The sequence below is a fragment of the Hyaena hyaena genome, unplaced genomic scaffold (assembly GCF_003009895.1).
Source record: "Hyaena hyaena isolate Hyena2069 unplaced genomic scaffold, ASM300989v1 scaffold_18, whole genome shotgun sequence".
NCBI lineage: Eukaryota > Metazoa > Chordata > Mammalia > Carnivora > Hyaenidae > Hyaena > Hyaena hyaena.
Window position 1 is genome coordinate 2,273,852 of NW_024080649.1, and position 71,581 is coordinate 2,345,432.

At 43.2% G+C, this 71,581-nt stretch overlaps 1 protein-coding gene across 2 annotated transcripts; it reads left to right on the forward strand.

Moving 5' to 3' along the window:
* Nucleotides 1-11,373: 11,373 nt before the first annotated feature.
* On the forward strand, nucleotides 11,374-47,488 carry ZFP90 (ZFP90 zinc finger protein). 2 transcript variants are annotated; one of them, XM_039223203.1, is made up of 5 exons: nucleotides 11,374-11,533; nucleotides 11,821-11,887; nucleotides 41,783-41,909; nucleotides 42,248-42,343; nucleotides 45,651-47,488. In XM_039223203.1, the coding sequence occupies exons 2-5, from the start codon at nucleotides 11,855-11,857 to the stop codon at nucleotides 47,297-47,299; spliced, it is 1,905 nt and encodes a 634-aa protein (XP_039079134.1). In that variant the 5' UTR covers nucleotides 11,374-11,533; nucleotides 11,821-11,854; the 3' UTR covers nucleotides 47,300-47,488. The 2 variants fall into 2 exon arrangements, with proteins under 2 accessions (XP_039079134.1, XP_039079140.1); XM_039223209.1 differs by lacking the exon at nucleotides 11,374-11,533 and having other exon boundaries at nucleotides 11,684-11,887.
* The last annotated feature ends 24,093 nt before the right edge of the window (nucleotides 47,489-71,581 follow it).

Genomic DNA, 71,581 nt, shown 5'->3' on the forward strand with positions numbered 1-71,581 from the left:
GGGGGCAGGGAGGCGCCTGGGTGGTTTGCGCCCCGCCTCCAGTTTGAGCCTGCAGCCTGCTTGGGATTCTGTGTCTCCCTCTCTCTGCCCCTCCCCCGCTCATGCCGTGTGTGTGTGTGTGTGTGTGTGTGTGTGTGTGTGTGTGTCTTTCAAAAATGGACATTTAAAAAAGTTTAAAAAAATAAAATGAAAAAATAAAAATGGGGACAGGGATGGAGATTTGGGGAAGGCTTGCTGAAGCCGGCACCACTGCCTGAATTGCCACCCCAACCCCGGGCCTGACTTCTCTAATTAAGCCCAACTGGAAAAATAAAAATAAATTAAAATGAAATGAAATGAAATAAAATAAAAAATAGTAAAATTAAGTAAAGTAAATAAAATAAAATAGTAAAATTAAATAAAGTAAAACAATAAACCTAACTCTGCCATTCACTCTTGTGCACCTTTGAGCCCCTTTCTTAATTGCTGATGCTCAAAAGTGGCACAGGGCTAACAAGAACACTTTCCTTCCAGGGTCATTATGAGAATTAAATGAGATAGAAGTTCAGAAACATAAACAGTTTAGGAAATAATAAAGATAATAGAGCTTTTTGGCCTAAATGCAGCTGGAAATCATAGAAAATATAGAGAGATGAGTGTGGACTAGAGATATGATCTTGTTTCTAGACAGATGAAATATGTTTTGAATTGACACAAGGGTGAAGTACATTTCATTGAACAACAACAGAGAAGGTAATTTATGTGTAACCCTGTAAACATGACTCATAAAATAGAACTATAAAATAGTTTGTCTTGCTCCTGGATGAAATATAAGCTAAATTCCCATATGACCTCTTCTTTACCCCTAGGCCTGATGGTAATTTTCAGGTCTTTCTTCATCCCAGAGGCTTTCTTGATCAAACTCTAAAATGACCCCATGCTGCTCTCTCATGTCAGCGGGCTCCTCTGGTCCACTGGAAACATCCACTCGTCTTTTGCCCCCATGATCCCTGGGCTTACAGGCAGATCCCAGTGTGGCCACTCTCCCAGCTGCCCTGCGAAGATATCTGGCCAGCCTGTCTCCTGCCATTGAGTTCTCTGGCATAAGTTGCCCTAGTTCACTGTATCCCTGCATCTCCAAAGGACATGTATTGAGCCTTCTGAGTGATCCCACAGAAACCCCTTTCCCTAAGCTTGAGGTGAGGAACAAGCATCTTTTACTATCTCCCTGGACAAAGGGGATTCAGCCCTAACTCCCCAAATATATCCACAGAGCCCAGTAAGTGGCAACCATCCCAGCCTTCTTCATCCTGCCTCCCAGAGGACTGCCTCTCAGCGGCCACTGGGACTTGACTGCCCCTTTCCTGAACAGTTCTTCTATTTATTTATTTACTGTTTGTTTGTTTGTTTATAGTTGGGGGAGCGGCAGAGAGAGAGGGAGACAGTGGATCTGAAGTAGGCTCTGCACTGACAGCAGAAAGCCCAACGCAGGGCCTGAACTCACAAACCATGAGATCATGCCCTGAGCCAAAGTCAGGCACTTAACCTACTAAAAATAAATGAATTTTATTTTAATATTTTTATTTATTTCTAGGAGAGAGAGAGAGAGACAGCATGAGCAGGGAAGGGTCAGAGAGAGAGGGAGATACAGACTCCAAAATAGGCTCCAGGCTCTGAGCTGGCAGTCAGCACAGAGCCCGACGCGGGGCTTGAACACACAAACCGCGAGATCAGGACCTAAGCGAAAGTCGGATGCTTAACCGACTAAGCCACCCAGGCGCCCCTAAAAATAAATGAATTTTTATTATGAGTGCTCCAGAGAAGCTCAGGAGCAGAAACTAGTCTGGAGAGTGCAAGAAACCTCCATTAGGGGGGATTGAGGGGCACCTGGGTGGCTCAATTGGTTAAGCGTCTGACTTCAGTTCAGGTCATGATCTCACGGTTTGAATTTGAGCCCTGTGTCAGGCTTTGTGCTGACAGCTTGGAGCCTGACACTGGCTTCAGGTTCTGTGTCTCCCTCCCTCTCTGCCCCTCCCCTGCTCACGCTCTGTCTCTCTCTGTCCAAAAATAAGTAAACATTAAAAAATTTTAATTTTTTTTAAGGGGGATTGAGTGGCCCCAGGGAAACTCGGGAGCAGAAAGTAGCCTGCTTGAGGATGGGGAACATAAATTCTAGGCCTAGGGGCAAGGGAAAAGATACCCAGGTGCCCCTTCCTGAGCAGTTCTAAGCCCTAAGTCCCAAGGGCAATTCCAAGGCCCTAAGTGACACAGTTATTGACAGGCCAAACTGGTATTCCACTCCAAGCCAAAATATTCCTTTCTGGACTTTGCGAACTGCCTCCAGGGAAAACAATCGCCCTATCCCTACATTATGAGGATGGATGGGCAGGTAAGAAAGAGGAAGGTACCCATCCAGACACAGAAATGTGATGGGTATGGCAGTGTCCCAGGCAAGCACCAAATAACCACCCCCCACATCAGCTGCTGGATATTTTGTCCCATTAGGGACTTACTCAGGGAACTCACGAGAGAAGAATTATGAGGCCCCTTGCTCAGTGGACCAAAGGGACCTCAGGAAGTACCAGGCCTTGAAGTAGAATGAAAACTGTGCCCCAGGAAATGGGAGAGGAGGAGGCTGGAGAGAAGAAGATAATAAGTGTGAGGAGAAAGGGAAAGCCCTGAAGTCAGAGATGCCTTGGGGAAAATACTCGGGTCTGAGGGTCAGCCCAGAATCTCTGAGGGAGGGGTCAATGCTCAGTTCTCAGAGTGGCTCAGGAGGAGACAGATGGTCTGGAAGGCCAGGCAGTGCCCCAGGAACATCCACACCAGCAAGCCTATCTCAGATGATTAAAAATGGCAGCAGATAAATTTAACTAAACATGAGTAATGGGGACACAAAGGGGAAGTGAAGAGAAATAGAATATTTTAGCAACATAAGGAAATGAGAAGAAAATGACTTTGCAATGAAATGTCAAACTTCTGTGCCTGGAGGAGATGTAATCTGGTCATTGCAGTCTCAGGGGAGCGGGGGAGTCTGTGGTTATTTCAAGCAAATTTTAATTCACTTTAATTTAATAACATATGGCCAAATTCCTTTGGGGTGGTGTCAGAGGATAGAACTGGGAGTCAGAGAGTTACCTGGGGTGTTTATTTTCATTGCTTTACAGGGATCTGTGTGTATATTCATCCATCCATCCATCCATCCATCCATCCATCCATCCATCCATCTATCTATCCATATACCCAACCATTCATTCTGAGAGTAAATGTTAAACCCTGCAGATTAGAAAAACAAAAGACGGGCGGGGGGTGGGGGGAAGCTGGATGGCTGACTCTTGATTTCACCTCAGGTCATGATCTCACAGTTCATGGGTTCAAGCCCTGCATCAGGCTCTGCGCTAACAGCCCCACAGAGCCTGCTTGGGATTCTCTCTCTCCACCTCTTTCGGCCCCTCAAGTGCGTTTTCTCTTGCATTCTCTCTCTTTCAAAATAAATAAACTTAAAAAATTAAGAAAGAAAGAAAGAAGACAGTCTTGCCAGTTCCTGCCCCCAGGATATCCTTGTCAGCTGGGGAGAGACAAGTGAACAGAAAGTTAGGATATAGGGCCACATTCTGGGCCTAACGCTTGCTGTTCATCAAAAGTTTGTGAATTGAAGGTATGAATGAAAGGGTGGTTCTGGGAAGGCACCAGAAAGGAGTGAACACCAAGCTGGGTCTTGAAGAATGGGTAAGAGTTCGCCAGGTAGACAAGTAAGTTGTGAGCAGCCCAGGCAGAAGGGACCACATGCGGCAAAGGAGTGCAGGTTGCAGTCACGGAGCTGGAGGAGATCGCCCAGGGAAAGGAGACAGGATAAGTGGAAACTGAAAAGGAGACGCAAGAGGGGCGCCTGGGTGGCTTAGTCGGTTAAGCGTCCGACTTTCGCTTAGGTCATGATCTCGCGGTTCGTGGGTTCGGGCCCCGCGTCAGGCTCTGTGCTGACTGCCAGCTCAGAGCCTGGAGCCTGTTTCAGTCTGTGACTCCCTCTCTCTCTGACCCTCCCCTGCTCACACTGTCTCTCTCTCTCCTAGAAATAAATAAAACATTAAAAAAAAAATTTAAAAAAAAAAAAAGAAAAGGAGACGCAAGATCAGTGGGCTTTGGCGAGGGAGTAACACCTTCAGAAAGGCAGACTCTGAAGGCCTCCCGGTCCACCTGAAGCCTACCCTCATGGAAATCTCTACTCCAACCTAGATGCCTATTTACCCTTCCAGCCTCAACTCAGGCCTCATGTCGCCCAAGAAACATTTCTTTCTGGCTTAGCCTGGGGTGAGTCCCCCCCATGCATGCATGCCTTTTAACACCCTGTGCCGCCGGCCCTGTCCTGCCCATCCCACCCCCATACTGGGTTAGCTTGTCTGTATGCCCGCCCATCTCCCGACAGAAGGGTGCCCAGCTCTGGTGATGACCCCCAACACTGGCGCCTCCCTGGGTTCTGGCCATGCTGAATGGGATCCCATCCCAAGGATTATCCATCCAGAAAAGTGGCTCCAAAATCCGAGGTCTGAATCAAGGGTTGCTGGACGGTGTGGCGGAGAGAAACGTGTTTTAATTCGCATCACACTGGACTTTTCTGCTCCTCTAGAGGGACTCTGGAGTGTCCTGGGTAAGAACCCTTTTTAAGCTCCCAGGACCCTGACTGGAAGGGGTGGGTGGTTAGGACTTCTGGGCCTGGGGAAACAAAGCCAGAGAAGCCTGGCCCCAAAGCAGAGAAGCCAGAAGAGCTAAAGAAGTCAGGTCAGGGCCTAGCAGTAGAGGGACAGGTAGCCAGCCACCTCCCTGAACACAGCTGCCCCCAAACGCCACCAGAGGGAAATGACAGAGCTGCAGGTGCCCTGGATATCCTGGTTGTTAGGCGGCAACCAAGGTTGCGGCAGCTGCCGGGTTGCCACGGTAACCGCACAGCCTGTCTCAGCATTAGCCCTCTAGACCTCCGCCCGGAGGTGCAGGAAACTCCCAAGGTGTGGTGACCTGGAAGCTAGCGGATGTATGGCAGTCAGCTCCTGGCAAGGCCCAGGCAGGTAGAAAGACCAGACAGATTTTAACTTCCATGTTTTCTCACCTTCCAGCAGATCACACCTATGCAGTTTGAGCCAGGCATAACAGTTGTAGGGGAAAAATAAAATTGGGCTTTGGATCAGTCACACCAGATTCTTCCTTCCTTCCTTCCTTCCTTCCTTCCTTCCTTCCTTTCTTTCTTTCTTTCTTTCTTTCTTTCTTTCTTTCTTTCTTTCTTTCTTTCATGTTTTATTTATTTCTGAGAGAGAGGGAGAGAGAGAGGGAGAGAGACAGCGTGAGCAGGGGAGGGTCAGAGAGGCAGACACAGAATCTGAAGCAGGCTCCAGGCTCTGAGCTAGCTGTCAGCACAGAGCCTGATGCAGGGCTCAAACCCACGAACCATGAGATCATGACCTGAGCCAAAGTCGGATGCTTAACCGACTGAGCCACCCAGGCACCCCTAGATCTTTCATTTTGCAGATTAAATAGAACCCAAAGAGGGAAAGATACTTGGTGACCACACTGCAGTCCTTCAAATAAAGCTGAAGAGAAACTGCAAAATAAAACAATGCAAATGGCCAAAGACTTAATCTAGAATATGTTCTATTTTTTTAGTTACCATTTTATTTATTATTATTTTTAATGTATATTTATTTTTGAGAGAGAGAGAAAGAGACAGAGCACAAACAGGGGAGAGGCAGAGAGAGAGGGAGACAGAATCTGAAGCTGTCAGCACAATGCCCGATATGGGGCTCGAACCCATGAACCGTGAGATCATGACCTTAACCAAAGTCAGATCCTCAACTGACTGAGCCACCCAGGGGTCCCCTAATTACCATTTTAAAATTTAAATTGTTTTAGGGGCGCTTGGGTGGCTCAGTTGGTTAAGCATCCAAGTTTGGCTCAGGTCACAATCTCACAGTTCATGAGTTCAAGCCCCCACATTGGGCTCGCTGCTGTCAACACCCAGCCTGCTTCGAATTCTGTCTCCCTCTCTCTGCCCCTCTCCTGCTTGTGTGTTCTGTCAAAAATAAAAAACAAAATGAAATAAAATTTAAATTCTTTTAAACCCCAGCATTCATCTGATGAGCTAAACACACACACACAGACACACACACACACACACACACACACACACACACAATGTGGAGCTCGGTTGGGCTTCTGACTCTTGATTTTGGCTCAGGATATAATCTCATGGTTGTGAGACTGTGCCGCATGCTTGAGATTCTTTTTCTCCCTCTCTCAATATTAAATAAATAGATAAACATTTTAAAAACCCAGCACAACGCCACATGTAACTTATGAATGTCCTTCAGCTGATCATATGCATCTTTGTCTTCCTGTGCCATTTTCTTTCTTCTCCAACTAGCGTCTTTCCCTCTCTGAGCTTCTATTTCATCCTTAAAATGAAGATGCTGGTCTCGCTGATCCCAGAGCCTATTACTTTTTATAGTAAAGCAAAACCTTCATTTCATAAACTCAGCCAGATTAACTGGGCACACGTTTACTGGGCATGCAAATGAGTAAGATCCTCTTGGGGCTACAGTTCACAGATGTCTTTGGAACTGGGTCCCTGGAAGGTTTAGTCTAAGGGCAGACTGCCCCAGGTCCCTTGGATTCATATATCTGGTTGTAATGTCAGAGAATGTTAGCCATGAACAAAAATTACCTTGTTGATAATAATATCAAGTTAATTAACTTGCAAATTTATTTTAAAAACAAAAACTCAGAGACACAGTTAATAAGTATGATGTGAGAATAATAATCTTGTTTCTTTCTAACGCCTCATCCTTTCTCTGCCCTCTTTCCATATCGTGTCCTTGGCTTATTTTGTCCATTTCTTGGTCTCCGAGTAGAGTCCCTGTGTTTGGCTGGAAAAGCCCTCAGATGCCGTTTACATCTTGGAGCTCCAGGTAGGATCAATCTTCCCACACGACTAAGCACATCCCACAGTCATTGAACCCCCTTGTCTCAGGTAACAGAGGTGTCTGAGGAAAACCTTCCTTAAGTAGACATTTTTCATGACTCCAAACCCATGGAGAAAGTGAGACCAGGCCACAGTGGCAGGGCAGAGATGGGATGCTAGGATGCATCTGGGGCAGCACTGATAAACAAGGAGACTTAAACAAGGGGCAGGCGACAGGGAGAGCAAGATGGCTGAGCCAGAAGGCAAAGTGAGGTTGATAAGGAATCATAAGGCAAGCTGAAGGCCAAGCACAAGCTAGCATTAACCCCACCCACACCCACACCCACCCCCGTGGGATACGTGTGACATTCCTCAGGCACTTCTGGCTGCTCAAGTTCAAAGGACAGAAAACAAATGGTTAAACTGATAGAGTTTCCATTGGCTTACAAATATTTTAGTAAATTACAAGAAAAGGCAATCTTATCAATAGCCTCATCTCCAGAAATCTGTAGACTCAGTTTCCCCGGAGCCCAACATCACCCTCCCGTTCACAGTGATGTGAGGAACAAAGGCAAAAAGGAAATGGCAGATAAAATTGAATTTCCTTATAATCTGCAGCCCATTGACAAATACTAGAGGCCTGAAGAGTAAAACATTTCTCCAGGAACTCCCTACTGTCTTAATGATTTGCTAGAGGGAAAAACAATAGCTAGGCATCCAGTAATCTGTGAGTCTTTAGCGTATGGAAAATCCCTTTAAGAAACTTCCTTTTTTGGGGCGCCTGAGTTGCTCAGTTGGTTGAGTGTCCAACTTCAGTTCAGGTCATGATCTCACAGTTCGTGGGTCCCCTGTAGGGCTCTGTGGTGACAGTGCAGAGCCTGGAGCCTGCTTTGGATTCTGTGTCTCCCTCTCTTTCTGCCCCTCTCCTGCTTATGCTCTGTCTCTGTCAAAAATGAAACGTTAAAAATTAAAAAAAAAGAAACTTCCATTTTTTTTATTAAAAAAGTTTTATTGTTCATTTATTCTTGAGAGAGAGAGACAGAGCATGAGCGGGGGGAGGGTCAGAGAGAGAGGGAGACACAATTTGAAGCAGGCTCCAGGCTCTGAGCTGTCAGCACAGAGCCAGACACAGGGCTTGAATTCACAAACTGCAAGATCATGACCTAAGCAGAAGTCAGATGCTTAACTGTCTGAGCCACCCAGGCGCCCCTAAGAAACTTCCTCTTGACTTTACCTCCCCCATTCCCCTAGTATATAACTAGCCATTCTTCACAACCCCAGTGCAGCTCTTCCTGCCCATGGGTCCTATCCCTGTGCTTTAATAAAATCACCTTTTTGCACCAAAGAGAATTCTTTCTTGGCTGTCAGTTCCAAACCCCACCATCACCCCAAAACCTCATCAAGGTCTCCTGACTCCTGGCCCCTGTGACCTGTGAGGAGTACATTGCCCTTGAGGCAACAGCACTTGGATCTAACCTGAGTAGCTGCAGCTGGGATGGAGCAAGAGTCTGTGGGAGAGCCCTTCAGCTCAATCCAGAGTAGCAGGAGACCACCAGGTAGGTTTTGTGAGGAAATCGGGGGCAGTGTGGGCTCAGGAAACGTGGGCTACATAGGTGTTAAATGAAATTTTGTTGAATTGAAAAACATTTTCTGGGGCTTGTGGAGGCTTGACTTGAGGGTGGGTGGTTGGCAGGGCCAGCAATGGTCCGGAAACTGTCAGATTAATGTTCTCAATATTAAGTAGAGGACTTTACAGGAGTAGAGGGTCCTGGTGGCCAGCAGGTGGCGCAAGATCCCCAGCGCTCTGCGGACTGACCCCTGGGAGTTCCAACCTTAAAGCCCGTGTGGGGCAGATGTGAGCGAGAGGACCTGGGCACTGAGAACTTCTTCCCGCGGCTTCCGACTGGAAGCTGGGCTTCAGATCTAGCAGTGGATGGCTGAAGCTACACAGCCTCCACTCAGCGCCTCATTCGTGTCCTCCCGGCCCTAGAGTGCAAGGAAGACAGGAGACCCGAGTTCCTTGTTGGTCCAGGAATCACTGGTTCTCTGGGTTAACATGTCTGATCTGGGCAAAATACCTTTGTCAGGTCCCATTTTTTTTTCCCTCACGAATTTTCGTGGAAACCAGAGGGTGAAACACTTCTATGAATATTTTTAGGGCCTGGAACTTGGATAATCCTGTGTTCTGGGAAGGATAATCCTGTGTGTCCCGTGTTCACACGGCAGGCTGAGTGAAGAACTGAAGGTCAAATCCATGTGGATATTAAAGACAGAGCAGGCAATATCGAAGGCATTTGGCATTAACCACGGGTCACCTCTGTCGTGACTGAGACAAAAACCTGTCGAATACTGCATCAGCTGCTTCCCCGGAAGAGGGGCGGCATCCTGCCCACCGTGTAGCCGGGATGTGAGAGGCTTTGGAGCACCGTTTGAGCACCTGGTGGCCCTGACCAATGTCCCTGGCCCAGCCCCTGTGCCCTGGACCTCAAATGGACCTGCAAGTTGGTCTTTTCAGCCCCAGACTCCAAGTCATGGAAACAAGAGGGCTCAGAGAAGAATGAGACTCTTGACTGGCTGGAAGACTGGTTAGCGCCACATCCTAAGCGGCCGTTGTTGCCATCAACGCTAAGGTGTGCACTGGCCTAGGAGAAACTGGCCAACCTGCTGTCTTCTCCGTGCGGCTGGATGACATCAGCTGATTGGGACACCTGACCTTCAGCGGCAGAGCCGGCCAGGCAGGGCCGTGCTTCCCCCTGAGAGGAGCCTGTGGCTCCCATCTCTGTGCCCCCAGTCTCCCCAGCCAGAGCACAGCCAGAGTGTGGCCAGAGCAGTCCTTGAATGGAAAGTAGGGAACAATGAAAAACAAAGTTAAACTTTGCCTCATTTGGCAAAAGTTTTCCGAGTGAAAGCTGGCCTTGAGTGCTCCACCTACCACTCTTAAGTTGTTATTTTTGCTGCGTTTTTGCTGTGTGTTCCTTATCAATTTTCCAGTGCATCAGTGTATTTTAAAAGGTTTTAAAACAATTTCATCTAGCATTAAAGTTGCTTAGCTACACTGGCAGAAACTTAAGTGCATTTGTGAGTTCCTTAGAGGAAACCTGATATCTGACTTGGGAGATCTGGTTCTGCTTCAATCTCTTGCAACCTCCTCAGTTCCTTTTCACACGCAGTAATGTTGTGAACTGCACCCCTCTCACTCCCCCAGAGCTAAAGCCCAATTGTTTTCCAGTGTGTCCACTTACTATACAGTGAGAATTCAGGCTGCTCTCCTTACACATAGCCCCTTCTTTAATTTCCTTCTCTTACTCTGGCAGGCATTGGCGGCAGTTTACGTAACCACCTCTTTTCCTGGGTGTTCTCAATGTTTGCGAGCTTTTTTTCCTCACATTCATCTTTGAAGTAGGGTAGAACATTTTAATTCCATGTAACATGCCATGCCATTGTGAGAACTTCTTTTCTTCCCCATTCTAGTCTCTTTTTATTTTTTTAAACTTTATTTCTGAGAGAGAGAGAGAGAGAGAGAGAGAGCGAGCGCATGAGTAGGCGAAGGGCAGAGAAGGAGACACAGAATCCAAAGCAGGCTCCAGGCTCTGAGCTGCCAGAAGAGAGCCCCAAGTGGGGCTCGATCTGACGAACCCTGAGATCATGACCTGAGCTAAAGTCGGAAGCTTAACCGATTGAACCGCCCAGGCGCCCCCCATTCAAGTCTCTTCATAGAGCCTGGGAAAGAGCGGTGGTGTGGAGGCAATGGTTAATAGCAATAGGGCAAAAATTCAGCACCTGCCTCCTCTTTTATAAGACCTGATGGTGTCTGACCCCAAATGTTTTATCTCTCTTCAGAATGCGGAAGAACCAAGTCCTCAGCTGAGTCCGGGTTACCAATTCTGGGACAAGAGGAAGAGTTTCTCTTATCCCCTTGGAGTAGCAAATGACTTAACTATTTAAGTCATTGTAGGTGTGATCCAGGGAATCACTGTTTAAATCTTCGGGAGTGACCCATGGGTGAAAGATGGCACAGAAGAGGCAAAGGAAATAGCATCTTGTGATGATGATGCAACGTTGCCCCGCTCGCTTAACTGTCCTATTCCTGTAGCTGGTCAGTCCCTCGATGCGTTTAGGTTTTTATTATTGGCCTCCTCCAGAGAAGGGCACGCTAGCTCCCCGAAAGCAGGGTCTTTTCTTTCCTATCCACAGCCGAATCCTGCCTCTAGCAACATGCCCCGAGCACAGAGAAGGTGCTCTATGACTACTACTGGAATAAAAGGATGCACGAGTACCCAAGCCACACTGCGGACCCCACCATAGCGGCCCGAAAGTGGCGCAACTACCTCCCAGGCTGCCTCTATAGGACCCACACGCGGGTGCCTCTGGGAAGTGTAGTCGGCAGCTGCCCGGGAGTTGCGGGAGTGAGCCTCCGCGTGCGCAAGCGCACTTCCGGCTCTGCCCCGCCGCTGCGGCCATTGTCCGGCCCCAGTGCGGCTAAGGCCGCTTTGGGCCGTCCCTCCGCACTTCAGCATTGGAGAGGACTGGCCCTGCAGCAGGTGCAGGAGGAGCTGGCCCGAGTCCTGGGTGGGCCCGAGGTCGAGAAACCCGGAGTCTCAGGAGGCGGTAATACCGAGTGCGCGGGTCCAGGCGGCAACTCCCACGGGTTTGGCTCGTATCCGCCGGGCCGCGCCCACCATCCTGCGGGTGGGACTGGGCGTGGCCAGAGGACGGAGTCCCGGACGCGGCGAGCCTTAAATTTGAGGGTGGGGGAACGGCAGGCCCAGGCGCTGTCCGCTCAGCTCCCTGTCCTTCTCCCCAGAGAACTGACTGAGGGGCAGAGACGGGCCCGGCACGGTGGGGAGGGGTCAGCGGTTGCAGCTGCGTGAGTGAGCCTTTTCCTTTCTCCCCAGCCCCAGTGTGGGAGTCGACCCCGGGGAGACAGGAATGGCCCCGAGGCCTCCGACGGCCGTGCCCCAGGTGAGCAGCGGGTTCCTCACTATCCCAGGGCGTCCCATCCAGCGAGGCCCCTGGGGCAGGTTTAGAGCGGTCATTGTTCTCCGCCTGAGCGACTCCCTTTCCTAGCTCGGTCGTCGCTTGGGAGCTTCCCTAGTCTTGTGAAACCCAAGATGTCCAGAGCTGTGGGGAACGGGCTTTCCAGAAGGAGGGGACCAGGTGCGGTTCTGCTGAAGGAGTTAAGAGTGAAAGTGTTGGGAAGTGTCACTGCTGAGAGTCCCGAGTGCCAAGCCAATTCCTTGAACTCTTGTCAAGGAATGGAGAGGGTAGGGAGACAGGATAGAAAAGTGTAGAGGAGGAAGTAACTGTTGGTGAGTGAAGGAGAGAGGAGCCCCAGTTTCCGACTCAGAGGTGATAAAGAGATCTTAAGGAGCCAGAGAAGCTTGGTCAGGATTTGCCTAGGAAGAGGCTGGAATTGGGCTTTCTTGGTCCCGGAGTGAGGAAAAAAAAAAAAAACAGAACAAGAAGGACCTGCCCCATAGCTTTTTGCGTTCTTTTTTGCTTTAACAAAGGTATAATAGTGGACAGCCCAGGTGCCCAGCCTTCAGCTTCATTATTTTATGAAGCTGATTTCTGATGAAGCTGATTTCTGAACTCATTCTTGTGAGGGAGGAGGCATTGTCTAGTAGCATCACAACTCTGAGGTTATATGTTGATTTGCATAGAGTATATTTGTGAAAATATAACAAGGCTCAGATAGTATTTTAATCTACACTCTCTTTAGAATCAAGGAAAAATCAAAGATTTTAGTTGCTGAGTGTTTTAGACTATCAGGATCAATCCAGGAATGTCTTGCTGGCTCACTTGGTGGAGCATGTGACTCTTGATCTCTGGGTTGTGAGTTCAAGCCCCACACTGGATGTAGAGATTGCTTAAAAGTAGAATCTAAACAAAAAAACCCAATCCAGATAAACATACTGACTAATAATATCATTTAAAAGCAGTTTACTGTAAAGCAGTTTACTGTAAATTAAATACACAGAGTATGTATAATGCCTTTATATCTTTTACTTTTTCTTCTTTTTTTAATGTTTTATTTATTTCTGAGAGAGAGACAGTGTGAGCAAGGAGGGTCAGAGAGAGAGGCAGACACAGAATCTGAAACAGTCTCCAGGCTCTGAGCTAGCTGTCAGCACAGAGTCCAAAGCGGGGCTCGAAACCACGAACCATGAGATCATGACCTGAGCCAAAGTCGAACGCTTAACCAACTGAGCCATGCAGGCGCCCCTATATCTTTTATTTCTTCTATGTTTTTGTTTTATAAGGGTCAGCCTTAAGGAGTAAGACAAGTAACACCCAGGACAGTTGTTTGGTTTGAGGTGAGCCAGAGCAAATCACTGGTCATCAGTGCCTTTACATATAAAATGTTTCCTCAGTAGGCTGTGAGAATTAGAATCACTTAACATCACACTTAACATCTCATGAGAGTGGTGATCCAAGAGGGGAGGGGTGATAATCCTTTCCATAGGGGTTGCCTTTTTAATGGTGAAAGTGGATTTGTGTTCAGAACAGTGAATGTAGTAGGGACTGCTTTCAAAGCTTTGTTCCCCAAATACTCTAATTTAGTTATATTCTCATGAAATGACCCGACCCCGTCCACTTGGGTTACCTAACCCAGGCTGCAGATGATGACCCTGGATAAAGGACAGGACAAAGACTCTACAAAGGGAGCTTTTTAGGAAGAAATTTCCCTTTGTTGGAGGTTCCCTTTTTCTGAGCTTGGCCCTCTGGGAATGCAAGAGATGAGTAATTGAGACATGTGACTGCTTATCCTGGAGGTTAACTGAGTGGGGGAAGCCTCATGCGCGATAGGTGGTGTCAGGTGTTGTTTCAGAGGTCCAGAGGTTGGCCTGACTACAGAGAGGGGAGAGGAAATTCTGCCTGTGGGAAAGTCAATGGAGATGTCACTTTTACCTAGGAGCAGAGTCCAACAAATGAAAATGAAGGAGGTGGAGATAGAGCCGATTCACTTTGTGGGTCAGGGCATTGGGAGGTCGGAAGATGAGGGGCATGTTCACGAAACTGTTGTCTTGTGTGACAGTGTGTGTGGGCTGCAGGCAATGGGTAGATGAGAATAGAAATGGGTTTGGACTTTTGCTTTTTGGCCTTCATAATCCATCCATTCATTCATCTCTTCATTCAGCCAATAACCATTGAACCCCTGTGATGTGCTAAGACACAGTTCTAAGTAGTTGGGATACAACAGTGAACAAAATTTATAACGCTCTCTGCTTTCACGGGGCTTACATCCTAGAAGGAGGAGATCAAAAGATTCAGTAAGTAACTTTTATAATATCCTAGAAGGTGAGAGTGCCTGGAGGAAAAAAAAGGTAGAGAAAAGTAAGGGGGATTGAGTGCAGGAGAGGGTGGCTTGTGGTAAGGGTACAACTTAAGGTGGTCAGGGTAAGCCTTATCCTTATTGAGATGGTGACATCTGTACAGAAGGAGGCGAGGGAGTTAATGACGCACAGGTCTAGAGAATAGTGCTCTGGGCAGATGAGCAGCAGGGTGTGTGTGTCTGGTGTGTTCAGAATGTTGGACATGGTTAATACACCTCGAGTCACTATTCTTGAGCAGGAAACTAGGATATCTTCTTACTTTTCAAGATTGCTGTGAATGATGAAGTGTAGGAACAAGAGTTTGAGTTGGAGCTCCTGTGGAGAGGTGTTTGGTGGGTGGGACCTCCCCCCTGTACTGTGCTAATACCTGAAGTGGCTCCAAAGTGGGGGAGAAAAGGGGCACCTGGGTGGCTCAGTCGGATAAGCGTCCGACTTCAGCTCAGGTCATGATCTCACGGTCCGTGGGTTCGAGCCCCACATCGGGCTCTGTGCAGACAGCTCAGCGCCTGGAGCCTGATTCAGATTCTGTGTCTCCCTCTCTCTCTGCCCCTCCCCAGCTCGTGCTCTCTCTCTGTGTCAAAAATAAATAAACGTTAAAAACAAACAAACAAAAAACAAAGTGGAGGAGAATGGGAGCAAAGGAGGAATACCCTGAAAATCCTTAGGATCTGTGGGATCATTAGTAGCTATATCTGTGTAAACATTATATATCTTTTTTTCATTATTTGTGCACTCCACTTTTAGTTAGGAATAAAAAAAGGTGAACCCGCCAGAATAGTAAGAGATGGGGAAAGTTTTAGAAGAGAAAAGCTGCAAATGAATACCTGGTTTTCTTTGAAGGAGAGGAAATAGAGAGGGACCAGGATCTGGTCTCCATTGAATCCAGCTCCCAAGAGCTCATCATCAGGATGAACAGGCTCAGCCAGAGCTGACTCGGGTCATCCAGGCTCAGGACGCCTCTAGAGCCTCCAGGGGCATCAAGGACACTTGTTGAACCAGGTCAGGATGTTTGCAGTCAGGGAGGTTCAGGCTGCCTCTGACCAGAGGTCCCCTCTCTCAGCCTTCTCCTGAGCTCACTGGAGCTGGGCCTTAAGCTCAGCCCAGACCCTCTTTTTTTCTGCGTAAGGCCAGGTGCCCCTCTTGTGTGTTCCCACAGCTCTGGTACATAGCTGTCATCCTACTGTTTTTTGTCATATGGAGTTGTGTGTTTACCCATCCATCTCTGCTAGGCTTTCAGCTCCTTTAGGGCGCGGCCATTTGACCCTTTCTCCAGAGTACATGCTCTGCAAGTGGGTGTCAAAGCAAATGCTAATAACCATTTAACACCAAGCAGTAATTTTGTGCTTTCTGCATTTGCTGCTCCTAACATAGAAAAACTATTTTTCCAGTGACCCTAATTTTCTGATAAAATAATTGCATAAAATGGTTTTTAAGGTTCACTGAATAGTTATAAGAAATTTTGTCTTTAAGACAATGTTAGGGTGTCAAAACCTGTTCTTCTAAGGCCTATTTCAAAAATATGATTATTTTCCTGACTTTTCTATGTCTTGTACTACTTTTTTTTTTTTAATATTTTTATTTATTTCTAGGAGAGAGAGAGCGAGAGACAGCGTGAGCAGGGGAGGATCAGAGAGAGAGGGAGACACAGACTCTGAAATAGGCTCCAAGCTCTGAGCTGGCAGTCAGCACAGAGCCCGACACGGGGCTCGAACCCACGAACCGCGAGATCATGACCTAAGCGAAAGTCGAAAGTCGGACGCTTAACCGACTAAGCCACCCAGGCGCCCCTGTCTTGTACTACTTTTATTAAAATATATCTTGGGGTGCCTGGTTAGCTCAATTGGTTAAGCATCCAACTTTGGCTCAGGTCATGATCTCATGGTCCGTGAGTTTGAGCCCTGTGTCAGGCTCTGTGCTGACAGCTCAGAACTTAGAGCCTGCTTGAGATTCTGTGTCTCCCTCTCTCTCTGCCCTTCCCCTGCTTGTGCTCCCTCTCTTTCTCTGTCTCTCTCTGTCACTTAAAAATAAATAAACATTAAAAAAATTTTTTTAAATATATCTTAAAGCATGTGAGCATACAAATAGACTTTTTTCTCTTTTTTTTTCAAAATTCTGTTTAAAGTCTAGTTAACATACAGTATAATACTGTTTTCACAAGTAAAATTTAGCAATTCAATACTTACAAATAATACCCAGTGCTCAACACGACACATGCCCTCCTTAATACTATCACCCATTTAAGTGATATTCAGTTCTCTATTGTGAAGAATCTCTCTCCTTTTTTTGTTTATTTCTTGATTGGAGAGAGAGAGAGAGCGCGCGTGAGAGAGAGAGCACGCGCGCATATGAGCAGGGAAAGGGCAGAGAGGCGGAGAAAGAATCCCAAGCAGGCTCCGTGCTATCAACTTGGAGCCCCAGGCAGGGCTCGAACCCACAAACCATGTGATCATGACCTGAGCCAAAATCAAGAGCCAGATGCTCAACCAACCAAGCCACCCAGGTGCCTCTATCATAAAGACTCTCTTATATTGTTTCCCTCCCCCTTTTCTCTTTTTCCTTTCCATGTGTTAAATCATTTGGTTTGTTTCTTAAATTCCACGTATTAGTGAAATCTTATGGTATTTGTTTTTCTCTACCTGACTTATTTCATTTAGAATAGTACACTCTAGCTCCACCCACGTCATTGCAAATGGCAAAATTTCATTCCTTTTGATGGCTTACTAATATTCTTGTGTGTGTGTGTGTATGCCACATCTTTATCCATTCATCAGTTGATGGACATTTGCACTGTTTCCATAGTTTGGCTTTTTTTTTTTCCTTTGGTTTATTCTCAAGTTAGCTAATATACAGTGGAGTCTTGGCTTCAGGAATAGATTCCAGTGATTCATCACTTACATAGAACACCCAGTGCTCATCCCAACAGGTACCCTCATCAGTGCCCATCACCTTCCTTTCCCCTATGATCATCTGTTAAGTTTCTCAAATTCCACATATGAATGAATCATAGGATATCTGTCTTTCTCTGACTGATTTATTTCACTTAGTATGATACCCTCCAGTTCTATCCATGTTGTTGCAGATGACAAAATTTCATTCTTTTTCATCACCAAGTAGTATTCTAGTGTGTGTATACATCTTAATCTATCAGTTGATGGATATTTGGGCTCTTTCCATAATTTGGCTGTTGTTGATAGTGCTGCTATCAACATTGGGGTGCATTTGCCCCTTCAAATCAGCATTCCTGTATCCTTTGGATAAATTCCTAGTAGTGCAGTTGCTGGGTCTTAGGGTAATTGTATTTTTAATTTTTTGAGGAACCTCCACAAGGTTTCCCAGAGTGGCTGCACCAGTTTGCATTCCCACCAACAGAGGGTTCCCCTTTCTCTACGTCCTTGCCAACATCTGTTGTTTCCTGAATTGTTCATTTTAGCCACTCTGACTGGTGTACGGTTATATCTCAGTGTGGTTTTGATTTATATTTTCCTGATGAGCAATGTTGAGCATCTTTTCAGGTGTCTGTTAGCTATCTGGATGTCTTCTTTGGAAAAGTGTCTATTCATGTCTTCTGCCCATTTCTTCACTGGATTATTTGTTTTTTGGGTGTTGAGTTTGGTAAGTTCTTTATAGATTTTTGAATACTAACCCTGTATCCAATATGTCATTTGCAAATATCTTCTCCCATTCTGTCGGTTACCTTTTAGTTTTATTGATTTGTTTTCTTTGTTGTGCAGAAGTTTTTTATTTTGATGAAATCCCAATAGTTCATCTTTGGTTTTATTTCACTTGCCTTCAGAGACATGTCAATTAAGAAGTTGCTGCAGCTGAGGGCAAAGAGGTTGCTGCCTATTTTCTTCTGTTGAATTTTGATGGTTTTCTGCCTCACATTTAGGTCTTTGATCCATTTTGAGTTATTTCTGTGTATGGTATAAGAAAGTGGTCCAGTTTTGTTGTTCTGCATGTCACTGTCTAGTTCTCCCAGCACCATTTGCTAAAGAGACTGTCTTTATTCCATTGGGTACTCTTTCCTGCTTTGTTGAAAATGAGTTGGCCTTATATTTGTGGGTCCATTTCTGGCTTCTCTGTTCTCTTCCATTGGTCTATGTGTCTGTTTTTGTGCCTGTACCATACTGTCTTGATGATTACAGCTTTGTAATACAGGCTAAAGTCCGGGATTGTGATGCCTCCAGCTTTGGTTTTCTTTTTCAACATTACTTTGGCTATTCGGGTTCTTTTGTGCTTTCATACAAGTTTTAGGATTGTTTGTTCTAGCTCAGTGAAGAATGCTGGTGCTATTTTGACTGGGATTGCTTTGGATGTGTAGATTGATATGGGTAGTATCAACATTTTAAGAATATTCTTTGAATCCATGAGTGTGGAATGTTTTTCCATTTCTTTGTGTCTTCTTCAGTTTCTTTCATAAGCTTTTTATACTTTTCAGGATACAGATTTTTTGCCTCTTTGGTTAGGTTTATTCCTAAGTATTTTATGGTTTTTGATGATGCAGTTGTAAATGGAATTGCTTCCCTGATATCTCTTTCTGTTGCTTCATTATTGGTGTATAGAAATGCGATCAATTTCTGTTCATTGATTTTGTATCCTGAGACTTTGCTGAATTCCTGTATCTGCTCTAGCAGTTTTTAGGTGGAGTCTTTCAGGTTTTCCATGTAAACTATCGGGTTATCTGTGAAGAGTGAAGTTTGACTTTTTCTTTACCAATTTGGATACCTTTTATTTTGTTGTCTGATTGCTGAAGATAGGACTTCCAACACTGTGTTAAGTAGACGTCCATGTTGTGTTCCTGATCTCAGGCAGAAACCTCTTTGTTTTTCCACATTGAAGATGATATTAGCTGTGGACCTTTCATATATGGCCTTTATAATGTTAGGGTGTGTTCCTATTCTGACTTTCTTGAGGGTTTTTATTAAGAAAGAATACTGTAATTTGTCAAATGCTTTTTCTGCATCTATTGAGAGGATCATATGGTTCTCATTCTTTCTTTTATTAATGTAGTATATCATATTGATTGATTTGTGAATATTGAACCAGCCCTGCAGCCCAGGAATGAATCCTACTTGATCATGGTGGATAAATCTTTTAATATACTGTAGAATTTGATTTGCTAATATCTTGTTGAGAATTTTTGCATCATGTTCATCAGGGATATTGGCCGGTTATTTTCCTTTTTAGTGAAATCTTTGTCTGGTTTTGGGATCAAGGTAATGCTGGCTTCATAGAATGAGTCTGGAAATTTTCCTTCTATTTCTATTTTTTGGAACAGTTTGAGAAGAATAGGTGTTAAATCTGTTTTAAATGTCTGGTAGAATTCCCTTGGTAAGCCATCTGGCCCAGGACTCTTATTTGTTGGGATATTTTTGATAACTGATTCAATTTTCTGGTTATGGATCTGTTCAAATTTTTTTATTTCTTCCCCTGTTTGAGTTTTGGTAGTGTGTGCATCTAGGAATTTGTCCATTTCTTCCAGAGTGTCCAGTTTGTTGGCATATAATTTTTCATAGTATTCTCTAGTAATTATTTGTATTTCTATGGTGTTGGTTATGATCTCTCCTCTTTCATTTGTGATTTTATCCATTTGGGTCCTCTCTCTTTTCTTTTTGAGAAGTCTGGCTAGGGGTTTATGAGTTTTATTCTTTCAGAAAAAAAAAACCAGCTCTTAGATTCATTGATCTTTTTTTTTTTTTTTTTTTGTATTCTGTATTGTTTATTTCTGCTTTTATCTTTGTTATTTCTCTTCTACTGTGTTTGGGCTTTCTTTGCAGTTCCCTTTCTAGCTCTAACTTGGTTGTGTATTTGGGACCTTTCTTGCTTCTTGATAGGCCTGAACTGCAGTATATTTTCCTCTTAAGACTGTCTTTGTTGCATCCAGAAGGGTTTGAGCTGTTGTGTTTTCATTTTCACTGGCTTCCATATATTTTTAAATTTCTTCTTTAGTTTTCTAGTTGACCCATTTATTCTTTAGTAGTAGATGTTGTTTAACTTCCATGTATTTGGGGGCTTTCCAAATTTTTTCTTGTGGTTGATTTCAAGTTTCATAGCGTTGTGATCTGAAAATATGCATGGTATGATCTCAATCTTTTTATACTTGTTGAGAGCTGTTTGTGACCCAGTATGTGGTCTATTTTGGAGAATGTTTCACGTGTACTCGAGAAGAATGTGTATTCTGCTTTTAGATAAAAAGTTCTCAATGTATCTGTTAAGTCCCTCTGGTCCAATGTGTTTTTCAGAATCATTGTTTCCTTATTGATTTCCTGCCTAGATGACCTGTCCATTGCTGTAAGTGGAGTATTAAAGTCCCCTACCATCATGGTATTATTACCTATACATTTATTTTTGTTACTGATTAATTGACTTAATATATTTGGGTGTCTCATTTTAGGGGCATAAACATTTACAATTATTAGCTCTTTTTGATGGATAGACCCCTTAATTATGATATAATGCCCTTCTTCATCTCTTGTTACAGTCTTTGTTTTAAAATCCAGCTTGTCTGGGGCTCCTGGGTGGCTCACTTGAATAAGCATCTGACGGGGTGCCTGGGTGGCTTAGTCGGTTAAGCGTCCAACTGTCGCTTAGGTCATGATCTCGCGGTTTGTGGGTTCGAGCCCTGCATCGGGCTCTGTGCTGACTGCCGGCTTGGAGCCTGGAGCCTGTTTCGGTCTGTGACTCCCTCTCTCTCTGACCCTCTCCTGCTCACACGGTCTCTCTCTCTCTCTCTCCTAGAAATAAATTAAAAAAAAAACATTAAAAAAAAAAAAAAGAATAAGCATCTGACTTTGGCTCAGGTCATGATCTCTCAGTTTGTGAGTGTGAGCCCCGCTTTGGGCTCTGTGCTGACAGCTCACAGCCTGGAGCCTGCCTTGAATTCTGTGTCTCCTTCTCTATCTGCTGTTCCCTCACTATCTCTCTCACTTTTTTTTTTCCTCTCTCTAAAATAAATAAACATTAAAAATTTTAAAATATATATATAGCTTGTCTGATATAAGTATGGCTACTCTGGCTTTCTTTTGATGTCCCATAGCATGATAGATGGTTCTCCATCCCCTCACTTTCAATCTGCAGGTGTTCTCAGGTCTAAAATGAGTCTTTTGTAGGCAGCATACAGATGGATCTTGTTTTTCTAGCCATTCTGCTACCCCATGTCTTTTGATTGGGGCATTTAGTCCATTTACATTCAGAGTGATTATTGAAAGATACGGATTTAGTGTCATTGTGTTATCTGCAGGTTTTCCTGTTTGTGGTGATGTCTCTGGTCCTTTGTAGTCTTTGCTGCTTTCCACTCACAGAGTCCCCCTTAGGGTCTCCTGCAGGGCTGGTTTAGTGGTCGTGAACTCCTTTAGATTTTGTTTGTCTGGGAAAGCCTTTATCTCTCCTTCTATTCTGAATGACAACCTTGCTGGATAAAAGATTCTTGGCTGCATATTTTTCCTTTTCAGCACATTGAATATTTCCTGCTCCTCCCTTCTGACCTGCCTAGTTTCAGTGGACAGGTCTACTACTACCCTTATGTGTCTACCTTTGTAGGTTAAGGCTTGTTTATCCCTAGCTGCTTTCAGAATTCCTTCTTTATCTTTGTATGTTGTCAGTTTCACTATGATATGTTGTGGTGTTGACCTGTTTTTGTTGATTTTGAAGGAAGTTCTCTGTGCCTCTTGGACTTGGACGCCTGCTTCCTTCCCCGGATTAGGCTCTTAGCTATAAGTTGTTCAAATAAACTTTCTTCCCCTTTCTCTCACTCTTCTTCTGGAACTCCTGTGATATGGATATTATTTCATTTCATGGAACCACTTAGCTCTCTAGTTCTCCCTTCATGGTCTAGGAATTTCCTTTTCTTCTGTTTTTCTGCTTCATAATTTTCTGTAATTGTATCTTCTATTCCACCTTTTCTCTCCTCTGCTTCTTCCATCCTTGTGGTCACTGTATCTAGTTTATTTTGCATCATCATCAGAGAAATACAAATCAAAACCACAGCAAGATACATTTCACACCTGTCAGAATGCATAAAATTAACAACACAGGATGCAACACAAGATTGATTTCCTGGGTGTTCGAAGTGATCTGACCTCAGTATAGCTGTGTTTGAGGGATGAGGGAAATCCCAGTTCCTTTACTTCTCTGCCATCTTAACTCCCATAGTTTGACTCTTGTTGATAACGCTGCTATAAACATCAGGGTACATGTTCCCCTTTGAATCTTCTTTTTATATCCTTTGGGTAAATACCTAGTAGTGCAATTGCTGGTTTGTAGGGTAGTTCTAGTCTTAACTTTTTGAAGAACCTCCATATTGTTTTCTATGGTGGCTATACCAGTTTATATTCCCGCCAACAGTGGGTAGTATAGACATTTTGACAGTGTTTGTTCTTCCATTTCATAAACATGGAATGCTTTCCCATTTTTTTGTGTCCTCTTCAGTTTCTTTCATAATGTTCTATAGTTTTACCTTTTTGGTTTGACTTCTTCCGTACTGATTTGGATGCCCTTCATTTCTTTTTGTTGTCTGATTGCTGAGACTAAGACTTCAGTACGATGTTAAATAGTAATGGTGAGAGTGGACATTGCTGTCTTGTTCCTGACCAAAGAAGAAAAGCTCTCATTTTTTCCCCATTGAGGTTGATATTAGCTGTGGGTCTTTCATATATGGCCTTTATGATTTGAGGTATGTTCCATCTGTCCCTACTTTGTTGAGGGTTTTTATCAAAAATGGATGCTGTAGGTATGCCTGGGTGGCTCAGTTGGCTAAGTGTCCAACTCTTAGTTTCGGCTCAGGTCGTGACCTCATGGTTTGTGGATTTGATCTCCATGTCAGGCTCCCTACTGACAGCACAGAGCTTGCTTGGGATTCTCTCTCTTTCTCTCTCTCTGTCCCTTCCCCTTCTCCCAAATTAAATAAACTAAAAAAAAAAAAAAAAAAAAAGAATGGATACAGTATATTGTCAAATGCTTTTTCTGCATCTACTGAGAGGATCATATGGTTCTTATTCTTTCTTTCATTAATGTAATATATCACATTGATTGATTTGTGAATCACCCTTGAAGCCCAGGAATAAATCCCACTTGATCATAGTGGATAATTTTTTAATGTACTATTGGATTCAATGTGCTGGTATCTTGTTGAGAATTTTTGCATCCATGTTCATCAGGGATATTGACCTGTAGTTCTCCTTTCTAGTGGAGTCTTTGTCTGCTTTTGGAATCAAGCTAATGCTGGCCTTGTAAAATGAGTTCAGAAGTTTCGATTTCTATTTTTTGGAACAACTTAGGAAAAATGGGTATTAACTCTTCTTTAAATACATGATAGAATTTCCATAGGAGGCCACCTGGCCCTGTACTTTTGTTTTTTGGGAGATTTTTGATTAGTGATTAAATTCTTTGCTGGTTATGGGTCTGTTCAAATTTTCTATTTCTTCTCTTTCAGTTCTGGTAGTTTGTATGTTTCTAGGAATTTGTCCGTTTCTTCCAGATTGCCCAGTTTGTTGGCATATAATTTTTCATAGCATTCTTTTGTAATTGTTTGTTTTTCTGTGGTATTGGTTGTGACCTCTACTCTTTCATTTGTGATTTTATTTATTGGCACCTTTCCCTTTTTGAGAAGTCTGGCGGGGGGGGGGGGGGGGTTTTTTTTTTTTTTTTTTGGAGAGAGAGAGAGAGAAGAGAGAGAGAGGAGTGGTCACATGAGTGGGGGAGAGGCAGAGGGAAAAGAGAGAGAGAATCTTAAGTAGGCTCCACACCCAACAGGGAGTCCTACATGGGGCTTAATCTTACAACCCTGAAATCATGACCTGAGAAAATCAGGAGTCAGATACTTAATTGACACTCAGCCACCCAGGTGCCCCACATTTATCAATTTTATTAATTCTTTCAAGGAACCAGCTCTTAGTTTCATTGATCTGTTCGGTTTGTTTATCATTTATTTCTGCTCTAATATTTATTATTTCCCTTCTGCTGGCTTTAGTCTTTATTTGCTGTTCTGTTTCTAGCACCTTTAAGTGTAAAGTTAAATTGTGTATTTGAGATTTTTCTTGATTCCTGTATTGTTGCAATATATTTCTCTCTGAGGAATGCCTTTCCTGCATCCCATTGGTTTTGGACTGTTGTGGTTTCATTTTTATTTGCTTCCATGTACTTTTTTACTTCTTTAATTTCCTGGTTAACCCACTCATTCTTTAACAGGATGTTTTTAACCTCCATGTATTTCTAGTCTTTCCAAACTTTTTCTTGTGGTTGACTTCAAGTTTCATAGCATTGTGGTCTGAAAATATTTATGGTATGATCTCAATCTTTTTATACTTGTTGAGGGCTGTTTTGTGACCCAGTATGTGGTCTACTTTGGAGAATGTTCTGTGTGCACTTGAAAAGAATGTATGTTTTGCTTTAGGATGAAATGTTATGAATATACCTGTTAAGTCCCATCTAGTTCAGTGTGTCATTTATATATTTGGGTGCTTCCAAGTTGGGGGAATAAATATATACATTTGTTAGGTCTTCTTAATTATGATGTAATGCCCTTCTTCATCTCTTATTACAGTCTTTGATTTAAAATCAATTTTTTCTGGTATAAGTATGGCTTTCTTTTGACTTCCATTAGAATGATAGATGGTTCTCCATCCTTATCGTTATGTAAACCATCTACCTTTACATCATCTTTTACTTTTTTTTTTTTTTTTAATGTTTATTTATTTAGGTGAGAGAGAGTCAGAGCATGAGTGGGAGAAGGGCAGAGAAAGAGGGAGACCCTGAATCCAAAGCAGGCTCCAGTCTCTAAACCGTCAGGACAGAGCCCAACTTGGGGCTCCAACCCATGAGCCCTGAGATCATGACCTGAGCTGAAGTTGGATGCTTAACTGTCTGAGCCACCAAGGTGCCCCTCATCCTTTACTCTCAATCTGCAGGTGTCTTTAGGTCTGAAATGAATCTCATGTAGGCACCATATAGATGGGGTCTTGTTTTTCAGTCCATTCTGATACCCTGTGTCTTTTGATTGGAACATTTAGTCCATTTACATTCAGAGTGATTATTGATAGATATGAATTTAGTGCCTTTGTATTACCTATAAAAATTGGTGTTTCTGGTGATTTTCTCTGTTCCTTTCTAGCCTTTGTTGCTTTTGGTCCTTTTTTCCCCACAGATAGAGTCCTCTTTAATATTTTATGCAGGGCTGGTTTAGTGGTCATGAACTCCTTTAGTTTTTGTTTGGGAAACTCTTTATCTCTTTTTCTCTCTCTCTCTTTTTTTTTTTTTTTAGTTTATTTATTTTGAGAGACAAAGACCCTGTGAGTGGGGGAGGGGCAGAGAGAGAGGGAAACAGAGAATCCCAAGCAGGCTCTATGCTATCAAAGCAGAGCTCGACATGGGGCTTGAACTCACAAAACCGTGAGATCATGACCTGAGCTGAAACCAAGAGCTGGATTCTTAACCAACTGAGCCACCCAGGTGCCACTCTCTTCTATTCTGAATGACAGTCTTACTGGATAAAGTATTCATGGCTGCATATTTTCCCCATTCAGCACATTGAATATATCATGCCACTCTCTTCTGGCCCAGCATGTTTCTGTGGACAGATCTGCTGCACACCTGATCTGTCTTCCCTTGTGTGTTGAGTACTTTTTTTTCCCCTTGCTGCTTTCAGGAGTCTTCCCTTATTTTTCCTTATCTATGTATTTTGTGAATTTGACTATGATATGCCTTGGTGATGGCTGTCTTTTGTTGAATTTAATGGTAGTTTTTCTCTGCTTCTTGGATTTTGATGTCTGTTTTCTTCCCCAGGTTAGGGAAGTTTTCAGCTATAATTTGCTCAAATAAACCTACCCCTTTTTCTCTCTCTTCATCCTGGGACTTCTATAATACAAATGTTACTACGCTTTAAGGAGTTGCTGAGTTCCCTAAATCTGCATTTTGACCTAATGCCTTTCTTTCTCTCTTCTTTTCAGCTTCATTATTTTCCATAATTTTATCTTCTGTATCACTGATTCCTTTGGTTCATCCATCTTCATTGTCATGGCATCCATTTGAGCTTGCAGCCAGCAGGTCTTTTGCCCCCAGAGAGACTGTGCCACCTCTCCCAAATGCACTCAGTTGTAGCCAAATGAAGCAGCATAACTGCTTCTCCCTTTGTGACCCAGGGGGTCTTCAGAGCATGCTGCCCGCTCTGTGTCTGCCCTCCTTTCCCGTCAGACCACCATTACGCCTGCCAAGTGAGATTCTGGTGATGGTGCAGACCTGACACTTCAGACTGTACACCCAATCTTGTGGTATTGAGCCCCTCTCCCTTTCTGAGGCAGTGTTTTGGGAAGAGTTTTTCTTGTGCAGTTCCCCACGTGTACTTTCACTCTTTCTCTCTGTCTCTTTCTGTCTCTCCTGCTCCTCTCTCTGCGATCAGGGTCCCTCCCCATCACAGCCCCTGGAGCTCTCCTCCTCCCCAAATCAACTCTTTGCAGTTCCTACTTTCCACGATATGGTGGGTTTTTTCCAGCTTTGGTTGTGCCTTTTTACTCTCTCGGTCCTCAGATCAATTTCTTGGGTGTTCAAAATGATTTGATATATTTTTCTAAAGTTTATTTATTTATTTTGAGACGAGAGGGAGTAGCGAGGGGCAGAGAGAAAGAGAGAGAATCCCAAGCAGGCTCCGTGCTGTCAGCAGAGTCCAGTGGGGGCTCAGTCTCAGTCTCATGGACTGTGAGGTCATGACATGAGCCGAAAGCCGGGGTTGGACACTTAACTGACTGAACCACCCAGCCCTCTCCCCACCATGATTTGGTATTTATCTAGCTGTGTTTGAGGGACGAGGCAAGCCTAGGGTTTCCCTGTTCCTCTGCCACCTTGACTCCGCCCTAACATAGACTATTTAATAGAAAAAAGTCATTTGTGATCCTTCTTTAGCACCTCTGTATTTGTTGTAATGAATTTCCTTCTTTTCTCCTTACTGCATGTTTTTCCCTTAAACATTTTCAATGAAAACGTTTTAAATTTCATATACAGTAAAACCTTGGTTTGTGAGTGTAATTCATTCCAGAAACATGCTTGTAATCCAAAGCACTGGTGTGTTAAAGTGCATTTCCTTGTTTTTTTTTTTTTTTTTAATTGTTTTATTTATTTTTGAGAGAGAGACAGAGTCAGCTTGAGCAGAGGAGGGGCAGAGAGAGAGGGAGACACAGAATCCGAAACAGGCTCCAGGCTCTGAGCTGGCTGTCAACACAGAGCCCTACGCAGGGCCCGAACCCACAAACCGTGAGATCATGACCTGAGCCGAAGTCGGACGCTTAGCCGACTGAGCCACCCAGGCACCCCTAAAATGCATTTCCTTGTGAGAAATAATGGAAACTCAGATGATTCGTTCCACGACCCAAAAATACTCATATAAAAATGACTACAATACTGTTATATAATACAAATTTATAAAGGAAAATAAAGTAACCTGCACTTATCTTTGAAAACCTTTGTGGCTGGTGTGAGGGAGACAAGAAAGTTCATGCAGCTTTTACAGGGAACCTATCCAGTGACACTTGCTTTTGCTTTCTTTTGAGGATTTCCTGGAAATGTGACATTGCATTGACAATCACCCACAGTCCCGCAGAGAGAACGAGAGAAAACCATTGGCTTAGTTGTGATCATGTGATGTTCGACATCACGTATTACTTTTATTGGAAGACATCACTTGTTTATCAAGTTAAAATTTATTAGAAATGTTTGTTCATCTTGTGGAACACTCGCACAGCAAGTTACTTGCAATCCAAGGTTTTAGTGTAATTTTTATTTTTTTTTTCCAGAGAGAGAGAGAAAGCACATGAGTAGGGGATAATGGCAGAGGGAAAGAGAATCTTAAGCAGACTCCATGCTCAACCTGGAGCCCGACTCAGGGCTTAATCCCATGACCCTTGGATCATAACCTGAGCCAAAGCCGAAAGTCAGATGCTCAACCGACTGAGCCACCCAGGCACCCCTAAAGTTTTCTTTTGTTTTATTTACTTATTTAGTTGTTTTTTTTTTTTAGAGAGTGTGAGTGCACTAGTGGTGGGAGAAGCAGAGGGAGAGGGAGAGAATCTTTTTTTTTTTTTTTAAAATGTTTTATTTATTTCTAGGAGAGAGAGAGAGAGACAGCGTGAGCAGGGGAGGGTCAGAGAGAGAGGGAGTCACAGACTCTGAAACAGGCTCCAGGCTCCGAGCTGGCAGTCAGCACAGAGCCCGACGCGGGGCTCGAACCCACGAACTGTGAGATCATGACCTAAGCGAAAGTCGGACGCTTAACCGACTAAGCCACCCAGGCGCCCCAGGAGAGGGAGAGAATCTTAAGCAGACTCCATGCCCAGCATAACCCTGAGATCGCAACCAAAGTTGAAATCAAGAGTCAGATCAACTCAGCCACCCAGGTGATGACTCCTTTTTGTTTTTTTAAATTTATTTCTGAGAGAGAGAGACAGCGTGAGCAGGGAAGGGTCAGAGAGAGAAAGAAATACAGAATCTGAAGCAGGCTCCAGCGTCTGAGCTAGCTGTCAACACAGAACCTCAAACCCACGATCCGTGAGATCATGACCTCAGCCGAAATTGAATGCTCAACCGACTGAGCCACTCAGGCGCCCTCCCCCCGGCCTTTTTGTTTTTTTAAAAACCACTTTTTTTTTTTTTTTTTTTTTTTTAATTTGAAAGAGAGCGAGTAGGGTAGAGGGGCAGAGGAAGAGAAAGAGAGAATCTTAAGCAGGCTCTACCCTATCAGTGTGGAGCCCGACTCTGGGCTCCATCCCACGACCCTGAGATCATGACCTGAGCCAAAGTTAAGAATCAGATACTTAAGGGGCACCTGGGTGGCTCAGTATTTTAAGCGTCCGACTTCGGCTCTGGTCATGATCTCACGGTTCGTGGATTCGAGCCCCGCATTGGGCTCTGTGCTGACAGCTAGCTCAGAGCCTGGAGCCTGTTTCAGATTCTGTGTCTCCCTCTCTCTCTGACCCTCCCCTGCTGACACTGTCTTTCTCTCTCTCAGAAATAAATAAAACATTAAAAAAAAAAAAAAAGAATCAGATACTTAAGTGACTGAGCTACTCAGGTAACGCTAAAAATCACTTTCAATGGCTGTTTTATATTGATTTTCATGAGCATTCTAAAGTTTTTTTTAACCATTTTCTCAGCATTTAGTTGTTTCTAAATTTTTACAATTAAATAGTACTGGGATAAAATTCTATTGGTTATAGTAGGTAATTAAAAATATATACAGTTTTTAAAAGTTATTTGCAGGGTGCCTAGATGGCTCAATTTCTAGACTCTAGGTTTCATCTCAGGTCATGATCTTGCAGTTCATGAGTTTGAGTCCTGAGTCAGGCTCCGCATTGTCAGTGCAGAGCCTATTCGGGATTCTCTCTCTCTCTCTCCCTTTCTCTCTGCCTCTCCCCTGCGTGCATATTCTCTCTCTCAAAGTAAATGTATAAAAAGTTTTAAAATTATTTGCATCTGTATTTTTTTAAAGAAAAATCTTAAAAAAAAAGGTTTTTTTTGTTATTTCTTTTTGACAGAGCATAAAGGGGGGAGGGGCAGTGAAGAAGGAGACAGGATTTATAATAGGCTCTGCTTTAAACACAGAGAGCCCAACATGGGGCTCAAACCCACAAACTGAGATCATGACCTGACCTGAAGTCAGTTGCTTAACTGATTGAGCCACCCAGGCGCCCCTGCATCTGTATTCTTAAGTGAAATAGCCCTTGGAGTGAGAAGGATCTACAGGTTTTGGTGGTTTATCCTGAACTTATAGAAGCATTCATATTGCTTATTATCTTTTTCTACCTTTTGAAAGAATTTACTTATAAAACAATTAGATCTAGGATTTTTAATAGGGAACAATTTGATTAAGGTTTTTACTTTTTTGCGTCAACATTGGTGATTTAAAATTAAAAAATTATGCACTTCATTAAGATTTTTCACATTTCTTAACACCTGCTATATATTTTATGAGTTTGTTTATTCCATTTATTTATTTATTTATTTTTACATTTATTTATTTTTGAGAGACAGAGTGAGACAGAGTGTGAGGGGGAGGAGAGGCAGAGAGAGGAGACACAGAATCTGAAGCAGGCTCCAGGCTCTGAGCAAACGTTTATCACAGAGCCTGATGTGGCGCTCGAACCCACGATCTGTGAGATCATGACCTGAGCCAAAGTTGGATGCTTAACCGACTGAGCCACCCAGGCGCCCCTTTAAAGTAATTTATTTTGTTACATTTCTTTCTGTTTTGAGATTTTATTTTAAAGTAATCTCTGCATCCAACGTGGGGCTGGAACTCACAACCCTTAGATCAAGAGGTACACACCCCACTGATTGAGCTGGCTAGGTGCCCCAGTTGTTTCTTTTATGTACTAGATTTCTCAAAGTTTCCTGTTTGGCTGGCATTTAAGAGGAACCAGCTTTTGGATTTGGCTCTTAATGCCATTATTTTTCTGTTTACCCCTTCTTTTTGTTTTCCGAGAATTTAATTCATTTGATTTTTTTTTTTTTTTGGAGCCTCAAAATCGCCTCATTTTCCTTAAGAATGTCCCAGACTCTGTATTCGTTCACTCAGCAGTGGAATACTTACTCTGTGCCAGGCGGTGCTTCTTAACTAGGGTCACACTTCAGAACTTGTCAGGAGAAGGTACCTGCTTCCTTTGGGGCAGTAGTAAGGCTTCAGTGAGGAGAGTTAATGAGAAGGTGCACATAAATGACCCGAACTCAGTGCTTGGCCTGTGGTGAACGTTCACTGGATTAGCTCTTGCTCTTTTATAATGAATCACCTGAGGAGTTTTAAAAAATTGTTTAGCAGGGGTCTCCATGCATGGGCAGGTTTTCTCATTTGTCCCCATGATTCTGGACAATTCCAACATGCTTGGTTTTAGAGATACTGAAATGTAAAGGAGCTTGAGAAAATGTTGAGGGGGAAAAATGTGAATAAACAGCTACAGTACTAGGGGCACCTGGCTGGTTCAGTCAGTAGAGCTTGCGGGTCTTGATCTTAGGGTCTTGAGTCCATGCCCCTACATCAGGGATAGAGATTACTTAATAAAAAATACCTCCCTCCCCTGACAAAAGCATATTTTCTTTAAAAAACATCAACAGAGGTACAGTTCTAAAATGGAGATGTGGACCAAATGCTGAATGGGGAGGCAGGGAGGTGAGGCAGGGAGCTTTTCCAGAAAAGCTTCATGAGGAATGGGACCACTGAACTGGTCCTAGAAAGGTGAGTAGGAATTTTTCCTATAGAGCTGAGGGAAGAAAGTACCTGGTGGTCAGAATAAGATGTACAAAGGCAAGGAGACTCAAAATGATGTAATAAGGACAAAGAGTCTGGGGTATATGACAGGAGGTAAAATTTGAGAGAAAGATGTAGGCCTGTATCCCTGTAATTTCCCTCTTAGAACCACTTCTGTTGCGTCCCAAAGATTTTGGACCATTACATTGTATTTTCATTTTCATTTGTCTCCATGCATTTCTTTATTTCCTCTTTGATTTCTTGGTTTCAGTGGATTCATTGTTTAGCAGGATGTTGTTTAACTTCCATGTTTGGTTTCTTCCAGATTTTTTCTTGTGGTTGATTTCTGGTTTAATAGCATTGTGGTTGAAAACGATGCATGGCATACTTTCATTCTTTTTGAATTTGTTCAGAATTGTTTTGTGGCCCAACATATGATCTGTCCTGGAGAATGTTCCACATGCACTTGAAAAGAACGTGTATTCTGTTGTTTCAGGATGAAATGTTCTGAATATATCAGTTACATCCATCTGGTCCAATGTGTCATTCAAAGCCACTGGTTCCTTGCTGATTTTCTGTTTAGATGATCATCCATTGATGATCTGTTTAGATGATCTAAGGGAGGTTCTAAAGTCCCCCACTATTATTGTATTACTCTTGATTACTTCCTTTACTTTTGTTTGAGCCACTTTATGTATTTGGGTGCTTTCACGTTGGGTGCATAAATATTTATAATTGGTATATCTTCTTGTTGGATTATCCCCTTTATGATTATATAATTTCCTTTGTTTCTTATTGCAGTCTTTGTTTTAAGTCTGTTTTGCCCAATAGAAGTATTGCTACCTCAGCTTTCTTTGCACATCTATTGGCATGATAAATGCTTTTCCATCTCCTTGCTTTCAATCTGCATGTCTTTAGGTCTGAAATGAGTCTCTTGAGCATATAGATGGGTCTTGATTTTTATCCATTCTGTCACCCTATATCTTTTGATTGAATCATTTAGTCCATTTAAATTCAAAGTAATTATCAATAGGTAGGTACTTATTGCCATTTTGTTCCTTGTTTTACGGTTGTTTTTGTAGTTCTTCTCTGTTCCTTTTCTTCTCTCACAGTTTGCTGGCTTTCTTTAGTCATATACTTGGATTCCTTTCTATTTTTTGCATATCTATTACTGGTGTTTGATTTGTGATTACCATTAAGTTTGTATTTAAAATCTTATGCATGTAGCAGTCCATATTAAGTTAATAGTCACCAAAGTTTGAACCCATTCTTTACTCCTCTCCCCTCAACACTTTAGGTATATGGTGACATACTTTACATCCTTTTATTTTGTTACTCCCTTTACTCATTTTTTTGAAGTTTATTTATTTTTGAGGGAGAAAGAAAGAGTGAGTACAAAGTGGGAGAGGGGCACAGAATCCAAAGCAGACTCCAGGCTCTGAGTTCGTCAGTGCAGAGCTGAACATGGCTCAAACCCATGAGCTGTGAGATCATGACCTGAGCTAAAGTTGGGCACTTAACCAACTCAGCCAACCAGGTACTCATCTCTTGACTCATTTTTAGACATATACTAATTTTTACTGCTTTTGGGGTTCCTACTTTTCTTATCCATACTTACGGTCCTTCCTTTCCACTCAGAGTCCCCTTTGACATTTGTTGTAGGGCTGGTTTAGTGGTCATGAATTCCTTTAACTTTTGTTTCTCTGGGAAACCCTTTACCTCTCCTTCTATTCTGAATGATAGGCTTGCTGGATAGAGTTTTCTAGGCTGCAGGGTTTTTTTCTTTTAGCACTTTGAATATATCATGCCAGTCCCTTCTGGCTTGGAAAGATTCTGCTGAAAAATCAGCTGAAAGCCTTATGGGGTTTCTCTTGTATGTAACTGTTATCTTTTCTTGTGCTGCTCTTAAAATTCTCTCCTCGGGGCACCTGGGTGGCTCAGTCAGTTAAGCGTCTGACTTCGGCTCAGGTCATGATCTCATGGTTCCTGGGTTTGAGCCCCACATCAGGCTTTGTGCTGACAGCTAGCTCAGAGCTTGGAGCCTGTTTCAGATTCTGTGTCTCCCTCTCTCTCTCTCTGACCCTCCCCTGCTCATGCTCTCTCTGTCTCTCTCAGAAATAAATAAAACATTAAAAAAGACAATGTACATCTTATTAAAAAAAATTCTCTCCTCATCACTACTTTTTGCCATTTTACTTATTTATTAAAGTTTATTTATTTATTTTGAGAGAGAGTGCAATGTGCACACAAAAGGAGGGGAGGAGGGAAAGAATCCTAAGTGTACAGTGCAGAGCCTGATGCTGGGCTCAAACTCACAAACTGAGATCATGACCTGAGCTGAAATCAAGAGTCATATGCTTAACTGACTGAGCCACCTGCCACCCCTGCCATTTTAATTACTTTGTGTCTTGTTGTGGACCTCTTTGAGTTGATTTTGTTGGGGTCTCTCTGTGCCTCCTGGATCTGGATTTCTGTTGCCCTTTCCCAGATTTGGGAAATATTCGGGAAGTTTTGGGTTGTTATTTTTTTAAAAAAATTTTATGCTTTCTTTTCTCTCACTTCTCCTTCTGGGATTTCTGTAATGTGAATGTTATTATGGTTGATGGTGTTGCTGAGTTCCCTAAGGTTGTTTTCATTTATTACTATTTTTTTTCTTGTTCCTGTTAAGCTTGATTGCATTTCATAACTCTGTTCTCCAGGTTGCTGATCCATTCTTCTGCTTTCACTGTTCTGCTCTTTATTCTATCTAGTATATTTTTAATTTCTGCTATTTGAGTTCATCATCTCTGCTTGGTTCTTTTTTATGGTTTCTCTTTGTTAAGGGTCTCATTGAGGTTCTCCACTGTTTTCTCAAGTCCAGTGAGTACCTTTATGACTATTATTTTAAATTCTCTGTCAGGCATATTCCTTATCTTCGTTTCATTCACATCTCTTGCTGTGATTTTGTCCTGTTCTTTCATATGGGACATATTTCTCTGTCTCCTCATTTTGGCTAATTCTGTGACTGTTTCAGTGTTAGGAAAATCAGCTAGGTCTTCTACTCTTTTATTTATTTTCTATTTTTCTATTTTTAATTTTTAAATTATTTATTTTTGTGTGTGAGAGAGAACGAGTACAAGCGGAGGAGGGGCAAAGAGAGGGACACACAGAATGTGAAGCAGGCTGCAAGCTCTGAGCTGTCAGCACAGAGCCTGACGTGAGGCTCAAACTCAAGAACTGTGAGATCATGTGACCTGAGCTGAAGTTGGATGCTTAACTCGCTTAACTGACTAAGCCACCAGGCACCTGTCTTCTACTCTTGAAAGTAGTGGCCTTATGAAGAAGAGGTTCTTTAGTTCCCTGCAGTGCATATCCCTCGTTCAGCAGAACCTGGCACTTCAGGGGTGTCTCCTGTGTGTGTTGCATGTGCCCCACTGTTGTGGCTAAGCCATGTTCACCTTCAGCCCAGTTGTCTGCAATGGCTTTCTTTGCCTGTTGTGGGAAGAGTTTAGTTCTTCTGTTGTTAGCAGGACAGTCTAGGGCTGCCTTGAGCTTGAGTTAAGTCACACCAGGCATTTGCCAGAGCCTCAGTGACACCGAACTGCAGGGCGCTCTCCTTGTGTTGTGGTGCGTTCCCTGAGAAGCTTTTGTTGATGGGCAGGGCCTGCAATCAGACCCATTGTCAGCCCTCAGCCCACTGCTGGGGCCATGGTTGGGATTGGTGCGTATGATTATTTTCCTCTCTCTCCGGGGCATGATTCACTTTGGAGCCGGTGCTGGCTCCTGTCAACGCTGCGTGCACACTGCCAGGCTTGTGGTGCTGCTTTGGGTGTATCCAGGCTGGGGAGTGGGAGAGGAGAGTGGTGTCCTCCAGCTCTTTTGTTCTTGGAGAACTCTCCCAAAGATCCCTGCCCCTCCAGCACATGCCCTGAGATGGTAAATAAATCTCCTGTCCCGGTACCCCAGGTGTTTTCCAAGCTGCTGCCTCTATGGTGTATCTCAGTGGGACTGTTTGTGGTGCTCTTTTTAGGGCATGAACTCTGTTTCCTGTCGCTCTGCCTGGCTCTTCCAGAGCTGAACCCACTGATTTTTAGTTCTGTGTGCTAAGCAACCACTTATTGTAGGAACTCTCAAAGTTAGGCCCTTCTGGTTTTTAAAGCCAAATGCTACAGGGATTCATCTTCCCAGTGGCAGTCAGGGTGCCTCAGGTGGAGATCTGCCCCTCTCTGTCCTTGTCCACATTGTCCTCCGTCCTGTATACTGTCCCACAGATCGATTTGGCCCCTCACCAGTCTTTGCCCTTCCTACTCTTCTCTGCATTTCGATGTGGAGAGTCTATTCTGCCAGTCTTCGGGTAATTTTCTGGGTTACTTACACTGATGTGGATGTTATCTGGGTATATCCACAGGACGAGGCAAGCCTAAGATCCTCGTATCCACCATCTTCCCCCAAGAGAGAAAGGTGATTCAAAAGGACAGTGGCTGAGGTGGAGATCTAGGACAGTCTAGAACAACACTGTCCAAAAGAAATACAGACTACATATTTAATTTAAAACTTTCTAGTAGCCACAAGGTAGAAAGAAATAGGTGAAATTAACTTTAGTGATACATATTATTTAACCCAATATAACGGAAATATTTCTATATGAATCAACATTTTAAAATTATTAATGAGGCGTTTTATTTCTTTACTTTGGTGCTAAGTCTTTGAAATCCGATGTGTATTTTACACTTGCCACACATCCCAATTTGAATTTGACACATTGCGAGTGTCAGCAGTGCACACGTTTCCGGTGGCTGCCATATTAGCATAGATCTAGAAAGTTACTGCCTGGCTTACTGGCATCATTGGCAGGGGAGGATTTGAGCAGGATTTGATAAATGAAGGGGAAGGACTGTATATAGGAGATACTTTTGAGGCTCTTGGGAATTCCAGGGCATAAAGGAAAGATGAAGAATCAAGGATGAGGTCCAGGTTTTCAGTGTACAGCTGGACGTGACCTTTCACCCTCCTGCTCTTAAAACTCCTGTGTCTTCAGTTCAGGGAACTCATGTTACAGATAAGAAGATGGGACCAGGAGGTCTGTGATTTACCCAAGGGATATTATATATTATTAGGATGCTGCTTTTAACAGGCCCAGGAAATTGAGTCTTCTCAAGTTAGTGTATGCTGTTCCTAGTTCTTTGGACCTTTTTTTTTTTTTTTATTATTAATATCAACATGAGGAAGATGAAGTACTTGATACTTCATGATAACCTTGTTAATTTTTAAATTTTTTTTTTAATGTTTTATTTATTTCTAGGAGAGAGAGAGAGAGAGAGACAGCATGAGCAGGGGAGGGTCAAAGAGAGAGGGAGTCACAGACTGAAACAGGCTCCAGGCTCTGAGCTGGCAGTCAGCACAGAGCCCGACGCGGGGCCTGAACCCATGAACTGCGAGATCATGACCTAAGCAAAAGTCGGACGCTCAACCGACTAAGCCACCCAGGCGCCCCAACCTTGTTAATTTTTAAATTTTTTTTTTAATGTTTTATTTATTTCTAGGAGAGAGAGAGAGAGAGAGACAGCATGAGCAGGGGAGGGTCAAAGAGAGAGGGAGTCACAGACTGAAACAGGCTCCAGGCTCTGAGCTGGCAGTCAGCACAGAGCCCGACGAGGGGCACGAACCCACGAACCACGAGAACATGACCTAAGCGAAAGTCGGACGCTCAACCGACCAAGCCACCCAGGCACCCCTCAAGAAAAGCGTTTACTAAATATTTATAGCACACCCACTATGTGCCAGGCCTGTTCTAGGCAGTGGAGTTAGACATAAAGAAAGTAAATAGTATCCTGCTCTCCTCTGGTCTGCAGTTGTGCTGTACGGACTGTGAACAAATGTAAAATATATGTCAGGTGGTAAGGACTGTGAGAAAGAGAAGAAGCTAGAGTGACAGTGGCGGGTGGGATGCTCGTTTATGCAGGGCAGTCAGGGAAGGTTGCTCTCATGAGGTGACATTTGAACAGCAGCTGACGCCAGTGAGTGGGGAGCCACGCATACCTCCGGGAAGAGGCTTCCAGGTCAAGGGAGCAGTCAGAGCAGAGGCTCCCTAGCAGAAACATCCTTCGTGTGTTCTGGGAATCTGAAGGAGGGCAGGGCGAATGAAGGGGGGAGAGTAGGGGTGAGGGATGAGGTTCAAGATGAAGTCGGGGAGATAGTGAAGGGCCAGACTATAGGGGCCCTGTGGTCCACTGTAAAGACTTTGGGTTTTACTTGGAATTAATTGAGATCCTGTTGGGGATTTTTATGCACAGGGGTGACTTGATCCAACAGTTTTTAACGAGATGACTCTGGTTGGTGTATGGAAAACAGACTTTGGAGCAGGGCATGAGTGCAGAACGAGAGAGACAAGTTAGGAGGATGTAGCCTGGTCCAGGTAAGAGGTGGTGGCTGCCTGGTTTGTAATTTGATCAAAGGTTTGTGTTTGAGAAAACTGACTCTGACAGTGGGTAGGAAGAGTAGAACAGAAGTCAATTGTTTCATCGTGGCAAGAAATGACATTTGTTGGACTTGGTCTAGACATTTGTTTACTGGTCAGCACATTCTTTACCATTAGTGTAGTCTGTTTGGGGAAGCAGGAAAAAAATCAGGAGGCCGCGTATTAAATAGGGGGTGGGGAGCACCTGTTAAGCCTCTGACTCTTCATCTCCAGTCAGGTCATGATCCCATGGTTTGTGAGTTCAAGCCTCACATTGGGCTCTGCCTTGATGGCAGGGAGCCTGCTCGGGATACTGTCTCTCCCTCGCGCTCTGCCCTTCCCTACTTGTTCATATGTGCTCTCTCTCTCAAAATAAATAAACTTAAAGAAAGAAGAGGGGCACCTGGGTGGCTCAGTTGGTTGAGCGTCCAACTTTTGGCTCAGGTCATGATCTCATGGTTTGTGGACTCGAGTCCCGTGTCAGGCTCTGTGCTGATGGCCAGTTCAGAGCCTGGAGCCTGTTTCAGATTCTGTGTCTCCCTTTCTCTCTGACCCTCCCCTGCTCATGCTGTCTCTTTCTTTCTCAGAAACAAATAAAACATTTAAAAATTAAAAAAAAAAAAAAAGAAAAGGAAGAGGGGAAGGGAGGGACCTAGGGATGCCTGGCTGGCTCAGTCACGAGAGCATGTCATTCTTGATTTTGGGGTCATGAGTTTGAGCCCCACATTGGGTGTAGAGATTAATTAATTGATTAATTGTAAATAAATAAGGGGGAACAGTTAAGCAGAGGAATCTAGGTTGGCCGATAACCATCTGTCACTTAACCAGAGTGGGCTGTATGTTTACAGGACAGAGTAGGCAGTGGGGAGAAGGTGTTAACTTCTCACAACCTAACTTGCCTTGATCCACCCCCTTTTTCCTTGCTGGCCATGCCCATCCCAAGCCCAGCATTTCCTTTCAAGTGTGGCCATCCATGGATTGGATTCCCACTTCCTTCTCCCATCCAAATGGTACTTACACCTCGTCAGGCCCAGTACATAGCCTGCCTTTCCCAGGTTTTCCTGCTCTGAATGCCTGTGGTACCTCACTATATATCGTCTCATATTGTGCTCTAATAAATTGCACATTTTAAAATAAAATGGAATGTATTCAATGACTGCAGTGTTTTTCATTTGCATTTTTTTTCTGCCACAGTGCATCTGGTAAAGCCAGGCACCTAGTAAATATCGAGTGTCATCTTACCTGGCCCATTCAGATCCCTAATCTCAGAAAAGTCTCCCACGTTTAAGCACATCCTGTTCCTGCAGACCCAGCTGCAGTGTTGAGCAAGAATACAATACAGACAGGCCAATGGTATGTGTGGATGTGGTCATGTTCCTCCCTCAGTAGAAGGGGCCACTCCTGTCTTCTCTAAAATTCAAATCTCTGTCAGGAAACCAGTGTTTAGTCTGAATCAGGCACTTGCTGGACATTGGTGTTTTCAAGTTAAAAAAAAAAAAAGAGTCTCTGCACTTATAATGCTCATGATCTAACTAGGAAAACAAGTATTAAATGGATTATTAGGTTGTTTTTTTTTTTTATTTTTTATTTTTATTTATTTATTTATTTATTTTTTTACAAATAGTTTATTGTCTTTTTTTTTTTTTTTAAATACTTTTATTTATTTCTAGGAGAGAGAGACAGTGTGAGCAGGGGAGGGTCAGAGAGAGAGAGGGAGACACAGACTCTGAAATAGGCTCCAGGCTCTGAGCTGGCAGTCAGCACAGAGACTGACACGGGGCTCGAACCCACGAACCGCGAGATCATGACCTAAGCGAAAGTCGGACGCTTAACCGACTAAGCCACCCAGGCGCCCCAATGGATTATTAGGTTTATTTGAATAATTATGGATGTACAAAATGCTTAACGCATATAATATGAGTATTGGCCCTCCAGTAGGGAATCGGAAGACTGAAGATCTGTTAACCAGCACCTGAAATGTGAAACAGAATTAGCAAGGGAAAGATAGGTGGGGAGAGAATGATACCCTCCAGGAAATTGAAAGAACTCCAGTTCAGCTGTAGCCAAGCACATGGGAGGACACAGAATAAGGCTGAAACTTCCTTCACTGCTGTAATGAACTCAGCTCTGCTTTTTTTAAAAAAAATTTTTTTTTAATATTTTATTTATTTCTTGGAGAGAGAGAGAGACAGCGTGAGCAGGGGAGGGTCAGAGAGAGAGGGAATCACAGACTCCGAAACAGGCTCCAGGCTCTGAGCTGGCAGTCAGCACAGAGCCCGACGCGGGGCTCGAACCTACGAACCGCGAGGTCATGACCCAAGCCAAAGTCGGACGCTTAACCGACTAAGCCACCCAGGCGCCCCAACTCAGCTCTGCTTTTAATGTCTTTTCACACTAATTGTCTTTACCATATTTAACAATAGACTTTTTTGAGGCCAAACGAGGACCAGAAAGAAATATTTAGATAGGGCATGGTGACGTGGTTTAACAAGGCCTGGTAAGATAAGACTATAATCAGTCCCTGAGTATCAGAACTGGTTGGGGGGCATGGGGGATCTCAGCCAGCCTAGGTCCAGTGGGGTGGTAAGGAAGAAGTGATTGGACAGGGGAAGAAGCAGGAAAAGACCTTTGACCCCGAAATTCCAATTCTTACTACTATATTTACACAAAGGAGTTACTGTAGTGATGTTTGTAGTAGCAAAATACTGAAAATAATCCAAATGTCTACTAACAGGAACTGGTCCATTTATTCATTCAGCAAACATTTTTTAAGCGTGCACTCTATGCGGGGCATATAACTGATCAAGATAGATCAAGTCCCTGTTCTTATGGAGCTCATGGTGGGGGAGACATAAGCAAACAAGTAAGTGAATCACAGATTATTGTTAGAAGTACAAGTACTTTTTACCTGAATCTGTCTGGTTCCTGAGTTCAGGGGGCAGGAATTTGGCCGTGAGAGATAGCTGTGCTTGGCGGAAGATTAATGTGGTAATGTGATGGAGCGTAAATTAGAGGGAGGTGCAGAAAAGGCAGCTTTTCTGAGGGGACTGTGCTCAAGATGAGACCGAGTAACTAGTAACTAGTTGTCAAACAAGTGGAGAGCCCAGGGGAAGAGGGAGAAACCAGCATAGAGGCCCAGGATAGGATGTATTCAGGGATCAGCAAGGTGAGCCTGGCTAGAGCCCAGTAAGTGGTGGGGAGGTCTGAATCTTACCCTAGTAGCATGGAGTACTGTTGGATGTAGTCAGTGAATATGTTGTACTTGTGTGTGGAGCACTATGAAGCAATTCAAAGGGATTAGGTGAAATGATATGTACTACTCTGGGAAGATCTCTAAGATATGTAGTTAAATGCAAAAGGCAAGCTGTAGAACAATATGTAAGGTATTTCACAAAACAAGAATGTGTGTATGTGTGAGTGAAACATGGAGAAAGGGACTCTCATGTGTATATACTAAAATGTTAACAGTCATTATTTCTAAGGAGCATGGTGGGATTGGTGACGGGTGTGAAGGAGGGCTGTTGTTTTTACTTCCCATTGTATTTGGATTTTCTGACAAAGGAAGTGCATGAGCAGTGAGGAATTGATGATTGGCTTGCTTGGCTTTATGGGAAAACAGGACCGCTAATAGGGATATGGGATTACAGGACGTGTTGCCGCCTCTCATGACTTTGCTGCCTGCCATACTGGATCCTTTACAAAATTATATGAGCAACTAGTATGTTTAACCCAATATTGCCTCCTCAGGATATCAAATGTGTGATCACTGTTCCTGATGACCATACAATACAGTATGTTCCCAATAGTGCTATGGGAACATTTTTGGTGTTGATTCCTAGTTGAACAGGAATGTGATCCTACAGGAATCTGTGACATTCAAAGATGTGGCTGTGGACTTCACCCAGGAAGAATGGCACCACGTGGACCCTGCTCAGAGGCGCTTGTACAGGGATGTGATGCTGGAGAACTATAGCCACCTGGTTTCTCTTGGTAAGGGCCGATTCAGGATTTTGCCTACTGGCAGGTCTTTCATTTCTCAGTTGCTGAGGTTGTGGGGCTCGTAGATCAGGTGGCCATGAGGAGGGTGTTCACGGTTAGAGCCTGTTCTCTTCTTTGGGACTCAGCTTTACAGTTTTCTGAGCCTGTCCTTTAAGTGAAGTTCTTTCTTCTGCGGAACTGGAAATAGGTCATTTGATTGCATGACTCCTCAAGTTGCACCTCTTTTTTCCTTCAGACTTCCTGAAGATCAAGGACTAGTACTGACTTATAGGAGGGGTCTTTGTCCGCTTGCACAAACAACCAAATCTTGTGTATTTACCCATGAGCAGGATACCAAGTTTCCAAGCCAGAGGTGATCTTCAAATTGGAACAAGGAGAAGAGCCATGGATATCAGAGGGAGAAATCCAAAGACCTTTCTGTCCAGGTAAATGGCGGGGGGGTGGGGGTGGGGGATCAGGCATGCAGGAATCAATGCAGACAGTGGCACAGCTGAGGGGTGTGGGGAGCACCTTCACATTGGTACTTTGGGAGCTCCTGTACCTGGAGAACACCGAGCCGTCTCCTGGATGACACTTCTGCCTGTCTCCCTTCTCCAGTAGGGTGTTCCTGCTGCTGGCATGCCTTAGAGGAAAACGTGTCTCTGTCCTACACATTTCTCCCCATACTGTGACCCTCTTGCTGGATTATTTTCTCCTCTGGTGTCCTCAGTCTCTCATCATTATTAGCAATCCCTTTTCTTATTCATTCAGACATTAATTGAACTCCCCTGTCGTCTTCTTTCGTCTTGCTGCTTTCACTGTCAGTGGCCCCAGACTTGTAGGAGATACATACAGCCTTGATTCTCTGCCTTTTCACAACCTCCTTCAAACTTCTCTCCCTGACTGCACTTCTACGCCACCTGCCTGGGGAGTAGTACCATCTTCTTTCCATCCTGCCTTTTTGCCAGTTTGCTTCATTGCCTCTCCCCATGGTTCCTGGATTATCCTCTCCTGGTATCCTGGCTTGCTAAGTATTTCTTGGCTTTAAGACTTTGACTTTTCTTGGTTTTCCCCCTAAACAAATCTGCCTTAAGGAGTCTGCTCTCCATCTTCTTCCTCTTTCTTTCTCTCTTACCACCCTTAAAGGGCACCTGGCTTCTGGTAGTTACAGCTCTTGAATCTGTACTGTGGACTCAGAAATCATCCTGGTCACTTTTTCCCCTTCTTTCAGGACCTCTCACCATGAAGTCCCATGCAATTAAATACCTAAGGTCTAAATCATCTCATCTCTAGCCAGCACATTTTGCTACTTTGTCCATTAGAAACCATTGGATTTCTAATCCTTCAGGCCAAACACCCCAGTCCCTATAGTCGTTTTCTTGCAATTCAGGTTATTTTCCTCCTAAACCAGGCCCCAAGTGGAGATTACTAGATTACCCAGTTGAAATTGCTCACCCTGTGTTTTCTTTTGTAACCTATATTGGATTTTTTAAATCTTAGCTTTTTTGAAATATAATTGACAAACCATGAAATTCACCTTTTTGAAGTTTACAGTGTAATGGTTTTTCAGGTACTTACTGAGATCTCCAACCATCACCATTATCTAACTACAGAACATTTTCAGCACGTAAAAAGAAACCCTGTACCCACTAGCAATTACTCTCCATTCCCATCCTTACTACCCCTGTACCCGTTAATCTTTTTCTCAATGGATTACCATTTCTGGATATTTTATGTAAATGGAATCGTATAATATGTATGTAGTCTTTTGTGACGGCTTTCACTTAGTGTGAAACTGTCTCACAGTTCATTCATGTTGTAGCATGTTTTAGTACCTCCTTCCTTTGAATTGCTGAATAATAAGCCATTGTATGGACCTACCACATTTTGTTTCTCTGTTCATCGCTTGGTGGACCATATTGGATTTTGACATTTTGTCTTCATAAACCGCTCTCCTCTGACAAGCTTTTGCTGTCACTGCCTATGCCTCATTATAGGAAATAGAAACTTCCACTCAATTTAAAGGTCACCTATCATACCTTCCAGTATTCTCTTTTTGTTCTCACTAAAACAAGCTCCACTTGAGTTGAACTTTTTAATGTTTTCTGTTAAGTAGTGTACACTTTCCCTCACTGGGTGATACTTTCTACGTATCCAAAGCTATCAATTCCTTAAGTTCAGGGTGTCTATCCATAAACGTAATATATACTAATATATTTATTTTTTCCTTCCCTGATCACAAGTACCATTTATATCATCTTTACCAAACAAACTCAGATTTAAAAATATACCATTTGATGGTTTTCCCTTTTTTTCAGATGATTGAGTCTTGTTTCTAAAATTTCAAGCTCTTGGAGAAAGAGTCTGTTATATGTCTAAGTGTTTTGTCTATGTTGCAGAGCACATAGAAGGCAGTCAGGAATTACTTAATTGTTTTGGAATATGGTTGGGGAGAGAACTTTCTCGTTCATTCATATCAACAAGCATTTCTTGAATGTCCCTCTGAGAAGTATTCTAAAAGAAATTAAAAGCATTTTCTGTCCTGGGGAAATTAGAATTGAATCTTATTCCAGGGTGAGGAATTTTTGGGGTTTAGGATCCTTTGGTTGTAGATTTTTTTTCCCTCCTAACATTTTACTATGAATATTTTCAAACATATGGCAAGTTGAAAAAATTAATACAGTGAACATTGTATACCTACCACCAAGATTCTGTAGTTGTTACCATTTTATTATATTTGCTTTATCACATACTCTTCATCTATCAGTCGGCCTTTTTGATGCATTTCCAGTTAAGTTGCTGACACGAGTACATTTCACCTCTACATACTTCATATGTATCATTAACTAGAGTTCAGTATTTTTTATTTTTTTAAAGAAAAATGTAAGTACAGTAAGATACGCAACTCTTCTAAGTACCATCCAGTTGACTTTGACAAATGCATTTACCCATCTAATCCCAATTCATTTCAGTATGGAACATTTCCATCACTTCAGGACCTTTTTTCCCTTAGTTTTTAAAAGTTACTGTTCTTAGAACCTAGAAGCTAATTAAGTCTGTGCTATTAGTATTCTGAGGTTAAATGGGAATTTAGAGATCAATTTATTAGGCAGAGTAGAATCCTTTTTGGTTAAGAGAGCTGAATAGTGTAGAACTCAAAGAAAGACTAAAACCACAGACCTGACTGTAAAGGCAAGGACAATTTGCCTCCTGATAAATTACTTTATGTCAGCTTGTGAAGTACAGCCATTGATCTCCAAGTATGTCAAATAGTAATTTCAGTTACATCAGTGGCTACAGATTTTCTCTGCAGGATTTGAAGATTTGGAGCCTCAGAGGTAACTTTAAAGAAATTGTGAAATGGCTGTATTAGGAAGACAGATTTGGGGATGATTTGTAAAATGGACAGGAAGCATGGAGAGCAGATAGGATCGTGCAAGACAGACCATGATTTTTCTCCAGTTGTATCTGTGCCCAACCTCCTCACTTATTCCCTTGCTTCCTGACCAGCCCTTCCAGGTGGGCATCCTCATTCTAGACTTGCCATACACTCGGGCTCTGCAACCTGCACTGTACCTGCACCTCTCTGTACCCTTCCTTTTCCTTCATTGTGGGTCTTCTCTCCCAGCTCCTGGATTAATTTCAAAACAGAATCATGAGTAGTTTATATCTCTTTCCTTTCCCCATTCCTACTGGAGCAGTTTGTTTCAATAGAAGGGAATAGGGGACTTTTGCACATTGGATTTCTTTCAGACTGGAAGACCAGGCCTGAAGCCAAATCTTCACATCTGCAGCAGAGCATATCCGAAGGATCCCGTAGTGCAGATGGCCTTTCACGCGCCACATTTGAAAACGCTTGGGATGTTAGTAGCCAGTTAGAGAGGCACCAGGAAAACTGGAAAAGGTATCTGGGGCCAGATGCATCCACCCAGAAGAAAGTAATCACACCAGAGGAAACTTTTCAGCAAAATAAGTTTGGTGAAAACCCCAGATTGAACACAGTTCTGGTTACACAGCTGAATGTTCCTTCAAGGCCTAGTGAATGTGATACACTTGGAAGCAATTTGGGACAGAATTCAGATATAATTAATCAGAGTAATATCCTTGCAAAAAAGAAACCTTACAAATGTGATAAATGTAGAAAAGCCTTTATTCATAGATCATCACTTACTAAACACGAGAAAACTCATAAAGCAGAGGGAGCTTGCCCCAGTGGTACAGATCAGGGGATTTATCCTGGAAAGAAACACCACGAATGTACTGACTGTGGGAAAACCTTCCTCTGGAAGACACAACTTACTGAGCATCAAAGAATTCACACTGGGGAGAAGCCCTTCGAATGTAATGTGTGCGGGAAGGCCTTCAGGCATAGCTCATCCCTTGGCCAGCATGAGAATGCTCACACGGGAGAGAAACCTTACCAGTGTAGTCTCTGTGGGAAAGCCTTCCAGCGCAGCTCCTCCCTTGTTCAGCACCAGAGAATTCACACTGGAGAGAAACCCTATCGATGCAATTTATGTGGGAGATCTTTTAGGCATGGCACATCCCTCACCCAACATGAGGTCACACATAGTGGAGAGAAACCCTTCCAATGTAAGGAGTGTGGGAAAGCCTTTAGCAGATGTTCTTCCCTTGTGCAGCGTGAAAGGACTCACACAGGAGAGAAACCTTTTGAATGTAGCATATGTGGGAGGGCTTTTGGTCAGAGCCCATCCCTTTATAAACATATGAGGATTCATAAGAGAGGCAAACCTTACCAAAGCAATAACTACAGTGTAGATTTCAAGCACAGCTCATCTCTAACTCAAGATGAAAGTACTGTCAGTGAAGTGAAATCCTATCATTGTAATGACTGTGGGGAAGATTTCAGTCACATCACTGACTTTACTGATCATCAGAGGATCCATACTGGACAGAACCCCTATGAATGTGAGCAGAACTTTAATCAACAACCTATTTCTCATGCTGGAGAGAAACCCTATCAGTGTAATGTATGTGGAAAAGCTTTCAAAAGGAGTACAAGCTTCATAGAACATCACAGAATTCATACTGGAGAAAAACCCTATGAATGTAATGAATGTGGAGAAGCCTTCAGTCGACGCTCATCACTTACTCAACATGAGAGGACCCACACTGGAGAGAAACCCTATGAATGTATTGACTGTGGGAAAGCCTTTAGTCAAAGTTCATCCCTCATTCAGCATGAGAGAACTCACACTGGAGAAAAACCCTATGAATGTAATGAATGTGGGCGAGCCTTTCGGAAAAAAACCAATCTGCATGATCATCAGAGAATTCATACTGGAGAAAAACCTTATGCTTGTAAGGAATGTGGGAAAAACTTCAGTAGAAGCTCAGCGCTAACTAAACACCAGAGAATTCATACACGGAATAAACTGTAGAAGCCCTGAAATTAAGGAATGTGCAGAAAATTTTAGCTAAAATGTTGTTCATGTTCAGTATTAGAAGATTCTTACTGGAGAGGAAGCTTCAAAATGTAATGAATTTGTGTGTGTGTGTGTGTGCGTGTGTGCACGCGCATGTGTATGGTGTGTGAAGAAAGCTCTATGCTAGTAAACAATGTTTTTTTTAATAAAATAGAAGGTACATTTTCAAATCTGATTACAGACTTTTGTAAAAACAACTATAAGCATTACATATAACCAGTTGGAAATGATATGCCTATGTATTGGACTTTATAAAGCTTTTAAATCCGTTTATGCAGGAGATCATCAACTTTGAACAGTTTGACTTGTTACTGTTTACAGTCTTTTTTAATAAAACTCCTGCAATAATGACCAAAACTTACTTTTAAAATTGCTTGACAACTGCATTCATCTGCAGCTCTTATGTTAAATTCACTATGGAAACCAATTCCACCTCCAGGAATTCACCATTCGAAGAATGAGATCAACTGGTCCAACCACTTCGTTGTACAGATGAAGAAACCAAAAGCCAAAGATTTGAAGTGGTTCGCACAGTGTGATACAGCTTGTGATGGCACAGCTGGGTGGAGAATGCAGGTCTCCTGGATCTTTTGCCCTGTCAAAAAAAAAGATTCTTTTGCCTGGAATTCTTTCAGTTGTCTGTCCAATGAAAAAAGGAATTTTAGAATTCAGAGGGCTTTAAAGTAAATTTTTAAATAAATCAGGTGCACAAACATTTAATGAGCGCTTAAGTTGAATACTTTGGGATTTCATAAAAGCATAAGAGGCAGCAAACTACATGCAAATGTATCACAGGCCTATTTTAAATAATTTGCTGGGGGCTTACATACCAAAATGTTAACAAAAGCTGCGAATAGTTCAACTACTGGTGCCGTTTTTCCTTTTCCCAAGTGTAATATTTATGCTTTAAACTAACATACGTCAGTTTCATAGACCTATTAAGTCCTCTTATCATGCTTTTTATGACACTCCCATGAAAAAACACTGCCCCAAGCTATCTATATTGGATCAATGGGAAGACAACACAAAACTAAGAGGGAAAAATTTCCCCCAAATTAATTTCACTGTGTAGCAGTATAAATGTAATTACCCATTGTCATAAACTTTGTCTTTAAATCAGTTTAGGGAACTGATCTAATGTTCTCTCATGCCTCATGGGCTGTCCTAAAGGAATTTCCCAGCCTTTGTTCATGGTGCCAACAGTAGAGAGAAATTTGGAAGCAGCTGTGCACTTTGACACCTTTCACACAAGAGCCTCCCCTTTTAAGAAAATAAAATTTTCCCACCCTAATGAATCATGAAGTGGAGTGATGTGGGCAGTGTCGATGATAAACCTTCCTTACTGCCTTCTTCGCATGCCAGGTAGCAAGATCCATCATCCTTGTCTCATCCTGGACAACATGAGGCAGCTCCCAAAGATTCTTCATAATTCTTTGCAGGAAAAATATGCATGGGGGTTGAAATGTGTGGTGTCTGGCCCAGCGAGTCTATTACAAGTTGGACAAGATGGAAATCTGCCCTTCCAAGACAACCATTCAGAAACACCTTGTTTGTGATGTTCTATGCTCAACACACACCCACAGAGCCAAGACCATGAGTTGTCTGATAGGTAGTTTGACAATGGGTAATTCTACACAGACCCTCCCCTACTCAGTGACTGCCTTGCTTATCAGGAGCTTGTTTGCTGCTGATTGTTTGGGGGTCCCCATAGGGGACTATTTGGAAGAATGACATAAATTGTAACCAGTTGAGTGCTATCTTACTTTTATGAAAGTTTATAAAGACTTGGTTCCAGAAGACTCAAAGGAAACCACTGGTTTGTGTGTGTGGAGCTTGGCCTAGAGCAACCAGGTTCTGAATATCTGCACATCTTCACTGACTGAAGGAGCCCAGAATGTTCCTGGTTGGTTGAGCAGAGGATTCTCTAGTTCCAGCAACCAGGCACCATGCACTAATGAACACCCGGCTTTCTAGGCCACATGAAATGCATCCTTGTAACATCGTTGTATTATTTCAATAAATAGCCTTCTTAGTTGAACAGGAGTCAGTTTGTCTTTTTCAGTTTTCAGAACATGGCTAAGATTAAAACCATGGTGTGTCAAGAAGGAGGGATTAACTGCTAATCTCATCACAGTCAGGTGAGTTAATAATAGGTACCACTTATTGAATGTTTACTACTAGAAAGAAATTGTGTGAAATATTTCATAGCCATCACTTCATTTAATCCTTACAACTCCTTGTTCTAGGTCTTGTGGTAACTCTTGTCTTTGCCCAACTTTTTCCTCCCTCTTTCTCTTACAACATTTCTGCTGTACTGACTACAGGAAGACAAGTCAGGATATCCCTGGGGCTCAGTGATAATTCTAGGGACAAGCCTGTGACCTAGCTGAGCCAGAGTCCTTTGCCAGAAAAATTTCAAAATAGATTTGGTAGCGACACTTTTATTTTGTGTTGCTAGGTTGGAAAGGTAAAGTTCTAGAACTGCCTAGGGGTGCCTGGGTGGCTCAGTCGGTTAAGTATCCGACTTCAGCTCAGGACATGATCTCGCAGTTCATGGGTTCGAGCCCCACATCGGGCTCTGTGCTGGGAGCTCACAGCCTGGAGCCTGCTTCAGATTCTGTGTCTCCCTCTCTCTCTGACCCTCTGCTGTTCATGCGGTCTGTCTGTCTGTCTCTCTCAGAAATAAATAAAACATTAAAAAAACAACAATAACAACAACTTTGACAACTGCCTAGAGCCCAATTCCTTACCAGAGAGAGGAGTTCTATTGTTGTAGGAGGCGATGCAGCTGACATGGTGGTACTCTCATTTCTTTTTTGAAGGTATTTTTTTTTAAGTTTATTTTGAGAGAGAGAGAGAGCAAGTGAGAAAGAGCCAGGGAATGGCGGGGGCAGGGGAAAGCATCCCAAGCAGGCTCCACGCTGTCAGTGCAGAGTCCGGTGCGGGGCGTGATCTCACAAACCATGATATCCTGACCGGAGCCAAAACCAAGAGTTGGACGCTTAACGAGCTGAGCCAGCTGGACACCCCTCATTTCTAATCCTGAGGTCCTTTTGGACCTGGCTCAATTTCTGAAGCCATTCCTGGGATTCCCTACTGTCAGTCCAATGATTACCCTTTTTTGATTAAGCTAATTTGTCAGATTTCTGTTGTTTGCATTAAAGGAACCTAATACATGTATCCTTGTTTTCTAATGGGGGTAGGGGGGGCCAGAGAGATAAAGTAATTTTACCTAGTATTCCCGAGATAGTATTTCCAATGGAAGATTGAGGCTTTGAACCTAGGACCGACTGGCTTTTTACCTCTAACTTTGATGTCCCCAGAGCCTTGTTATGTTCAAGGAGCTGGACATAACGCAGTATTGTTTTGGGAGGAGTGGGTGATGGGATACGGTGATAGGTTAGGTTGGAGACCAGACAGAGACAAAATGGTGAAGGGCTTTGGAATACTTTTCCTGACTACTTTAGTAAATTAAATTCCCTAAATTGACCCGTAACCCTCATACCTTAATATATCAAGTTGTTATTTACATTTGCCCATACTTAAACCACCATTTTTCATAAATAATACAGTCTCAAGATCTCCTTAAGTCCCTTACTGTAGGTTTTGGTATTGGTTTTTATAATAATGACATTTAATACTTTTATCTTTTGAAACACCCCTCCTTTTTTTAATAGAATTTTTTTTTTAAATATCCAGAATGAAATAAAATACCCCAAAATGGGTTTTCTGGGTCAGCGTGTATAGATTACTATAATCAGATGGTATGAGACTCATACAGTAATAAACCGGATACAGTAGCACAGGAGCAATAGTCCCAAAATTGCAAAAGGGAGCCAGGAGAAAACCCCAGTCTCCCACTCCTGGTCCCTGGGTGTGTCTGGGGAAGGACCCCAGGGCAGGCATTATTTCAGTCACAGCATCTAGCACACCTCTGTGCCAGCATGGGAAGGTAGGAAAACACTTCCCCAGTTATTAGACATGCTGCTGATGGTGGTGCCTGGTTCTGTATAGCTGCTGGACTAGTTAGTTGTTACTCAGCTGTTAAGATGCAAATGTCACTTCAGGGGCGTCTGGGTGGCTCAAGCGTCTGACTTTGGCTCAGGTTGTGATCTCAGGGTTCATGGATTTGAGCCCCGCATCGGGTTCTGTGATGGCAGCTCAGATCCCAGAGCCTGTTTCAGATTCTGTGTCTCTCTCTCTGCCCCTCTCCTACTCATGCTTTGTCTCTGTCTCAAAAATAAATTAAAAAAAAAAAAAAGTCACTTCAGGGAAGGTTCTGCTGCCTTCAACTAAATCGGTCATCTTAAATTTTCATAGAGTACTGTTAATGTGCTTTGTGTTACCATAGTTTGTATTTGTGATTACTTGGTTTTCTCTGCACCCCCACCTCACACTAGATTGTGAGTTCTGGAAAAGCAGTGTCTATTTCTATTTTGGTAACTTTTTGTTCCTCTGCTCATCACAATTGCAGGCACATAATAGGTACTTTCATAGTCTTACTAAGTGAACAATGGAATGGAGATCTGTAGTTAAGCAAAGAAGACTGCCTTGTAAATGAAAAGGTGCTCAATCTTGAAATCAGAATTTTACAAAAGAAGACAGTAAGATACTATATATTCTTTAAAGTTTATTTATTCGGGGTGGGGCAGCACAGGCAGAGAGAGGGAGAGAGACAGTCCCAAGCAGACCTCATGCTGTCAGCACAGATCCCACAAACTGTGAGATCATGACCTGAGCTGAAATCAAAAGTTGGATGCTTAACCAACTGAGCCACCCAGGTGCCCCAATAGGGTATTATTTCATACCCATTAGGCTCACAAAAATTTAGAAGTCTGGGAAGGGGGATAATGAGAATGTGTACACAGTGCTGGTGAGAGGATAAACAGTGATTTGGGAGACTAATTTGGCAGTATCCAGTAAGAGTAAAGCTAAGTATTCCCACTACTAGGTGTGTACCCTGGACTAGAAACCCCTGTGTGAGCACAAAGACATGCACAAGGATGCTTATTGCAGCAATGTTTGCAATAGTAATATGGACACAGGATAAAGGTCAGTAAGTAAATGGGTTAATCGGTTGTGGCATATTATAATTTAATACAAACAGTTTTAAATGAAGTAGCCAGAGCATTTGGCCAAAAGGAAAAAGATTCTAGTTCTGCTTATACCACTCCTGTCCCCATGGAGCTAGATGGGACTGCAGAAAAACAGCCACAATGACTAGCCTGACCTTAAATTCCTGACTGCAAACCTCAGGCATTTGTTTCCCTAGTCTGGTCGTTTGTCCCAGTCTCCTAAGGTCCCAGTCTCCTGAACTATGATTTTATAGCTTTTCTCTTCTCAACCTCCAGCATTTCACCCAGTCCTCACTCAGCTGGAGACCTTGTGTCTTAGTTAACTGAGAGAAATAAAAGCAATTAGAAGATAACTACTGTCACCTACGTGCATCTTGTCTTTTGTGTTCTTTCTGTCCTTCCTGTTACTGTGGGTGATGCTTGGTTCTCTTACCTCAGGCCAACTTCTCTTGTATTAGCTCCTGCCCTTAAACTAGGGCATCGCTCCTACAAGTGTCTTCTTCATCTTTTTTCCCCCTTGTCTACTGATTCCCATTAACATAAGAATGTGGTTTTTCTCATCTTAAGTATATATTTGTAAATATATGCACTGCATCCCCTCCACCTGCCACTCCATCCCCTTCATTTCAGAGGAATATTCCAATGCTCATGGTCTCCACTTCCTCTCCTTCCCTTCTCTCTTGCAACCCTCCCAATCAGGTCTTTGTTTCTGCTCTTGGTAGAGGGCACTGAGGGGCTCCTTGTAGCTAAGGACTGCTTTTCAGTCCTTTGACTTGACCTGTCAGTATTATTTGTTAAGTTCATCTTTTCCTCACTCTTGACACATTTCTTTCACTTGGCTTCTGGGTTATCAGACTTTTCCTTATATTTTATTGACAGCTACTTCTCCCAGTTTTTTAAATTTCTTTCTTTAAATATGGGAATTATTCTAGGGCTCATCTTTAGATTTTTTCTATAGTCCCCCTCATTGTGGCTTTCACCATGTCTCACGGCTTTAAATATCTACTTGTTGGCAACTTTAAAGTTTGTATCTCTAAAAAATTTTTAAAAAGGGGGGACGTCTGGGTGACTCAGTTAAGTGTCCAACTTCGGCTCAGGTCGTGATCTCACGGTTTGTGGGGTCGAGAACGCCCTGCGTCGGGCTTTGTGCTGACAGCTCGGAACCAGAAGCCTGCTTCTGATTCTGTCTCCCTCTCTGCCCCTCCCTGCCTCAAGCTCTGTCTCTCTCTGTCTCAAAAATAAACATTAAAAAAAAATTTTTTTTTTAAAGTTTGTATCTCTAGCCCAGGATTCCATACTTGTCAACCGCATACATGACATCCTGCATATGTGACATCCCTACTTGGATGTCTAAAATACATTGAATCTAATGTGTCCAAAGATAAACTAACTCATGATCTCTCCCTCCCAGCTCTATCATAATCATGTTCTTCCCTCAGTCTTTCCTTCTGGGGAAAGAACCCCATTTTTTTTTGATTGCTCAGTCCCCAAACTGGGGAGCTGTTCTTTTTTTTCCTATTTTTTTTTTAATGAGAGAGACAGCATGAGCAGGGAAGGGTCAGAGAGAGGGAGATACAGAATCTGAAGCAGGCTCCAGGCTCTGAGCTAGCCATCAGCACAGAGCCCAGTGCAAGGCTCAAACCCACGAACTGTGAGATCATGACCTGAGCCGAAGTCGGACGCTTAACCGACTGAACCACCCAGGTGCCCCATGATTCTTTTCTTTGCCACCCCACATCCAAGCCTCAGGAAGTCTTGTATCCTAACTTGCAGGGTGTATGCGGATGTCCATTTCTTGTTCCCTCTGCCACCCTAGCCCAAGTCACCATCATCCTATCTGGCTCAGATATTTGTAAAGGCCGAATTGGTTTCTCTGCTTCCATCCTTGCCTCCTTGTGTTTACAGTTTAGCAGCTAGAGTGATACTGTAGTGATCTAAGATCATGTCATTCATCTCAAGCCCTCAAATAGCTTTTCATTTTACTGAATAAAAAGTAAAAGCCATGCACAGGTTTGCTACCACCTGCTGCCCTATATGATCTCTGACTCACTACGACTTCCTTACCACTGCTGTGAGCCCACTGACGCCCCTGCAGTAACTTACACAACAGGCTTCCACCTCAGAGTCTGTACATTTGCTGTTCCCTTTCCTGGAGTGCCCTAGATGTCACATGGTCTAGTCCCTCATCTCCTTCAAGTCTTTGCTCAAGGTTTTCTTAGCCCTTTTTTTGACTGCCCTATCAAAAGAGCCTGCCTCATCATGGCATACCCCATCTCCCTTCTCAGCTTCATTTTTTCCCATAATACACCATCTAAATATTTTACTTGTTTACTATATGTCCTTCTCTAGAAGGTAAGCTCCATGAAAGTAGGGGTTTGAGGGGGGTGGCAGGAAGAGGAGGTAAACTAATGAAGCATAACAAAAAGGAAAGTGCACAAGTAGCAGTTGAACAGTGTGGTGATAGAGGGCAGCAATGTCTGTGTCTTATTCAGTGCTGTGTCTTCAGCACAGGAGATACTCAAATATGTAATAACTGGTTGTGCTGAATGTACATGTATTAATAAGGCTAACGTTGAAAATAAAATTGAGGGATACGTAAAGTGTGATATAACTTAAAAATCTTTTAATACCTATTTCTAATAAACTTACATGAAGTAAAAGTAGGAAGGTATTAAGACATCAGCTACAGAGTGGTAGTTTCCTCTGGAGCTACAGGGGAAAGGGGTGGGAAGGAATAAGATAAAGCTTAAACTATCATTTCTCTTTTTTAAAAGCAAACATGGCAAAATACTAACATTTGTTAAAGGATGTTGCATGTGTTGTCTGTGCCTCTCTGAATGTTCAAACTCTTTTAAAGTCAGCCTCCTTGCTTTTATCGGGTCCTTCCTCCACAAAGCTTGGTTCCCCTCAGGGCATGAGCCTGTTTGACCTGTACATCTAGCGAGCTGGAAGGATTTAGAAGGAAAATAGGCATTCATTTTCTCAAGAGTGAAAAAGCTGATCCAAGCCTAAGAATGAAAGCAAGGTTCTTGGCACTGTCAAGATCAAGCAAAATCATTTCCACTCCCTATGAATGCCTCTTTAGGGACCAGTTAAAAAGAAGGGGGGAAGGGCAAGGGAGCAAAGGACTTCCTGTAGTTGCAGAACCCAAGTGATTATTTGCAGGAGTTGGTGGAAGGAGAAAAATGATTTTTGCTAATAAATTTCATTAAAAACCAAATTTTGGAAAAGCACCTCTTCGAACACTTTTTGGACACCTTTTAGCGGATAAAAGAACCAAGAAATTTGGACCTGAGGTATACATGGTATTTTATTGCACTATGAACAGATACAAGTATTAATGATAATAATTAATGGGGTTTTTGTTTTACTGTGTGCATTAAGAAACTAGCAATTAGCAATTGTTCTTCAATTTTAGTGCTTGTTTTCAGAAGTGTTATCAGAGAATTCTGACAGGAACTTTTCTGTTGGCTTGGAGTTGCTGATAAAACCCCAAAGGCAAAACATCATGTTCCTTTGTATTCTAAAGGGTAGCACAAGGCCTGGACACCCTGTCCTACAGGAGACTCTAGGAGGTTTGAGATTCACACAACCTCTTGCTCTTGGGCCTCCACTGACATGTTACTACCATATAACAAGGTTCAGATCCAGAGGAGAGGGGCTTTATAGCCCTGGGGTGAGCCCTCAGCCCTCTCCGTAAGACAGGGGGACTCCCACACCAAGAGAATAGAGATATTGGGGACATCAGAAATTCCTGGAGCTTGGTGGCTCCATCTCCAGCAAACGACAGGCCCCCTTCTTGGGAGAGCTTGCTGTGTACCTCTGAAGAGTGTACATACAGTGTTAAGGGGGTGGGGAGGAACCAAACACAAGCAGGGGTGAAGGAGGGGGGCAGCTGCTGCTGGAGTAGCCCCTACCAGCAGTTCATGAAGCCCTCTAAGGGTCCGAATTTGTGTTGTGCTTAGGAAGCAAGGGTAAGGGCCAGTCCATCTGTTTCCTTTGCTGCAAAGATCACAAGACAGGATTTCACTAGATACTGAAGAGGGTGACTATATAATTGACCACGGAAACCAAGGCGCTTGAGAATGAATGGGGAGCTAACCAAACAATAAGCTGGGGCGGCTCTCAAAAACGGCGACAAACCTTTACTCTGTACCTGGCGGTCCCAGAAAAAGGAAAGAAGATAGGATGGCAGGAGGCATAAGGCTATGTCCCAGTGACTGCAGCACCAAACTAGGGATGACCCTCCTGACAAGGGGTTAGAATGCAAGAACTACATGGGGCCAAAGAGGTAGGAGACTGCCCCGCTGTGAATGAACACTTGGGACTGGGTGAAGTTGAATGCCTACCCCAGACAGACTCGCATCTCCCTGTGAGGGCAAGCCACCTGCCCCAAAACAGGACCTACGCGGCAAACGGGCATCTTCTTCCTCCTTCACTGTCCCCTTATCCATGCACGGAGCAGGCAGAGCATTCGGTCGTCTAAGAATAAGGTATGAGTTTGGAGTTTTAAACAGGGCTAGACTGTAAATTTAAATGTCCATTGGTAAACACAAATTTGCTTTCCCTCAGGTTAAGTCATCTTAAAGGGATTTGACAGCCTGGCGGCGGTGAGAAGGCCAGTTAGAAGGGTTTGAAACACCAATTTTGAGTTAATAAGGAAGAGCTGGGTGTGTGCCCTTTTAAAGAGGTCAAAGGAGGCCCACTTGCGTCCCCCCACATTTTACGGGTGCTAGGTGGGAAGCGGGGTGGGAACGCGCACTGAGAGAGGGCCTCCGACTGCCGAGACGCATGGCGCGCCTGGAGACTACATTCCCCGAAAGCCTTGGCGTCGGCGCACTTCTGCCTCCGTGTCTGACGTCATCCGCCGCTGACACCGGCACGCCCAGTTTGAGTCTGCGTCGGCGTGGACGACGCGCTGTGTGCGCGGGGTACCTAGTAGCGAGGGTGTTCGCAACTGACCAGCGTCCAGCTCCCGGGACCAGGCTGCCCTCTTCCAGTGGCCGCCGTCAGCCACCGGAGTCTCATGACCAGAAGACCCCAGGCCAGGCCGGCCCCTTCTCCCCGCGCTTCGCCCAGATGGCACTGCCAACTCCAGTCTTGTGACCTACCTGACAAAATGGGGATAAGTTGAACCATATGGGATTCTCCAGGTAAGTGGAGAAACCAGGTAACCATATCTTATCTTTTTGAGGAAGTGTAAGTTTCTGCTCCCCTGAAACAAGATTGTAAAAACAGAGACACCACCTCTTCCTTTCTCCTCCTTTCTGCTTCCTAACTCTGGATAGGGACGTTCCTGAGCAGGCAGGCTGGAGGGACAATAATGAATCCTTGAGTGGCAGTGTAAGTAATTAGGACCAACTCTTCCACAAAAAATAACCTAAGCAGATTGAAAGGTTGAAAAGCGACAGCATTCAAAAAAGCTAACAAGAGAGTGAAGAATTAGGAATCAAATTCCAGGAGATGCAAGAGACTGACCTTATAAACCCATCACTCAAGCTGCTTTTGCCCGAAGTCATTTGCTGATGGATGAAGACATTTGAGAATTCCAGCTTTAAGATTGGTGGATTTGCAGTTTAAGGGGTACAAGTGTAAAAGTGCTGAAAGTTGGGAGTCTGAATAATCACCTCACAGTTAAACAGGGACCCCCAAATGTAGGTACCCTCAAGAAAATGTTGAGATAAGACCCTGGCACAGACCTGTCTCCCAAATTCAGGTTATCTTAGAAGTGTAAAGGAACCTCAACCATCAATATCGACCAGGCCAGCGTTGTGTCCAGGGGTTGACAGAAGCAAACGAAAATGATCCTTAGAGAAAGGTATTGTCATCTCTAACATCAGAGTATTCACACACACCCCTTTTGTTAGTAGCTTCCAGCACATTCTCAAAGATAACCAGATGTAGAAGGACATAAGACATCATGAAAGAGAACATGCAGAATTAACAGACAACAAATACACAAAAGCTCCAAATACTGGAATTATTTATCAGAGAAAGAGTATAAAAGAGCAATTATTTACTATTTTTAAAGAGATTAAAAAACAAGCTAGAGGGGCGCCTGGGTGGCTCAGTCCGTTGAGCGTCCAACTTCAGCTCAGGTCATGATATCGCGACTCGTGGGTTTGAGCCCCATATTGGGCTCTGTGCTGACTGCCAGCTCAGAGCCTGGAGCCTGTTTCAGATTCTGTGTCTCCCTCTCTCTCTGACTCTCCCCTGCTCACGCTGCCTCTCTCTCTCTCTCTCTCTCTCTCTCTCTCTCAGAAATAAATTAAAAAAAACATTTAAAAATATTTAAATGAACATTAAAAAAAAACAGAATTAAAATTCAAGATAGTGATGCCTCTATTTCTAGCTATTAACAGAACAGCATGTCATAAACTAACACGTCTACTAGATATAGCTATAAGAGCTGGATGAAATACAAATATATATATTTGAAGGCATTGGAGAGTTCCTAAAGCAGCCAGGAACTGAGGATCCAAGATACTGAAGAGATGGGATGCTCACTGAGGCAAGCCCGGCATTCTCAGCGCCTCCTCTCCCAGAGGCAATTGACCGTACCTAGTCACATGATTGTAAAATGGTTGAAAAACAAAAAACTAGAAAACATTAAAAACAGCAAAAGAAAAAAAAGACATTTTCCCTTTAAAGAATAAATACTGAAAGAATGGTCAAAACAAAATAAACCCCCACAGGTATCTAACAAGCTAATGGATAGAACAAAATAAAAATATTTCATTAATTCAGAAGGTGAGAAAAAACTCTTGTCAAGAGCCCTCTGAATATCCACAAATGGAGCAAATCCAGCTGAGGAGTCACTGTGGGCAATTTGACTTTTATTTGTGGGGGTCAGTGGACAGGTGCAGTTTCATCTGAGACCTGGGCTTGAGCCAGAACTTGTGATGCCAGCTCTGGCCTAGAGAAATCCCAGGATTCCACAGCCGTAGACACCCCGCCTCACTATCCTCAGCTTGACCCAGAAGAAATTCTGCAGCTTCTGGAGAGGCGTGGCTTTCACCTATCACACCTCTGTCCAAAAATAGTCCCTGTGTCTCAGGGGGGGGGCAAAGGTGCAGGAGTCCAGCAAGGAAACAGCCAAAGGCAGAGAGAGAAAAGGAGCACTCATTTGCCTCCCCTCTTAGTGTTTGACATTCCCCAAAGGTTGCCAGGTCAGTGGCGTTTCCTGGCTCAGGGTTCCAGCCAGAGGTGGGGGTGACTTCACTGATTCAGAGACCCAACAGAACAGCGGTGGTGAGCCTCCCGAAAAGGTAGTGGCTTTGGGGCCTTTCCATGGGACAAAAATGGCTTCCATATTGGGGAGCCTTATGAAGCCCTGCAGGCCCTAGAGGGGTGCCCCCTCTCCCTCCAGGCATATCAGGATTCCGAACATCCTCTTTCACCTGCTCCCTCTCTGCCCTCTGCCCTGAAGTCTGTGAAGGGTTATGTAGGGGTCAAAAAGAGGTGATGACTTCTGTGCTCTCTGTGCTGAAGAGTCAGCAGCTGGAGACCCAGGAGCTTGTGTGTGGTGGGGTGCAGGGAAAGGTGGGGAGTAAAATGATAGAGCCAGGGAAAATGGGCCCCATGGTGATCAAAACGAGACCAGAAAGGGATGGAGAGGGGAAAACAAGTGACAGAGGGCTGGGAGCCAAAAAAACACCCAGGGGTCCCCTCCTAGGAGCTCAAGGGTATTCAGTTAAGGGAGATCTTGCACAAGCTACAGTAACCCTTTTCTCCATGCCCATCCACTCCTACCTTTAGCCAGACTCAGGAAGGACCTTTTCGGTCCTTTTCCACTTTCATTTTATTTTCCAGTTTCATCATACAAACACTTTTAGGGGGGAAGGGGATTAAGGAACCACACCCTTGACATTGCCCAACCCATCTGGGTGCCTCTGATTCATACTACCTATTACCTCAAGGAGAAATGCTGGGTGTGAAAAATCTGTCCCCACACCAGGCATTTTCCAGGCTCCTCTTTCCAAAATGTCTCAAATAGAAGTTGATGTTGTCATGGCTAGGAAAATGGAAATTCATATATATATATATATATTTTTTATGAGCAGGGTGGGGCAGAGAGAGAGGGAGACACAGAATCTGAAGCAGGCTCCAGGCTCTGAGCTGTCAGCACAGAGCCCGATGTGGGGCTCAAACTCTCTAACTGCAAGATCATGACCTGAGCCAAAGTCAGACACTCAACTGACTGAGCCACTCAGGTGCCCCAGAAATTCGCTTTTTAAATATCACTGATGGGGCGCCTGGGTGGCTTAGTCCGTTAAGCGTCCGACTTTCGCTTAGGTCATGATCTCGCGGTTCATGGGTTCGAGCCCCATGTCGGGCTCTGTGCTGACTGCCAGCTCAGAGCCTGGAGCCTGTTTCAGTCTGTGACTCCCTCTCTCTCTGACCCTCCCCTGTTCACGCTGCCTCTCTCTCTCCTAGAAATAAATAAAACATTAAAAAAAAAAAAACACTTTAAAAAAAAATTAAATATCACTGAATTCACAGATTTGGTCATTGTGTAGTGGTTTTCAAATCTGAGCATGCATCAGAATCTCTGGGAGCACCAGTGGAAACAGATTTCTGGGCTCCAGCTTGCTGTTTTCTTATTCAGCAGATCTCTTCCAGAGCATTTGCAGATCTAAAAAGTTCGCAGATGATGCTGGCTCTGCTGGTCCAGGGACCACACTTTGAGCCTTGCTAATCGAGGTTATCAAAGCTACAGCCACTTTTAGGGGAAGGTCTATTTGTTTTGTTTTTCAAACACTCTTCTCCAGTTTATTCAAACTCTTAGCCAATTTTTCCAGCCGTATCTCTTCCTCAAATATGTCCAAACATTTCATGGATGATATAGACCAAAATAGTAACAAGAATGGCAAGAATGAAAATGATACTCCATGCTTCTAAGTACAGAGAACAAATTTGTGGTTGCCAGAGGGGAGGTGGGTGAGGGGTGGAATGGGCAAAATAGATAAAGAGGATTAAGAGGTACAAACTTCCAGTAATAAAATAAGTCAGAAAATGAAAAGTACAGCATAAGGAATATATCCAGTAATATAATAATGTTGCATGCTGACTAGCTAATCCTGGTGAGCACTGAATCAATATGCTGCACACCTGAAACTAATAAAACATTGTATGTTAATTATACTTCAATAAAAAGAAAATGGCACTCAAACTCAACATGTTGTAAACCTTATGTACAGCTAAAGTATGCCCATTATACCTTAATAAAGTTTTTTTTTAATGAAAATGGTGAAATCTTGTGTTCTTTTTTTTTTTTCTTCAAGTTATCTACAAGTATCTTGTTTGACTGCATAAGCTGACAAGAAAGAAAAACGTGTGGGCAGGGAGGGGCGGTGCGGGGCTGGTCCTGAGACTGCTCCGGTCCCAGTGGCAGCCCGTGGTGGGCTCTCAACCCGGCCTCCTGTGACAGTCCCTTTGGCCTGGGGTCTCACCCAGGTAAGGAAGGGGTGTAACTCTAGCAATGAACCAGCGGTTCAAGTCTGGAACCTTCCTAAGAAGACCTGCTCAGCAGCTGGCTTGGGAGGCACCTGAGGGAGGGAGAGGGTAGGCGTCTGGGCAAGACGACAGTGGACGTTCCTAGAATCAGGGAGGGGATTCTTGAGGCCCCAGGCTTGAAGCAGAAGTTGGTTGTAGGTGGTGGTCTAATGGCATTTTCTGAAAGTCAGAATTGAATCGCTAGATTCTGTTTATTAAGGCCAAGAATCTTAATTCATGTCTAAAATGCTACTCGTGGGGCACCTGGGTGGCTCAGTTTGTTAAGTATTTGACTTCGGCTCAGGTCATGATCTCACAATCTGTGGGTTCAAGCCCCGCATCAGGCTCTGCTGACAGCTAAGAGCCTGGAGCCTGTTTCAGATTCTGTGTCTCCCTCTCTCTCTGACCCTCCCCCACTCACACTGTCTCTTTCTCTCTCTAAATAAAGACATCAATTTTTTTAATTAATAAAAAATAAAATGCTACTCCTTTTCCATATTTCTCAGGAAAACGGCAGCACCTTCTTTAACTTTTCTTCAAAGCAAATGTTCAGCCAAGCCTCAAATTAGGACTTGCTAGTGGGTTCACCCTGGGGGCATGTTGCAGTGCCAGTGTTTATATTTATTAAACTGCCCTCTTCTTACCTCAGAAGTGGTCAGTTGTTTGTTTACTTTTATTTCTAGCTGATTTTAAACCTTTTTTCTCATTGAGGATCTCATTTTCAGTAATATATTACTTGTAAATAGATTTGCTCTTTGCAATTTTTTCATGTTTCATTGTAATAGTATTGTTTTGTCCTCCTCTGTGCTGCACTCAGGTCTTAGCTCAGGGTCCTGGACCTGGTCAGTGTGCAATAAAGATTTATGAACAGAACTAATGGACAATTCCAAGCCTCCTGATGCCTTCCCAGTCAGTAGTGTTTTCTCTCTGAGTAACCTGGGATGAATTTTCTTTCTTTCTTTTTTTAAGTTACAAAGTGTATTTATTTTGAGAGAGAGAGGGAGGTAGAGAGAATTCCAAGCAGGCTCCCTGCTGTCAGCATAGAGCCTGACGTGAGGCTCCATCTCACAAACTGTGAGATCATGACTTGAGCCCAAATCAAGAGTTGGATACACAACTGACTGAGCCACCCAGGTGCCCTGGGACAAATTTCTTAATACTCTCTGTACCTCAATTTCCTCAACTGTAAAATGGGAATATTAATAGAACCTACCCCCCGGGGCTGTTGTGGACTAAATGTGTTAATGTCCCACAGTGCATGGCTTAGCACTGTAGATTATTGTGCTATTTTGTGGTAATTATCATCACATCACCAACATTGGAATCATCTGGGCTCTAATGGGCACATAATGTAATGGGCATTGGACCTGAGTTAGAAAATGTGACACAAGGGGCACCAGGCTGGCGCAGTCGGTTAAGCATCTGACTTGGCTCAGGTCTTGATCTCAAGTCCTGCTTTGCGCTCTGCACTCCCTCCCTCTCTCTCACCCTCTCTTTCTCTGCCCCTTTTGGGATTCTCTCTCTCTCCCTTTCTCTGCCCCTCGCTCACTCGCGCTCTCTCAAAAATAAATTTAAAAAAAGAAAGAAAGAAAATATGTGACATTAGCCTTGAAGTCTTCGTGCACTTTACCTCCCCTCTCAACGCCTCACTTTGTCTTTAAAATGGGCCCATGATAGGAGGATTAAGTGAGATAACATCTGTTAAGTACTTTGCGCCATGCTGGGCTCGTAGCTGGTGTTTAAAATGTGCGGTCCCAGGGTGAAGAGACTGGGATTGTGGGGTGCTGGCCTGTGGGGGGGTTCCCCCCCAAGTGCCCACCTTCCAGCCCCTACGCCGCGTGCATAAGGGCGACCACCAGGGGGCGGTGCCGGACCGCAGAGGGTGCCAGGGAACCGGCAAGGCTTTCTCTCATTTTCTTCCTCCTCCACTGTTTGGAATTTAGCAGCGTCCAAGTGAGAAGATATGGGCTCTTGGGGCTTCTAACCGTGGCTCCTGCAAAGGGAGTGGGTTGGGGGGGGGCGGGTGTGAAGCGCTCGGCAATATGGAAGCTTGGCGTCAATGTCAGCTATGGCGAAGACCCGCAAATCCAAGGCGGCGCCCCTGTTGTGATAATGCAAGGGGCGCCAAGCAGCTCTGAGAGCAAAGGAGGTTTTTTCCCCACAACTTGTTCTTTTAAAAAATTTCAAACCAATAGAAATGTTTTAAAAACTGCAATGAATAAATATCCTTATACCTTTCATCTGTATTCATCAATTGTCAATACACCTTACCAGATTATATACACACATATATTTTATTTTTGGCTAAATCATTTGACAGTTACTTGCAGACATTTGGACACTTCACCCCTAAATACTTAAGCCTGTATTTCCTAAGAACAAGGACATTCTCCCACACAGCCGCAATGCCCTTATCATATCTAAGAAACTCCACATTGATATATTTTTTAAAAATAATTTAAAAAATATATATATATTTCTACATTTAAATTTCCCAATTAGTCCGGTTACATCCTGTATAGCTGGAGTTTTGTTTTGTTTGTGATCAAGATCTGATCAATGTTCATCCTATTTTTTCTTTTGCGACATTTTTGAAGAGTCCAAACAAGTTGTAAAAGATTCCACAATCTGAATTTGTCCTATTTATTTTTCATGGTTAGATTCAAGTACACTTATTTTTTTTTAAGTTTATTTATTTACTTTGAGAGAGAAAGAATTCAATCAGGAGAGGGGCAGAGAGAGCGACAAGAAAGAAAATCCCAAGCAGGCCCCGTACCAGCAGTGGCAGCGCAGAGCCTGATGCAGGTGTCTAACCCACTAATCCCGAGATCATGACCTGAGCAGAAACCAAGAGTCAGACACTTCCCCAACTGAGCCCCCCCAGGCACCCCAAGTTACATCACTTTTGGTAAAATACTATATGGCCCTTGTTATCTATTTCCCATTACATCATTATCAGGAAGTAAGTATGTCTTGCAGACTTCTGGCATATATATTGGTGACACTAGGTTTGGCCACTGGGCTACTTGTGAGTTTCCTGTACTTCCCTTTATCTCCCCAACAAAACTGAGTGATCAAGACACTATCAGAAGCAACCAGCTAGGATGCCTGGGTAGCTCAGTCGGATAAGTATCTGACTCTTGATTTAGTTTCAGGTCACCTCTTGTTAGGCTCTGGTTGTGATCTCAGTTCATGAGTATGAGCCCGAGTCAGGCTCTGCAGAGCCTGCTTGGGATTCTCTCTCTCCCTCTCTCTCTGCTCCTCCCTCATTTGTGCTGTCTTTCTCTTTCAAAATAAACATTGAAAAAAAAAAGGGGGGGGGGCGTGCCTGGGTAGATCAGTAGGTTAAGCATACAACTCTGGATTTCAGCTCAGGTCATGATCTCAGTTTGTGGGATCAAACCCGTGTTGGGCTCTGTGCTGTCAGTGTGGAGCCTGCTTAGAATTCTTTCCCTCACCGCCCCCCCCCCGCCCCGTCCTTCCCTCACTTGTGTGCTCTCTCTCCCTCTCTCAAAATAAATAAATAAACTTTAAAAAACAAAAACAAAGAACTAGCTAAATCCAGGATGTGAAACAAGTGTCCCAGTTTCTGTAACCATCTATGTGATGGTATGAGTGGGGAGGAGAGAAAAAGGCCATTTTAGAATAAAAGATTGAAGAGACATATGATATGGCCACATATATTGGATACATCTTGTTTGAATCCTGATTTGAACAAACTAATTGTAGAAAGACATCTTTGAGACAATTGGGGGAAATTTTAATGTGGACTGGGTACAGATAATATTTAAAAATTACTGAGAATTCTTTTGTGTGTGATAATGGCATGGTTATTTCAAAACATTTTGCTCATTTTGAAACATTTTAATATGTTAAATTATAATATATTCATGCAATTGAATATTATATAACAGCAAAAAAGATTTATCGTGCTGGATAAATCTCAGGAATAACATGTTGAGAGGAAAAAATAAATTATACAGTGATACAATTTATATACCAATGATATCCTTATAGAGAGAGAGAATATAATATATATGATATCCTGGGTTTGCTTTTCTCTCTTTTTTATTTTGTTAAAATACACATAACATAAAATTAGCCATCTTAACAGTTTTTAAGCATGTAGGTCAATGGTATTAAATACATCCCCACTGTCATGTAGCCATCCCCACCACTCAACCCATTACCAACCATCCATCCCCATAAATCTTTTCATCTTGTAAATCTGAAACTCAATACCTATTAAAGAACAACTCACTGTTCTCCCCTCTCTCCAGCTCCTGGCAATTACCTTTATACTTTCTTTATAATTTTATAATATTTGTAATATAATTATACCTCATATAAGTGGAATTATTCAGTGTTTGTCTTTCTGTGACTGGCTTATTTCACGTAGCACAATGCTCTCAAGGTTCATCCATGTTGTAGCATATTGCAGAATCACCATTTTTTTTTTAATGTTTATTTATTATTTTTGAGAGACAGAAGCAGAGAGCAAGTTGGGGAGGGGCAGAGAGAGAGGGAGACAGAATTTGAAACAGGCTCCAGGCTCTGAGCCTGCAGCACAGAGCCTGATGTGGGGCTCAAACCCACAGACTATGAGATCATGACCTGAGCTTAACCAACTGAGCCACTCAGGCGCCCCAGAATCTCCTTCATTTTTAAGGCCAAATAATGATCCATGGGCTATATATACCGCATTTCGTTAATCCAGTCATTGGTCAGTGAACACTTGGATTGCTTCCATGTTTTAGCTATTGTAAATATGCTGTTATGAACATAAGTGTACAAATACCTCTTTGAGACTCTATTTTCATTTCTTTTGGGTATACACCCAAAAGTAAAATTCCTGTGTCATATGACGATTCTCCTTTTTAATTTTTTTAAAGTTTATTTATTTTTATTTATTTTGAGAAAGAGATAGAGAGCAAATAGGGGAGGGGCAAGAGAGAGAGTGAGATAGAATCCCAAACAGGCTCTGTGCTGTCAGTACAGAGTTCAGAGGGGCTTAAATCCTAAACTGTGAGGCCATGACCTGAGCCAAAGTCAAGAATTCGACACTTAACCAACTGAGCCACCCAGGAGCCCCTCTTTTTTAATTTTTTTTGAGGAAACTCTATGCTGTTTTTCACAGAGACTATATACCATTTTACATTCCCACCAATGGTACACAAGAGTTCCAAATTCTCCATATCCTCATCAATACGTCTTGTTTTCTGTTTTTTTTTAAAGTTTATTTATTTTTAAGGAGAGAGTGCAAAAGAGAGCATGAGTACAAAAGTGGGGGAGGGGCAGAGAAAGAGGGACAGACTGTGAGGCTCCAACTCATGAATCATGAGATCATGACCTGAGCTGAAGGGGCTCAAAGTCATGAACCATGAAATTATGAACTGAGCCAATGGCAGAAGCTTAACCAACTGAGCCACCCAGGCACCCCTATTTTCTGTTCTTTAATAATAGCTGTCTTAATGGGTGTGAAGTGGTATCTTTTTAGTTTTGATTTGTATTTCCCTAAAGATGTTGAACATCTTTTCATGTGTTTATTGGCCATTCACTTATCTTCTTCAGAGAAATAAATACCGATTCAAGTCCTTTGCTCATTTTTAGGCTGTTTGGTTTTTTGTTGTTGTTGAGTTTTAGGAGTTCTCTATATATTCTGGATATTCATCCCTTATCAGATTTATGTATTTATTTCCTGAAAAACAGTGCTGGAGATTGTTTATGGATACATGTATATAGTAAAAATATAAAGCCATGTATGTGAATGATAATGCTATATTCAGTGAGTGATGTTTGAGGTAGAGGATTGGGCTATGGGAAGGTACATTGGAGGCTTCAGTCATAGCTGTTGAGTTTTATTTATTAGAGTAGGTTGTGGTTAAATGGGTGCTCATTATGTTATTACCTTTCCTTTTTTGTGTTCCCTTGAGATTATTTCACAAATTAAAAAAAAATAAAGTGTAGCAGGGCACTTGGCTGGCTCAGTCAATGGAGCATGTGACTCTTGATATCAGGGTTGTGAGTGTGAGCTTACTTGTGAGCTTACTTTACAAAATAATCTTGTGAGATTACTTTACAAAATAAAATGTAGCTTCTTTTTTAAAATTTTTTAAAATATATGTTAATTTTTGAGAGACAGAGTGTGAGTGGGGGAGGAGCAAAGAGAGGGAGACAGAATCTGAAGCAGGCTCCAGGCTCTGAGCTGTCAGCACAGACCCCGACGAGAGGCTTGAACCCATGAACTGTGAGATCATGACCTGATCTGAGGTCAAATACTTAACCAGCTGAGCCACCCAGGTGCTCCAAAATGTAGCTTCTTAAAGAAAACAAAGGCTTTAATTTATTGAGCAACTACTAGGTTCAAAAAACTTAACAAACATTATCTACTTTAATCCCCACCTCATTTATCTAATCATCTACCACCACTCTGCCCTTTTTTACACTTCATTTCAATCATACTGGTCTCCATACTGCCTTTTTAAAAGAGTTTGGTATTGTCCTGCCACAAGACCTTTGCACCTGCTATTCCCTCCACCTAGAATACTCTTCCCCATGAAAAGCATGGTTTCCTCCCTCACCTTCTTCAAGTCTTTGCTCAAAGAGCACCTTTCCAGCAAAGCCTTCTCTGACTAGCCTATCTCCCTTACCCTGCTCTACTTTTGCCTCTTAACAATTGTCACCTTCTGACAGATCACATAATTTACTGACTATGTTTGCTGTCTGTCTCCCCTTGATAGTATGTAAACTCCATAAGAGCAGGGATTTTTCTCTCCTTTATTCACTGTTATATTCCCAGCACCTCAAACAACTTGGCACATAGTATAGCACTTAATACATATATGCCGAGTCAATGAATGAATATATTTGTTATCTTTTACTGCATTACAAATCACACCAAAATTTAGCAGCTTAAACCACAAATGTTGTTTCACATGGTTCCTTGCTTGCTCCTCCCTCCCTCCCTCCTTCCCTCCTTCCCTCCTTCCCTCCTCCCTCCTCCCTCCCTCCCTCCCTCCCTCCCTCCCTTCCTTCCTTCCTTCCTTCCTTCCTTCCTTCCTTCCTTCCTTCCTTCCTTCCTTCCTGTAGAAGCCCAGTGCAGGTCTGGAACTCATGACCCTGAGATCAAGACCTGAGCTAAGATCAAGAGCAAACACTTAGGGGCACCTGAATGGCTCAGTCAGTTAAACATCTCACTTTGGTTCAGGTTATGATCTTGTGGCTCGTGAGTTACAGCCCCATGTCAGGCTCTGTGCTGATAGCTCAGAGGTTGGTGCCTGCTTCATATACTGTGTCTACCTCTCTCTCTGCCCATCCCTGCTCATGCTCTGTCTCTCTCTCTCAAAATTAAATAAACATTAAAAATTAAAAAAAAAGAGATATCTAACTGACTGAGCCACCTAGGCCCTTTAGTTTATGTATGTATGTGTTTATGTATGTATTTTTTTAATTTATATTTTTTAATACACTTTTTAATGTTTATTTATTTTTGAGAAAGGGAGAGTCAGAGTGTGAGCGGGGGAAGGTCAGAGAGAGAGGGAAACACAGAATCCAAAGAGGCTCCAGGCTCTGAGGTGTCAGCATAGAGCCCGACATGTGGCTTGAACTCGTGAACTGTGAGATCATGACCTGAGCCGAAGTCAGACGCTTAAGTGACTGAGCCACCCAGGGGCCCCTGTATGTATTTTTTAAAGTAGGCTCTATGCCCAGTAAGGAGTTCAATGTGGGGCTTGAACTCACGACCCAGAGATCAAGACTGTTTCACATAGTTTCTGAGGTTCATGAATCTAGGATCTACTTAGCTGGGAGGTTCAAGCTCAAGGTCACCGTGAGACTGCAGTCAGGTGTTGGCCAGAGCTATAGCAATCGCAATAGAACCCACTTCCAAGCTCACAAACATGGTTGTTGGCAAACCTCTTTCCTCACTGGCTATTGGCTAGGAATTTCCATTCTTAGCCACATGGACCTCTCCATAAGGCTGCCTCATGTCATGGTAGCTGGCTTCCCCTAAAGTGATGAGAGAGCACAAAGAAAGAAAGGAGGAAGGGAGAGAGAGTGGAAATGAGGAAGGGAGGAGAAAGAAAGAAAAAGAGAAAGGAGAGAGGGGACAAAAAAATTTAAGACAAAAGACACGGTCTTTTATTACCTAATCACAAAAGTGACCTACCATCTATGGCAGACAAAATTATGGTCCCCAAAGATGTCCAAGTCCCAATCCTAGAACCTATGAATTTGTTACCTCTCATGCCAAGGGGATTGAACAGATAAAGTTAAGGATTTAGCTCAAGTGGGGGAGATTATCCTCCATTGGCCACATGGGCCCAGTGTAATGACAGGGTCCTTATAAGGGAAAGAGGGAGTCAGGACAGTTGGTGACAAAAAAGGAGAGGTGACAATGGGAGTGGAGGCTGGAGTGATTGCCTTGTGAAAATTGAGAAAGGGGCCATGAGCTGAAGAATTCAGGCATCTTCTACAAGCTGGAAAAGACAAGGAATTGGATTCTCCCTGGGAACTTCTGACAACTTGATATTAGCCCAGGAAGACCCATGTAGATGTCTAACCTCCAAGAATTGCAAGGTAGTAGATTTGTGCTGTTTTAAGCCACTAAGTTTGTGGTGATTTTTTCCAGCAGGAAGAGAAAATGATTACGCCATCACTTCTGCCATATTGTACTGGTCAGAAGTGAGTCAGCCCACATTCACAGGGTGTGAATACCAGGAAGCACAATTGTTGGGGGGCACTTTAGAGGCTGCCTTACTACAATGAAATAATTATTAACTCTGCTTTATAGAAAGGTAAGCTGAGGCTTAGAGGAGTGAAGTAACTTGTCTGAGGTCATATAACTAGTGATGGCGGAGTGAGTTCCATCTGATGCTCAGAATAAATTCCAAACTCATTTGACAAAGGGCTATGAGGGCTTGTCTGATCTGGACCCTCCGGCCTCCCTAGTCTCCACAAACCCAGCAAATTGAATCCCATCTCAGGGCTTTACACCTGCTGTAAAATTCCTCTTCATTCCAGTGAGCCAACTCTTTCTCACCTTCAGATCTCAGTTCAAATACAAGTCTTCCCTGATAACACAAAACTTTCCTTTCCTTCACTTCTTTTTACTTTATTTTTTCTTTACTTTTACTTTACTTTTTAAATTTATTTGTTTATTGTCTAATGTCTCTTCCTATTATCCCCACCCTTCATGAGGACAAGGGCTTTGCCTGCTTTATCTATAGCTGTATCTCCAGGACCGGCACATAGTAGGTGCTCAATAAGGATTTGCTGAATTGATGAGTGAGTGACTTCACAGGGAGGTAAAACAGAAACAATCTATTCAACTCACTTCCCTAGGCATCTTGAAATAACAGTTCTTACCTGGCAAGCTTATGAAGATTAAAAGAAATAAATAAAAGAAGTCACAAGGCCTAGAGCCCCAGGATATATGTTTAAAGAAATGAGAGTTTCAGTTCTCCCACCACTGACTGGCTGGACCTGGGGGTGTTCACAGGGCTCTGGGCTGTGAGAGTTCTTTGTCTGCAGGGAAGGCAGAACCCTGGCAGGAAGGGTGAGCAATCCACCAGCACCACTATTTGGGTAATCACTAAGCCTTTTCTTCCCAGGCTCTTTCTGCTGGTCTCCACACCCCTTCCCATAGGCAAAAAGCTTCCCTACTTAG

Excerpts from the sequence above, each read along its gene's own strand:
- ZFP90 (XM_039223203.1), top strand. The coding sequence starts at position 11,855 with ATGGCCCCGAGGCCTCCGACGGCCGTGCCCCAG. Across the intron at positions 11,888-41,782 it reads CTCCGACGGCCGTGCCCCAG|GAATCTGTGACATTCAAAGA; the intron begins GTGAGCAGCGGG and ends GTGATCCTACAG. Across the intron at positions 42,344-45,650 it reads CCAAAGACCTTTCTGTCCAG|ACTGGAAGACCAGGCCTGAA; the intron begins GTAAATGGCGGG and ends GATTTCTTTCAG.